The sequence below is a fragment of the Rhinoderma darwinii genome, chromosome 1, assembly GCF_050947455.1.
Source record: "Rhinoderma darwinii isolate aRhiDar2 chromosome 1, aRhiDar2.hap1, whole genome shotgun sequence".
Taxonomy (NCBI): Eukaryota; Metazoa; Chordata; class Amphibia; order Anura; family Rhinodermatidae; genus Rhinoderma; species Rhinoderma darwinii.
The window spans coordinates 323514022-323586110 of record NC_134687.1 but is presented as its reverse complement, the minus strand read 5'-3'; the positions used below and the strand labels follow the sequence as shown (position 1 = coordinate 323586110).

The following is a 72089-nucleotide window of genomic DNA, read 5'->3' as shown; positions in this document are numbered from 1 at the left end:
AATAAATAAAAGTACACATATATGGTATCGCCGCGACCGTAATGACTCCATTAATAAAGTTAATATGTAATTTAAAGCGCAAGATGAACACCGTAAAAAAAAAACGCAAAAACCAATGGCGATATTGCAATTTTTTTCCATTGCCCCCCAAAAAAGTAATAATAAAAATCAATCAATAAGTCCCATGCACCCCAAAACAGTACCAATCAAAACTACGTCTCGTCCCGCAGAAAACAAGCCCAAAAAAATCACTACATTGATGGAAAAATAAAAAAGTTACGGCTCTTGGAAAGCGACGATGCAAAAACAAATAATTTTAGTTCAAAAGTGTTTTTATTGTGCAAAAGTCGTAAAACAGAAAAAACCTCTACATATGTGGTATCGCCGTAATCGTACCGACCCATAGAATAAAGATAACATGTTAATTACGCCGCACAGTGAATGGCGTCAATTTAAAAACGCATAGAACAATGGTGGAATTTCAGTTTTTTTTTATAATCCCCCCAAAAAAAGTTAATAAAAGTTAATAAAAAAATTATATGTACCCTAAAATGGTGCTATTAAAAAGTACAACTAATCCCGCAAAAAACAAGTCCTCATACAGCTATGTAGACGAAAAAATAAAAAAGTTATAGCTCTTTGAATGCGACTATAGAAAAACGAATAAAATAGCTTGGTCATTAGGGCCTAAAATGGGCCGGTCACTAAGGGGTTAAAATGAAAAAACGGTCCAAAAATTATCTCTTTTTGGTGGCAGATGCCGGCCGGTGTTTAAACACACATGATGGCATCGAAATAAAAAAATGGCTTTTTAACAAGCGGTCTGTGACGTTTGTTTCAGAAGGCAACGAAATGCTATCCGCACCAAGATTTCTATTATTTAACCCCTTCCCGCTCCTGGACGTACTATTAGGTTATGGTAGCTGTATCGTTCGCGCTCCATGACCTAATAGTACGTCACGGGAGCAATGGCCATTTCGGCCGTCTTCCCGACACATACAGGAGCTGTGACAGCTACTGTCTCGTACAGCATTCGCCGCAGCTCCTACAGCGGGGACCGATCGCTGTGTCCCCGCTGATTAACCCCTTAAAAGCCGCGTTCAACAGTGATCGCGGCTTTTTAGGGGTTAAGCTTCCATCGCCGGCCTGCTACACGATAGCGGCCGGCGATGGTGACTATGGCAACCGAACCCCTAACAATGGCGTACGGCTATGCCATCGACGGAAGCCAAGTGGGTACTGACAAAGTCTGGACCCACTATGCTTGCTGTCAGTGAGTAGCTGACAGCTCTAATACACTGCACTACACACGTAGTGCAGTGTATTAGAATTGCGATCAGGGCCTCCTGCCCTCAAGTTCCCTAGTGGGACAAAGTAAAAAAGGAAAAAAAAAAGGAAAAAAAGTTGTGTAAAAATAAGAAAATAAAAGTTTTAAAAGTGATAAAAGTAAAAATCCCCCTTTTTCCCTAATCAGTCCTTTATTATTAATAAAAATAGATAAACAAATAAACTATATATAATTGGTATCGCCGCGTCCGTAATGGCCTGAACTACAAAATTATTTTGTTATTTATTCCGCGAGGTGAACGCCATAAAACTATAATAATAAACCATACCAGAATCACAATGTTTTTGTCACTTCACCTCCAAAAAATTTGGAATAAAAAGAGATAAAAAAGTCGCATGTACCTAAAAATGGTCCTGATCGAAACTACAGATCATTACGCAAAAAAAGAAGTCCTCGCACGGCTTCCTTGATGGAAAAATAAAAAAAGTTATGGCTCTTAGAATAAGGTAACACAAAAAGTAAATGATTTTTTACAAAATGTATTTTATTGTGCAAACGCCATAAGACATAAAAAAAACTATAAACATCTGGTATCGCCGTAATCGTATCGCCACGCAGAATAAAGTGAATGTGTCATTTATAGTGCACGGTGAACGCTGTAAAAAAAAAGGAATAAAAAACAATAGTAGAATTGCTGCTTTTTAGACACCACGCCACTTAAATAGAATAAAATCTGATCAAAAAGTCGCATGCACCCCATGAAAACTACAATGAATTCCTCAAGGGGTCCAGTTTCCAAAGTATGGTCACTTTTGGGGGGTTTCCACTGTTTTGGCACCACAAGACCTCTTCAAACCGGACATGGTGCCTAATAAAAAGGAGGCCTCAAAATCCTCTAGGTGGTCCTTTGCTTCTGAGGCCGGTGCTTCAGTCCATTACCGCACTAGGGTGCAGCAGCACTCAATGACAGCAATGGCTGCCTGTGCCTGACTAACTGACACACTAACATTGACCGACTCTTATTATGGGAAAGGACACCGGGCCGCCGTCTGAGGTCATGTGATCCTTCCTTTCTGTCTTCTTCTGATCCGTAAAATGGCAGCCACAATTTTGAACGCTTTACGCGGGAAGAATCCCAAGAGTTTTGGATTCGCTATAAACAAAACACTTAGGAAATTTGTAACAAATTCAATTCATGTAGAATCAAATCGCTCATCTCTAGTCAAGACTTCTCTCGAATTCTCATCAAATTGCTAGTTTAAGCAAAGCCTATATTGCAAGAAGGTTCGTCTGAAGCTCTATTCTATACTTGACTTGAAGTTATATGGTCCAGAGGGGGTAACCTGTAGTCCTACGGAGGATGTTTGTACTTCACAGCTTGTCAAGGTTTGAATTTCAAGTATCTCCTCAAGCCCCTTGGAAACCCTTTAGGGAGGCTCTAAGAGGGGGTTTCCGTTACTTACTTTGCCAGGTTCTCACAACGGCCACGGCTCTGGCCTCCTGTTCTGCACCTATCTTCAGCCACGAATGTGCTGGATCCGTCTAGAGCCCTCCTCCTTTACACGGCCGGCAGCGTCAGGCAACTGATGCTCCTAAATGATCTAGATGAATAATAAGCCTAGAAATCAGTGCGGTTGTTAACCCCTTCCCGCCGCAGCCCTTTTTCAGATTTTCATTTTCGTTTTTTCCTCCCCACCTTCCAAAAGCCATAACATCTTTATTTTTCCATCAATATGGTACTATGAGGGCTTGATTTTTGCGGGACGAGTTGTAGTTTTTTTGTAGCAGCCTTTATTTTGCCATATAATGTACTAGGAAACGGGAAAAAATTATTTGTGGGATAGAAAATGAAAAAAACAGCGATTCCTCCATGGTTTTTTGCGTGCCGTTTTTACGGAATTCACTGTGCAATTAAAACAACATGTTAACTTTATTCTGTGGGTCAGTACGATTACGGCGATACCAAATATATAGTTTTTTCTATATTTTACTACTTTTACAAGTAAAAGTGTAAAAAAGAAAATTTATTTTGTGTCGCTAAATTCTGAGAGCCACAACTTTTTTATTTTTCCGTCGATAAAGTGGTATGAGGGCTTATTTTTTGTGGAATAAGCTGTAGTTTTTAATCATAACATTTTGGTGTACATGCAACGTTTTGATCACGTTTTATTTAATTTTTTTGTGGGAGATTAGGTGACCAAAACAAATAGAGATTCTGGCGTTTACAATTTTTTTTTTTTACGCCGTTCACCGTGCGGGTTAAATAATGATATATTGTAATAGTTCAGACTTTTACGGACGCGGCGATACTAATTATGTTTATTTAGTTATTTTTTTACTACGCTCTAGGGGGAAAATGGGAAAAGGGGGGTTTTTTGAACTTTAAATATTTATTTATTTTTTACACAAAAAAAAACAAACTTTAACTCATTTCTTCTTTTTCTATTAGTCCCCCTAGGGGACTTCAACCAGCGATCGTTAGATCGCTTGCACGATATACTGCAATACGAATGTATTGCAGTATATCGTGATTCTGAGGTAGGGCTTATTAGGTGCACAAAGATAGCGGACCTGGATGCAGCTTGTTACTCTGAAGTGTCGGTTGTAACAAACAGCCGACACCCGCATCGTATGGAGCGAGTTCACTCTGTGAGCCCGCTCAATACTTCCCCCTACCCGACTATGGATATGTCAAATGTCGGGAAGGGGTTAAATGGTTGTTAACGTCCACACATTTTTTGCAAGTTACACTACTGTTTTTATGCAAAAACGCATGGACATTAACATTAACAATCGTTTAACCTCTTTTCTCTTTGCATCACTGCAATCCAAGAGCTATAACTTTTTAATTTTTCTTTCTACATAGCCGTATGATGGCACCATTTTTGGGAACACAATGTATTCAATTTTTTTTTATTACTTTTGTTTTTATGGCATTTAGCATGGGGTATAAATGACATGCTAAGTTTATTCTGTTTGTCGATACAATTACAGCGATAACAAATTTATATATTTTTTATATTTTACTATTTTAGCACAATTACATTTTTTTTTGAAAATCATGTGTTTTTGTGTCACCATATTCTGGGACCACTAACAATTTTTAATTTTTCATTGACAGAGTTGTGCGAGGGCTTATTTTTTGCAGGAGGAGTTGTAGTTTTTATTGGTACATGCAACTTTTTCAGCACTTTTTATTCCATTTTTTTAGTAGGCGGGAGGAACAAAAAAACCTATTGAGCACTTGTGGGGAATTTTGAAGAGCATGTTTAGCTGCACTCCCCATTAAGGGGAGAACGATGGGACCGCAGTTCCCTGCACAACAGAAGGCCAGACCATCTCTGTGCAGGTGAAAAGAATAAAGACGCTGCGGCCCCTTTAATCTCAGGGAAAACGCAGTGTGAAAGGGGCCTAATTTATTTGAGAATATTTTTCACAAATGTTTGTAAAGGCACACTGCATGGCTAGGTTTTATACACACACTGTGGCAATTAGAATGAATTTAAAAAAACCTGAATTCAATTATTTAGAGGTCTGTCCCAATACTTTTGTGCATATAGTGTATAATTTGTGCACATTAAACCTGGAAATGAGTGGAAAACCGCTTTTATACTCGTGATGGCCATTATGAGGATTTAGTAATGCCCTTTGGTTTAAGCAATATACCTGCCATGTTCTAAAATGTTATCAATTAAATATTCTGGGATATGCTGTATACATTTGTTGTATATCTTCTCACGTTCATTTCTGAATCATTGGCAACATGTCTAAGGCTGGGTTCACACGACCTATTTTCAGACGTAAACGAGGCGTATTATGCCTCGTTTTACGTCTGAAAATAGGGCTACAATACGCTTGCCGACGTACTGTGCAGACGACCTGTCATTTACGCGTCGTCGTTTGACAGCTGTCAAACGACGACGCGTAAAATGACTGCCTCGGCAAAGAAGTGCAGGATACTTCTTTGCAACGTAATTTGAAGTCAATGAAGAGCAGCTCAAGATTTACGAGCGTCAAAGATGCCTCGCATAATGCGAGGAGGAGCTTTTACGTCTGACACGAGGCAGCTGTTTTCTCCTGAAAACAGTCTGTCTTTTCAGACGTAAAAGACACTTCTCGTGTGCACATACCCTAAGGCTGGGTTCACACGAGCACATTAACGTCCGTAATGGACGGACGTATTTCGGGCGGAAGTCCCGGTCCGAACTCAGTGCAGGGAGCCGGGCTCCTAGCATCATAGTTATGTACGATGCTAGGAGTCCCTGCCTCTCCGTGGAACTACTGTCCCGTACTGAAAACATGATTACAGTACGGGACAGTTGTCCTGCAGAGAGGCAGGGACTCCTAGCGTCGTACATAACTATGATGCTAGGAGCCCGGCTCCCTGCACTGAGTTCGGCCCGGGACTTCCGGCCGAAATACGTCCGTCCATTACGGACGTTAATGTGCTCGTGTGAACCCAGCCTAACAAGTCCTAACCCGACAGAGAAAACCACCTCTTCTGCGAGCTTAAAGGACGGGTGTTGCAAAAATTATTTTTTTTATATATATATATAATATTGCTTTTAGTATGTTATTAAAATACATTTTATTTATTTGTTTGTGTTTTACTTTTTTTTGTTTTCTAACTTTTACTTCACTATGGGGGCTGCCATTTTGTTTTTCATCTCTGTATGTGTCGATTAACGACACATACTGAGATGGAATACGGCAGCTACAGTGCATAGGGCACAATGAACGGGAGCCGTTCCATTGACTCTGCTCTCTGGCTCTGTACTGCAGGTCAGAGTCACACAGAGCAGAGCAGCTGTTTGCAGGAAGATAGCAGGCGCCATACTGAAGACCAGCTGCACTGCAGGTAAGATGTGTGTCTCTGTCTGTCCCACTCTCTATCTCACAGACCCCCGCTCTCGTGACCCCCGACAGGCCCCCACCCCCAACGACCCCCCCCTGACGGCCCCCCCGACGGGCCCCCTCCACCCCTAACGGCCCCCCCCCCCGACGGGCCCCCCCCTGTATGAAGGACACATGATGCAACTGTACTGGGAAAGCCCTGAACGGTAAATCTTTCTAGTTGTGCTGAGACTGAGAGGTTCATTAGTCACATACCCAAACAGTCTCAGTACAACTAGAGAGATTTACCGCTCAGGGGTCTGGGAAAGCTGGGTGGCCACCATTACCCCTCCTACTGGAGTGTGAGAGGTTCATTAGTCACATCTCCAAACACTCTCCAGTAGGAGGGGGTAATGGTGGTCACCCAGCTTTCCCAGACCCTTGAACGGTAAATCTTTCTAGTTGTGCTGAGACTGAGAGGTTCATTAGTCACATCCCCAAACAGTCGCAGCACAACTAGAGAGATTTACCGTTCAGGGGTCTGGGAAAGCTGGGTGACCACCAGTGGCGTAACTACCGCCGTAGCGGCTGCTACGGGGCCCGCGGCATTAGGGGGCCCGTGTCGCCCGCCGGCACGGGCCCCCGCTATGGCTGCTACAGCGCGACGCCACTGAACACTACGGCAGAGCAGGGAGGTATCTCCCCGCTTTGCCATTAAACAAAAGACATGTATCCCCTCTCCACAGGATATACACAGGACAGGGGATACATGTGTGATCGCTGGCAGCGATAGGGAGAACGGGGGACTGAAAGTCCCCTGAAGTTCTCCATCACAAACCTCGGACTTCCGGGGTCTGTGTCGGCAGCTCCGTAGAAATGAATGGAGCGCCGGTCGCACTTGTGCGCATGCGTGACCAGCGCTCCTTTCATTTTTATTGAGCTGCGCAGACGCCGGAAGTCAGAGGTTAGTCATGGAGAACTTCAGGGGACTTTCGGTCCCCCGTTCTCCTTATCGCTGCCAGCGATCACACATGTATCCCCTCTCCTGTGGAGAGGGGATACATGTCTTTTGTAGGACACACTGTAGGTCGTATTTTTTTGGGAGGGGGGACGCTGTAGGGCGTTCCCTACAAGGGGGGGGGGGCTGTATGGCGTTCCCTACAGGGGGGGCTGTATGGCGTTCCCTACATGGGGGGGCTGTATGGCGTTTCCTACAGGGGGGGCTGTACCGCGTTCACTACAGGGGGGGCTGTATGGCGTTCTCTACAGGGGGGATGTATGGCGTTATCTACAGGGGGCTGTAAAAAAAAGGCACTATCTACAAGGGGGGGGTTGTGCGACACCCAGGGGAGGGGGGCCCCAGTCAAAAGTTTGCTATGGGGCCCAGTCTTTCCTAGTTACGCCCCCGGTGACCACTATTATCCCTCCTACTGGAGTGTCAGAGGTTCATTAGTCACATCCCCAAACACTCCAGTAGGAGGGGTAATGGTGGTCACCCAGCTTTCCCAGACGCAGATATAACCAGGAAAGGGCTGGATGGACGGGCTGAGGGTGCACAGGGTCTTTGGTGATCCCCCTCTGTCATGTGATTGGACCTAGGTTACCGGTCCATCAGATGGGGTTCATGTGACTATAAATCTGTCCATAACAAGAGACAGTGCACTCAGGACAAGCCCTGCCTCATGCTGTAGTTGTGTGGTTCTGTCTGCAGTGATGATGGTGGGTGGCTCTGACACCCGCCTCCCCCGTCGGGTCATCTCAGGACAGAAGGGATGTCCGGATTGGAGACACAGCGCCGCACCTGTCCTCAGGTTGTGTCTGGTATTGCAGTTCACCTCTATTCAAGTGAATATGACAGAGCTGTAATATCACACACGAACTGAGGACAGGTGCGGCACCATGTTTTCCTGGACGACCCCTTTAAGACTTTTCCCGTGTGTGTGTGTGTGGCAGAGCGGAGTGTGCACGGGCGCCGCTGATACTTCATAACCGCTTATCAGCTGTTTTGAAAAATCCAAAAACCGTCTGAAAATCAGGGGCTGTTTTCCCTTGAAAACAGCTCCGTATTTTCAGACGTAATTGCAGTTATCGTGTGCACATACCCTAAAAGTCATGACATGTCCGTTCTTTGAGCATTTTTCACGCATAACGCACCCATTGAAGTCAATGGGTGCGTGAAAACCACGCATGTCACACGGAAGCACTTCCGTGGGACGCGCATGATTCGCGCAACAGCAGTGAAAAGAATGAATGAAAACAGAAAAGCATCCAAACGGAGTATCAAAACCACGCAGCCGCTCATCATACGCTGATGACACACGGAGCTGTTAAGTGCCTTTTGCGCAGGCAAAACGCACACGCTCGTGTAAACCCGGCCTAAGGCTGGGTTCACATGAGCATGTGCTTTTTGCGCACGCAAAACACGCTGCGTTTTGCCTGCGCAAAAGGCACTTAACAGCTCCGTGTGTCAGCCCTGTATGATGCGCGGCTGCGTGATTTTCGCGCAGCCGCCATCATTATGACACTCCGTTTGGATGTTTGTAAACAGAAAAGCACGTGGTGCTTTTCTGTTTTCATTTATCCTTTTCACTGCTGTTGCGCGAATCACGCGCGTCCCACGGAAGTGCTTCCGTGTGACATGCGTGGTTTTCACGCACCCATTGACTTCAATGGGTGCGTGAAGCGCGAAAAACGCTCAAAGAACGGACATGTCGTGACTTTTACGCAGCGGACTAATGCTGCGTAAAAATCACGCAACTGTCTGCACGGCCCAATAGACTAATATAGGTCCGTGCAACGCTCGTGAAAATCACGCGCGTTGCATGGACGTATATCCCGTTCGCCTGAATAAGCCCTAAGGGTAAGGCCACACACGTTTACAGCTGGAAAATCGGAAGCAGAACGCCTACAAGCATCTGCCCATTGGTTTCAATGGGAAATACGGAGTTCTGTTCCGACAGGACGTTTTTTACGTGGTCGTTTTCCAAAAACCGTCACGTAAAAAGACGCCCACCAAAATGAAGTGCACATCACTTCTTGGGACGTTTTTGGAGCCGTTTTTCATTGACTTAATAGAAAACTAGCTCCAAAAACGGCCGTTAAAAAACGCGAGTTTGATTAAAAAATGGCTGAAAATCAGGAGCTGTTTTCCCTTTGTTTAGTAAGCGTGTGAACATACACTTAGCCTTTTGGTGTGTCCTATAACTTCTGCGAGCTGCAGAATCACACCCAAAATGACTGCCGGACACTGCTTAGCAATTTGAAGACACCTTTTCCTGGCTTGTGGGAGGGGGGGGTGAGATTCCCTCCCACATTTACAGCAGCTGTGAGTCAGGTTGCTTTGCCTTATTCACCTTGCTGTAATTCTGGGAAGTGCTCCCCCTGTTGGCCAACATAGGAAAACATGTCAAATTATTATTTGATTTTTAATACTTTCCACCATATGGAAGAAAAAAAAAAATACAGCAAAAAACGTAGAAAAATATAATAGAAATAAGTAACGACACTTAAAATATAAAAAATAAAAAAAAGGTTTAATTCGCGACACATTCCCAAAAGATGCCTCTTCGAGCAAGCCTCTGTTCCAGTCTTGGGTTACAGCCTGTCTGGTACTGGGCTCCAAATGGATCCCGCAAAAGTTTTGTTTATCCAAGACTGGCTGCAACTAACCAGGTTGAAAGACACTCCGCTATTTCTCTGATTTGCCAATTATTATCGGCGGATTATCAAAGAACTTTCCTTTCAGGTAGGGCCTTTTACAGCACTCACTTGGAAATCCGCTGATCCTACTAAGCATTGGAAACAGAGGCCATTCAAGCTTTCAACCAGTTAAAGAAGGCCTTCTCTGCCTTAATTTTCCTACCAACCTGATATCTCACTGCCCTTCTTCCTAGACGTGGACACATTCTTATTTGTGGTAAAGGCAAACCGGTCTCAGCAGAAACCCACTGGCAAGATGTATCCCTGCGGATTCTCCGAAAGATTTTATCCTGCAGAAAAGAATTACGGGATTGAGCATAAAGAGCTCCTTGCAAACAAGTTTTTGGGCAGGTCAGCAGGAGCCTATAGAGGTCTTCCTAGTAGTTATAAAACATTGAAGCAATATCTGTAGGATCAGTACAGAGGCGGTCAGTGAGGGTGTTTCATAATGTTATTGATTCTTGAAAAAAAAAGAAGAAAAAAAAAGAGAAAACGGCGCTCCGCTAAGGTGATATCGTTCTGATATATGATGGAAATAGATGTAAATATGAATAGAGCTCACCTTAGTAAGTTGTGCAGTGTCGCCAGCACAACTTGACTTTGTAACTTGTACACACTCGTTCACACTGTGCTTGCCTCTGGAGCCATAACCGCATGGGGTGAATTCGTCTCAGGAATTCCTTTCCTCGTGGTTTTGAAGTAATGCAAACTTGAAAGAAAATGGTGCTCCTCTAAAAGGACGCTCAGGTGTGAATTTGAACATCCTGATGAAGACCACAGTGGTTGAAACGCGTTGCAGCAATTGAATATTTAATATTTTTAACAGTATATTGAATAAAATCGTTGTTTTAAACCCCGATGATTTTGTGAAAATATCAGTTCAAATTCACACCTGAGCGTCCTTTTAGAGGAGCACCTTTTTCTTTCAAGTTTGCATAATGTTATTGATGTATATTTGAGATATAAGTTATAAGAACTTAAGTTATAAGAATATTAGAAGTCACTAAGTAGTTCGGTGTCGGTATGAAGGCTGCAGGCATAGTATAGCCCTATAACCAGAATATATAATAGAGGTATGGTGTTAATAAACAGAATTAAAACTTTTACCGAAAATTTTACAGAACACGATACATTTTGCATATTTTTATCTATTGTTATGGACATGCGACAATTTAATTTGTGTCATCATAGCAATACTTATTTTGCAGAACTTTGAAGTATGTATACAATTTCTAATAGCCATTTGTAGGTCCGTAGGCCCCATGCACACGACCATATTTTTTACCTGATTCAGTCCTTGGCACTAAATATAAAGCTGCAGACAACCCGAATACAGCTATCTGCATGGGCCATAACATTTGCCATTTAACCCCTTAAGGACGCAGCCTAGTTTGGGCCTTAAGGCTCAGAGCCCATTTTTCAAATCTGACATATTTCACTTTATGTGGTAATAACGTCGGAATTCTTAAACCTATCCAAGCGATTCCGAGATTGTTTTCTCGTGACACTTTGGGCTTCATGTTCGTGGTAAAATTTGGTCGATATATTCAGTCTTTATTTGAGAAAAATTGCAAAATTTAGAGAAAATTTAGAAAAAATAGCATTTTTCAGAATTTAAATGCATCTGCTTGAAAAACAGACGGTTATACCACCCACAATAGTCACTAGTTCACATTTCCCATATGTCTACTTTAGATTGGCATCGTTTTTTGAACATTCTTTTATTTTTCTTGGACATTACAAGGCTTAGAACATAAACAGCAATTTCTCATATTTTTAAGAAAATTTCAAAAGCCTTTTTTTTAAGGTACCTGTTCAGTTCTGAAGTGGCTTTGAGGGGCCTATGTATTAGAAACACCCATAAAGCACCCCATTTTAAAAACTAGACCCCTCAAAGTATTCAAAACAGCATTTAGAAAGTTTTTTAACCCTTCAGGCATTTCACAGGAATTAAAGCAAAGTGGAGGTGAAATTTGCAAATTTCGTTTTTATTTCTGAATTTCAATTTTATTCTATTTTTTTTCTGTAACAAAGAAGGTTTTACCAGAGAAACACAACTAAATATGTATTGTCCAGATTCTTCAGTTTTTAGAAATGTCCCACATGTGGCTCTAGTGCGCTCGTGGAATAAAACACAAGCCCCAGAAGCAAAGAAGCACCTAGTGCATTTTGGTGGTGCTTTTTTATTAGCATATATTTTAGGCAGCATGCCAGGTTTGAAGAGGTGTTGAGGTGCCAAAACAGTAGGAATCCCCCAAAACTGACCCCATTTTGGAAACTGCACCCCTCAAGGAATTAATTTATGGTTATTGTTACCATTTTGACCCCGTAGTTTTTTCACAGCGCGTATTTGAATTGGGCTGTGAAATTAAAAGAATGAAAATTTTTCCAATAAGATGTCATTTTTGATCAGAATTTCTTATTTTCACAGGGAACAAAATGCCCCATTTTGTTGCCCAATTTGTCCTGAGTGCGGCAATACCCCATTTGTGGTGATAAACTGCTGTTTGGGCCCATGGGAGGCCTCAGAAGGAAAGGAGCGCTATGTGTTTGTTGGAGTCCAGATTTTGCTGGATTGGTTTTCGGGTGCCATGTCGCATTTGCAGAGCCTCAGAGGTATCAAAGCAATGGAAACCCACCAAAAGTGACCCCATTTTGGAAACAAAACCCCTCAAGGAATTTATTTATGGGTGTTGTGACCATTTAGACCCCACAGTTTTTTCACAGAACTTATTTGAATTGGGCTGTGAATTTAAAAAGAAAAACTTTTTTCCAATAAGATGTAGTTTTGGCTCAAAATGTCTTATTTTCACAACGAATAAAATACCCCATTTTGTTGCCAAATTTGTCCTGAGTGCGGCAATACCCTATTTGTGGCCATAAACTGCTGTTTGGGCCCATGGGAGGTATTAGAAGGAAAGGAGCGCTATGTGTTCTTTGGAGCACAGATTTTGCTGGATTGGTTTTCGGGTGCCATGTCGCATTTGCAGAGCCCCAAAGGTATCAAAGCAATGGAAACCCACCAGAAGTGACCCCATTTTGGAAACTACACCCCTCAAGGAATTCATTTATGGGTGTTGTGACCATTTAGACTCCACAGTTTTTTCACAGAATTTATTTGAATTGGGCTGTGAATTCAAATAAATGAAATTTTTTCCAATAAGAGGTAGTTTTGGCTCAAAATTTCTTATTTTCACAAGGAATAAAATACCCCAATTTGTTGCCCAATTTGTCCTGAGTGCGGCAATACCCCATTTGTGGTGATAAACTGCCGTTTGGGCCCATGGGAGGCCTCAGAAGGAAAGGAGCGCTATGTGTTCTTTGGAGCCCAGATTTTGCTGGATTGGTTTTCGGGTGCCATGTCGCATTTGCAGAGCCCCAAAGGTATCAAAGCAATGGAAACCCACCAGAAGTCACCCCATTTTGGAAACTACACCCCTCAAAGAATTTATTTATGGGTGTTGTGACCATTTAGACCCCACAGTTTTTTCACAGAATTTATTTGAATTGGGCTGTGAATTAAAAAAAATAATTATTTTTTCCAATAAGAGGTAGTTTTGGCTCAAAATTTCTTATTTTCACAAGGAATAAAATACCGCATTTTGTTGCCCAATTTGTCCTGAGTGTGGCAATACCCTATTTGTGGTGATAAACTGCCGTTTGGGCCCATGGGAGGGCTCAGAAGGAAAGGACCACCATTTGGCCTACTGGGAATTTTCTGGTGCTAAGTCGTGTGTGCAGAAGCCCCTGAGGTATCAGTACAGTTGAAACCCCCGAGAAGTGACCCCGTTTTAAAAACGACACCCCTTAAGGAATTCATCTAGAGGTGTAGTGAGCATTTTGACCCCACAGGTATTGTGTAAAAGATAATGCGCAGCAGATGGTGTAGAGTGAGATTTGCAATTTTCTATATATATGCCATGTCAGTGTCCGATATATTGTGCCCAGCATGTGCCACCGGAGACATACACCCCATAAACTGTAATGTGGGCTCTCCCGGGTACGGCAATACCCTACATGTGGCTGTTATCAGCTGCCTGGGCACACAGCAGGGCTCAGAGGGGAAAGATGAGGAGGGGTAAGCTGTGCGAAGTGGATCAGAGCGAGTAAAACTGGGGTAAATTAAAAATAAAGGGATGGATGATAAATTTGAAAACACTCTTTCATACAGAGCTCTGGTTTTTCGGGACACGCGTCACATTGATATATTGTGTCCTCCCTTATCCCCCTCTTATAGCAGACTCTGCACCTCTTTTGACTTTTTCCCTTCTTGCCAGTTTGGGGAACTTCTCCTAAAAAGTGTTGCCCTGGTACGATGCCTGTGGCCCCGCTTCCAGAAGTACTGTAAGGCTTCAGGACTTGATCTGACAAGTCCACCCCTCCCATGTACCTATTGTAGTCCAGGATGCAGTCTAGTTTGGGGGTCCCTGTACTGGTACCTCGTACAGGTACATGGGTACTGGTGTGGCATCTCCCTGGTCTTGTAATTGACACACAATATGTTGCTGCTAGATTGTGCCCTGCTCTCACCCCTTCTGAGTGTTTGCCCAAGCAGAGTCGTAGGTTTCTTCTAGCAGTGCCGCATGCCGCAGGACTTCTGGAAGCGAGGCAGTTGAAGAGTGGGACGCTGGTATAAAAATTATCCAGGTAGAGGTGGTAACCCTGGTCCAGCAGTGGGTGCACCAAATCCCACACAATTTTTGTATTAACTCCCAGTAAGGGGGGGCATTCTGGGGGCTGAGAACTGGTGTCCTTCCCTTCATATATCCTAAATTTGTAGGTATACCCGGATGCACTCTCGCACAGCTTATACATCTTCACGCCATACCTTGCCCTCTTACCCGGCAGGTACTCGCGGAATTGAAGCCTCCCTTTCAAATGTACCAGGGATTCATCTATAGAAATACACTTCTCGGGGGTGAATGCTGGGAAAACCGGGCACTGAAACGGTCTAATAGGGGTCTCCGTTTATACAAACGGTCAAAACTGGGGTCATCTCGGGTGGGCACGGCTCATTATCAGTATAATGTAAGAAGCGAAGTATTGCCTCATTTTTATTTTATTTTTTAGTTTCCAGCTCAGTTCTGAAGTTGCTTTGAGGGGCCCATATATTAGACACCCTTATCAAACACCCCATTTCAGAAACTAGACCCCTCAAAGTATTCACAACAGCATTTAAAAAGTTTATTAACCCTTTAGGCGTTTCACAGGAATTTAGAGCAAAGTAGAGGTGACATTTAATTAATTTAATTTAATTTATTAGGCACCATGTCCGGTTTGAAGAGGTCTTGTGGTGCTAAAACAGTGGAAACCCCCCAAAAGTGACCCCTTTTTGGAAACTAGACCCCTTGAGGAATCCATTGTAGTTTTCTTGGGGTGCATGCAGCTTTTTGATCAGTTTTTATTCCATTTTTAGGTGGCGTGGTGACTAAAAAAACAGCAATTTTACTATTGTTTTTTGTTCAATTTTTTTTACAGCGTTCACCGTGCGCTATAAATGACATATTCACTTTATTCTGCGGGGCGATACGATTACGGTGATACCAGATGTTTATAGTTTTTTTTTATGTCTTATGGCGTTTGCACAATAAAATACATTTTGTAAAATATAATTTATTTTTTGTGTTACCTTATTCTAAGAGCCAGAACTGTTTTATTTTTCCATCAGGAAAGCCGTGCGAGGACTTATTTTTTGCGTAACGAACTGTAGTTTCGATCAGGACCATTTTTAGGTACATGCGATTTTTTGATCTCTTTTTATTCCATTTGTTGGGAGGTGAAGTGACCAAACAATTGTGATTGTGGTACGGTTTATTATTATTTTCTCTTACGGCGTTCACCGCGCGGGATAAATAACGACATCGTTTTGTAGTTCAGGCCGTTACGGACGCGGCGATACCAATTATGTATAGTTTATTTGTTTATTTATATATTTTTATTAATAATAAAGAACTGATAAGGGAAAAAGGGGGACTTTTACTTTTATTACTTTTAAATCTTTTATTTTCTTATTTTTACACAACTTTTTTTTACTTTTTTACACTTTTTTTACTTTGTCCCACTAGGGGACATGAGGGCAGGAGGCTCTGATCGCTATTCTAATACACTGCACTACATGCGTAGTGCAGTGTATTAGAGCTGTCAGCTGTTCGCTGACAGCAAGCATAGTGGGTCCTGATTTTGTCGGGACCCACTAGGCTTCCGTCGATGGCGTAGCCAGAGTCCATTGTTAGGATTCTGGTTGCCATAGTAGCCATCACGGCCCGCTATCGTGTAGCAGGCCGGCGATGGCAGCTTAACCCCTAAGAAGCCGCGATCGCTATTGAACGCGGCTTCTAAGGGGTTAATCGGCGGGGACCACCGCGATCGGTCCCTGCACACTAAGCTGTGATAGCCTGCTGTCGGAAACAGCAGGTATCACAGCTCAGACACGCGCCGGGGAAAGATGGCGCCGTGTTTACTCAGGTCAGTAATAGTACTGACCTGAGCGCGAACGTTCTACTTAGCAGGACGTACTATTACTGACCTGAGCGCGAAGGGGTTAAAGGAAGGGTGTCGCGAAAAAAAATATTTTTATATTCATTTGCTTTTAGTGTTTTATTAAAATAAATTGTATTTATTTGTGTTTGTGTTTTACTTTTTTTTTTCTAACTTTTTCTTCACTATGGGGCTGCCATTTTTTTTTTCATCTCTGTATGTGTCAATTAACGACACATACAGAGATGGAATATGGCACATACATCCCCATAGAGAATGCGAACGGGAGCCGTTCCATTCACTATGCTGTACGCCGTCTGTGTGGGAACGGCGCATGCGCCGCTCCCACACAGTCCAAATGGAAGGTCTTCAGCCGAGCGACATCCGGCGCCATTTTCTTGTGGACCGGAAGCCGCGGCCGGACAGTAAGAAGACTACATCCGGTCGCGGCTTCCGGACATGTGATTAGGAGCAAGCACACTGAGCGGACGGACCGGAGGGAGCGGCTGGAGCAGGTAAGTTATGTTTGTGTATGTTCGTGTTTTAGTGTGTGATTACCACTGTATGTAAGCCTACTACACTGTGTATTCGCTCAAAAAATGGCGGCACACAGTGTAGGAGGTTTGAACATTCAATCCCCTCCTTTCTCCTGGCACTAGCCAGGATAAAGGAGGGGGGCATGTTTGAGGACGCTAGAGCGAGTGTGTCTTCTCAAATTTTGCAGCATAAAGCAAAGTGCTCCCTCTAGTGACCAGCACAGGGAAATGTTATAAATTAATTTATAATATTTATATTTAATATTTATATTATAATATTTCCTGACTTGTGAAAAAATGAAAACAATGTCTAATCATGTATATAATAACTGTTTAACTAAAAAAAAATTCTAGCAACACATTCCCTTTAAAGGGGTTGTCCACTACCGGATATCTGATGACCTATCCACCAGTTGTCTGGTAGTGGACAGCTAATGAGTAGATGATTCATATCATTGTTATTAAATAGATGTCATAAAGTGACATACGAGCAGCCAATAAATGACTGCTTACATGTCACCCACTCTTACAACCAAATTTATTTATGTGGTTGGATTTCTTCAGAGGCATAATTCTAAGGGTATGTTCACACGCAGAGTCAAAAACGTCTCAAAATACGGAGCTGTTTTCAAGAGAAAACAGCTCCTGATTTTCAGACGTTTTTTGTGTCACTCTCGATTTTCGCTGCGTTTTTTACGCTTTTTTCACTAGAGTCTATGGAAAACTGCTCCAAAAAGTCCCAACATCCTGCACTTCTTTTTCACGGCCATTTTTTTACACGTAAAAAAATGCTCCATCAGAATCTGCTTCAGATTTTTCGGGCGATTATGGTCCGAAAATAGGCCGCGTGAACATACCCTAATTCTCAAAGCTAGTGGGCATAGCCTAACCGCTATCGTGTCTTCTATACACTGCACACATAGAAGAGAATTCAGCTTCTCTATCTGTATCATGTGTGTGTAATGTACGTACGTACAGTATGTGCATGTGTACAAGGGGTCGCACCGTCCATGAGGCGAGTGAGCGTCTTGCCTCAGGCAGTGGCCTGCCGCCTCTCTGAGGTGGCGGCGGCGCCACTGAAACCAAATCGCCGCCACCCCCTATTGCACTATAATTGTATCTGTGTCAATAGGACACAGATACAATTACATGGATCATTCGTTTCTTGCCCTGCCATTCAGCGCCATTCAATGCCGCAAGCGGCGCGATTACATCATTGCGACGCTTGCGTCATTGAAAGACACTTAATAGCAGGGCAATGATGTGCCTTGCCCTGCCATTCAGCGCCTTTTAATAACGCAAGTGATGCGATGACGTCATGATGTAAGCAGCAGCAGGATGGAGATTATACAGCAGTAATAAGGAGTATGCTGAGAATCCAGCACTAGGGTTAGAAAGTAACGCTTACCAAGAAGCTGTAGGACGGCTGTCTGTGTGTCTCGGTCTGCTCCTGCTCCCCCTCCCCTCTCTGTAGACCTCTATTGGCAGCGTCTCTGTCTGTTTCTCTCTCTACTCCCCCTTCCCCTCTCCATAGACTTGTATTGGCAGGCAGTGAAGAGAAACACCCCCACCTACTGCAGATTTTGTTTAACAACAGGGGCTGGACAGCAGATTACAGGAAGGGAGACATCTACTGGCAGTAACTTCACACAGAATTTTTTCATGGATAAAACAACTACGTTTTAACACTAAGTAAATTACAAAGTTGATTTATAATCAGGTATAAGATTAGCATAAGTTGCTTGAAAAGTTAGTGTAAATTTAATTTCAACATATCTGACTGTCTAAGGTAGTGATGGGGTTAATGGAAATATCCCTGATGGTCTAGATCATTATTTAATGTGCACGTCTCTGTGGTTCTAGGACATTGAAGTTTTTAATGAGTAAGTTCCAGGCACGCTATGGCACGGATTATTTTAGTGGTCATATTTCTGGCAGTCAAAAGCAGTGCTGGGGTTGCTGGGAACATTATGGTCTACGGCAGAATTTTTTTTATTGCTGTCAGAAAATGGCGACACTAAAACATGATTTTTTTTAAAAGAATATTTTTATTGTGGGAACGCAGTGAAACGTAAAAAAAAACAATATAAAAGTTGTGTCGCTGTAATCGTATCGACCCGCAGAATAAAGTTAACATGTTGTTTATACTGCACGGTGAACACTGTAAAAAATAAAAACTGTGCTAGAATTGCTGTTTTTTGGTTTCCTCATCTTCCAAAAAATTGAACAAATCGTAATAAAAAATAAATAAAATCGCCTGTACCCCAAAATGGAACCAATAAAAATTACAGCTCGTTCCACAAAAAGCAAGCCCTCACACAAGCCCCCACATCGACATTTGCTGGACCCCACAGGTGGACCCTGTAGATGCAGCGGAGCTGAGGAAACTTTAGGGCCTTGTGCTGCTTATAGGGGTAGTGGAGAAGTCAAAGATTAGACAATACTGGAGCACAGATATTTTGTATAATACACAATAAACCCGGCCTGGATTAGTTCAAAACGTACCACACCAATCCATATATTATTCATTCACCCCATCATTACAGCATCCTATATGACCTGTTGCACTCCACCCAGTTTACATATGCCCTGATGTACTCCGTCCAGCTTACATATACACTGATATACTCTGCACAGATTACATATGCCCCCACATAATAAGCTGAAATACCAGTAAAACACCAAGCAAAATCTGCGCTTCAAAAGCCAAATGGTGGTCCAACGGAGCCTGGCAGTGTGCCCAAACGGCAATTTATGACCACATATGGGGTATTACTGTATTCTGGAGAACCTGCTTAACAATTTATGGGGTGTGTGACAATGGTGGTACAAGCTGGGCACAACACATTGGGCACTGAAATGGCATATCTGTGGAAAACGACAATTTTCAATCTGCAACATCTATTGTTTACTCATTTTTGCAAAACACTTGTGGGGTCAAAATGCTAACTACACCCCTAGATAAATTCCTTGAGGGATCTAGTTTCCAAAATGGGGTAATTTTTCGGGGGTTGCACAGTACTGGTACTATAGCTCAATGCAACATGGTGTCAAAAAACGAATCTTGTAAAATCTCCACTCCAAATACTAAATGGCGCACCTTCCCTTTAGAGCCTTGCTGTGTGTCCAAATAGCAGTTTATAACCACGTGTGGGGTATTGCCTTACTCTGGAGAGAATGCTTTACGAACGTTGAGGTGCTTTTCTCCTATAGGTCTTGTGAAAATGCAACATTTTGGGCTAGAACTACTTTTCACATAAAAAAAAAATTTATTTTCACATCCCAATTTTAATAAATTCAGCAAAAACATGTGTGGTCAAAATGCTCACTACACCCCTAGATTAATTCCTCAATGGGTGTAGATTACCAAATGGAGTCACATTTCAGGGGTCCTTTCTGTAGTGGTACCTCAGGGGCTTTGTAACTGCAACATACCGCCCAGGAATCAATCCTGCAAAATGGTGCTCCTTCCCTTGTATCCAAACAGCAGTTTATGACCACATATGGGGTATTTCCCTACTCTGAAGAAGTTGCTTTACAAATGTTAGGTTGCTTTTTCTCCTTTATTTGTTGAGAAAATTGAAAAATTTGAACTAATGCTACGTCTTATTGGAAAATAATGTAATTTTTCATTTTCACTGCCCATTTCTAATAAAATCTATGAGGACACCTGTGGGGTCAAAATGCTCACTACACCCCTAGATGAATTCCTCAAGGGGGGTAGTTTGCCAAATGCAGTCACTTTTGGGTAGTTTCCACTGTACTGGTACCTAAGGGGCTTTGCAAAAGCGACATGGTGCAGAAAAACCAATCCAGCAAAATCTGCTCTCCATAAGCCAAATGGCGCTCCTTCCCCTCTGAGCCCTGATGTGTATTGATACAGTGGCTTATTACCACATATGGGCTATTTCCGTACTCTGGAGACGTTGCTTTACAAATGTTACGGTGCTTTTTCTCCTTTATTTGATGAGAAAATGAAACATTTTGACCTAAAACTACGTCTTATTGGAAAATAATATAATTTCAATTCTAATGAAATTCATGAAACACCTGGGGGGTCAAAATGCTCACTACATCCCTAGGTGAATTCCTGTAGGGTGTAGTTTCCCAAATGGAGTCACTTTTGTGGGGTTTCCTTTGTTTTTGCACCACAAGACCTCTTCTAACCCGACATGGTGCCTCAAATATAATTGAAGAAAAGGAAGGCCCTAAAATACACTAGGTGCTCCTTTGATTCTGGGGCTTTTGTTTCAGTCAATTAGCACACTAGGGCCACATGTGAGATATTTCTAAAACCTGCAGAACCAGGGTAATAAATATTCAGTTGTGTTTCTCTGGTAAAAAAAAAAAACCTTCAGTATTACAGGAAAAATGGATTAAAATGCAATTTCTGCAAATAAAAAAAACAAAAATGAAACTTGCAAATGTCCCTTCCACTTTGCTTTAATTCCTGTGAAACGCATAAATGGTTAAGAAACTTTCTAAATGCTGTTTTGAATACTGTAAGGGGTGCAGTTTTAAAAATGGGGTGATATGTGGGGGTTCCTAATATAGAAGGCCCTCAAAGCTACTTCAGATCTGAACTGTTCCCTAAAAAAATAGGCTTTTGAAATGTTCTTGAAAATGTGAGAAATTGCTGCTAAATTTATAAGCCTTGTAATGTCCTAGAAAATAAAAGGATGTTCAAAATATGATGCAAATCTAAAGTAGACCTATTTAAAATGTTAACTAGTCACTATTTTGTGTGGTATAACTATCTGTCTTATAAGCAGATACATTTGAATTTAGAAAAATGCTAATTTTTGCAAAATTTTCTCAAAATTTGGGTGTTTTTCACAAAAATTTTACTAACAAAGTACAATATGTCACGAGAAAATTTCAGAATCGCTTGGCTAGGTAAAAGCATTCTGAAGTTAATACCACATATAGTAACACGTCAGATTTTAAAAATGAGGCTCTGTCATCTGGTCCAAAAGTGGCTGCAGCGGGAAGGGGTTAAGGGTATGTGCACATGGGTCAGGTACGTTGCAAAATGTATGCAGCATATCCGACCTAGAACCCGCAGAGAATGCTATGAGAAAGACCGCACCAGGTTGTGGTGAAGATTTTCAGCCAGAATCGCCATTGTGGAAAGCATAGAAGAAAAAGTCAATACTTACCTTCACTGGCATGGCCTCCGTGCAGCCCAGCCTTCTGTTATGACAATGCAGACAACGTGACCACTACAGCCTGCGATTGGCTGCAGCAGTCACACGGGATGAAACGTCACTCCAGAAGGCCAGTAGCATGGAGAACAGTCGGGGGAACAAGGAGCGGTTGCTCTGATAACACCAGGGTAGTAATTATAGACTTTATTTATTACGTTTAAACAAAGAAAAAAATTAATTATCTTCAGACTTACAATATTTTTCCTACGGAATAGCAGTTTTAAAATTTGCGATTTATGGCGGCTTTTCCCTCCCCATTGAACTCGAGAGATCACGCTGTGACGTCACTTCGTGCCCCAGGTCCTGCATCGTGTCGGACGAGCGAGGACACATCGGCACCAGGCGACAGAGGCTACAGTTGATTCTGCAGCAGCATCGGCGTTTGCAGGTAAGTCGATGTAGCCTCTGTCGCCTGGTGCCGATGTGTCCTCGCTCGTCCGACACGATGCAGGACCTGGGGCAGGAAGTGACGTCACAGCGTGATCTCTGGAGAACACGCTGTGTGTCTGTGCACTGCCAGAAGCTGGGTGTTAACGAAGAGAAGTGGATGATGCTGATTCGTCAGCATCATACACTTCTATTCACAACGCCCAGCTAGTAAAACAAGTAAAAACGCCCAGATGTACACACACAATACACGCCCACTTGGACTTAACTTTAAACACGCCCAGTTGTACTTAAGAAAGGCTCATTTGCATAAATATAAAAATGCTCATAACTTGGCCAAAAATGCTTGTTTTAAAAAAAAAAAAAAAACGTTACTGTAATCTACATTGCAGCGCGGATCTGCTGCAATACGAGATAGGGGTTTGAAAATCTGGTGACAGAGCCTCTTTAATGAAACAGGGCATTCAGAAGCAACTGTCAAAAAAAGGAAAACACCAATAAAACAAAAAGAAAAAAAAAACAAAAAAACGTAGTCCTCCTTGAAGTCAAATATGAAGCGAAAAAACAAAAACCTCCATAATTTGTAAAACCACGATAACTCTAAAGACAATAAATAAATAAAAATATCCAGTTTTCCAAATGAACTGTGAATATCAGGTCTTAGACTGATTTGCAACAGGTTGTATTTTAAGCACTTCTACAAATCCATCCCCAAACCAGCAGGTGATATGAATAGTGTCAAGACTAAAGTAAAAGAGACGATCCAGACACTGGTTTCTTCTGTAGACTGATCGAGGGTCAGCAGAGAGAACATTAGTTACAGCATATTTTGCCTCCTCAAAAGACTGAAAGAAGCGGAATGATGGTTCTCCTAAGATTAAAAGAAACAGAGTCAATATAAACCAACTTAGTTTTATCTATATACACACCCATGTAAGAAAGAAAGATCAATACACTTTGAGGTTTCTTAGCGATTGCAAATAACTAAATATCTATAAAAGTGATCAGTCTTTCAGAAAGAGTTCTATATTTTTGGTTCTGAATTGTCGTATGCGAGTGCAGATATCTGTGAGGACAAAAGTTTTACTAAAAGTTGTACCATTTTATGTTATTTAATAGTATATTGATACTATGTATCTGTCACATAAGAAAAATGCTTGCTTGTTGCCCGGAATTCTCTGCGGCACACAGGGCAGATACGCGGTGTACTCTTACGCAGCGTATCCGCCCCGTGTTAACTCAGCCTTAGAGTAAATTTGTCTTCAGGACAGACTCCTTAAATCGTACCTAACTTTTCAGGAAAAGCTGTGTATACATGAGGAATAACACGATTTCTGGCCGTTATAGGACATATTATATTCTGTATTATTTAGCAGTTTTCCCCTCTGCAGGCTCTCTCTAATTATCAGATTTATTTGAGTTCTGGGTGAATCCTAACTGCTATTATGTCTTCTATACACTGCACTAGGGTTGACACGATACCAGAATTTGGACTTCCATACCGATACTTTGTGTAGTATTGCGATTCTTGATAACAAAACGATACTTTTCCAACAATAATAATAATAGTTATTCCATTTTCTGATGTGATGTGTGATGAATTTTGATCCTCCATGTGCCTCACATTAACAGTAATTAACCCCATCATATTTCTCAGTCATAATGCACAATATTGGGTTAATTACTATTAATGTCAGGCACATGGAGGTTCAAAACTCATAACATCTCCTGCCTCACATTAATAAGTGAAAGAAAGCAGTTTTTACTTTTATTTTACAGCGTACACATCATAAATGACGCAATAAGTTTGTTGTGCAGGATATTATGGTCATGACGATACCAAATATGTGTAGAATTATATGTATTGAGACTTATTTTAATGTTTATTGTAAAAAATGTATGTGAATTTTTATTTTTTTTATTTAACAATACTTTAAATACTTTTTTTTTTTTTTACTTTTCTATTTTTAAACTTTAATGTACTGGCATATATCTATTTGCCAGTACATTAGCCTGTGTACTGATTGTACACAGGCAGTTGTTAGGACATACCTAAGTATGCCCTAACCACAGGAAATATGGTCAGACAGCCCTGGGGTCCTTCAATGGACCCTGGGCTTTCTCCCCATGTATGGTATGTCCCTCGATCACGTCACAGGGATTCCCTGTGACGCGATCAAAAGAGTATCCCCCTTCTCATTTTCACCTTGAATTCTGTGTTCAGCTTTGATCGCTGCATTCAAGGGAATAGCGGCAGAGATTCGAAATTTCACTTCTCTCCATCGTTAGAGCGGGGCTGCGACTATGTAATACAACCATTGCCCGGCAGTAGATAGTGCACACACACACTACTTGTGCCCACGCCATCGGCATGATGTGATGCAGCTGGCACTGCACTAATGAGCGGCAGGCACTGAAGACAGAACTTGGGGGTGTTTTGCAGTGCGCCCGCCATGTTCCCTGTCCTCAGGGCCGGGCTGACCGCATCACATCTTGCTACTGACTAATTTCATGTGTTACAATACTAAGCTGTGTGGTTGCACAGCTTAGTATCGAAGTACATGAATCCACGGTATTGAACCATTTGAGGGTGCACGACCTTGAAATAGTATAGATATTTTGATGCATCGTGCAAGCCTACACTGCACACAGACAAGAGGAGAATCCTGCACATACACTGTATATAGAGGCTGCAGCAGAATAGAGGAGATTTTACAACAGTAATGAGTGTAGCTGAGAATTCTGCACTGGGGTGAGATATACAGTACTGTGCAAAACTGCTTTAAAAAAATAGAAGTGTTAATAGTTTTTTTTGGCAATTAACAAAATGCAAAGGGAATCTAAATCAAATCAATATTTTGTGTGACCACCCTTTGCCTTTTATTAATTGATGATAAAAAAAAAACAAAAAAAAAAACCCATTAACACTGCTATTTTTGAAAACATTCTTACGGAGCATGGTGTCGGCGTGTGTCTATTTGTTATACTAGATTCACACGAGCGTTTCAGTTTTGTGCGCGTAAAAACGCAGCAATTTTTCTTGCATTTCAGTTCTGTGTGGCACCCGTGTACGGAATGAGGTGTTTTTTTTCCCCATCATTTCTTTAGCAACTGGTGCGTGAATCACTGATAGCACACGGATGACGTCCGTGTGCTATCTGTTGTCTTCACGCACCCATTGACTTCAATGGGCTGCGTGGCACGCAAAAATGCACAAAAATAGGACCTGTAGTAAGTTTCACGCAGCGGACACACTGCATGAAAAACAGCGCATGTCTGAAAAATCCCCATTGAATTACATAGGTCCGTGCAAAGGCCATTGTTTTAACGTCCGTAACATGGAGATTATAGGAAATTGCACCTGCTGAATAGGTATCTTCAGGATGTTATGTCTGAAATTGCACCCTCTTGTGTAGCGCCAATTTAAAGGCACAGTGGGGGAGATATTTGAAAAGTGGTGCAAATAAAAAGTGAAGTAGTTTCCAATGGTAACCAATCAGCTTGCCGCTTTCATTTTCAAAAGGGCCTCTGAAAAATGAGAGGTGAAATATGATTGGTTGCCATTGGGCAACTACTCCACTTTTCCTCTGCACCAGTTTTGATATATCTCCTCCAATATATTTCAATTAATGTGCCTGACTAGTAGCAGCCACAGCAGTTTAGTGCCTGAAGGTGTCAGGACCGAGAAGTGCAATAATTTACATACAGCACGCTTTACATGTGAGAATTCGGGGCACCATGCTATTGCACGCACTGATGTATGTCCCGGTCATAGGCTTTGTTTAATAAAAATAGCTCACTAGGTGTTCCACCCCTGTCCAGTTCTCTTAGAAAACATAATTTAGCAGCTTCCACTACATGCAGTCAGCTGAATGACCTAGTCCCTTATGTGACCTGCTGTGCTCAGCTGTTTCTGTAAGTCCAATAAAGTTTGAATGGAGCAGCAGCGCAAATTCTCAACCGCTGATCTATTCAAAATCCTCACCGTGCATGGATGTGTGGGAGGAGAAACCGGTGTACTTGGGACTCCCATTCTAGTGATCCGTAGGGTTCCCAGCAATCATACATTTATCGCCTATCCTGTTGATAGGTGTTTTTTTGTGGGATAGGAGCTTTAAAACCTTTTAAATAAATGCCATCACAGGATAACAGAGTGCACTAAAATCTTATCATACCTAATTCACAAGGTGATTTGAACTGGCGCAATTCTCTTTCTGAGTGAGGTGTAAATCTAACGATTAAACTGGGCACGGGTGAGTCGGTCACCCATTTTGGGACAAAACTGTTGCAAGTGCTGGGTTCATCTTTGGTTTCACATAAGCTTTCAGTTCCATCACAAGGTAGGTTGATGTCCTTTACAGGTGGTTTGGAAGAAAACCCATGCAAAGAACAAGTATCTTGAACAAGAGATGGTTCATTAGCAGTCTCCAAGGTTAATTCCTGTTTCGCGTTGTCCAATAGTTTACACTGTATGCCAGATAAGCCACGTTTATTTTCAGATCTCTCATCTGTGCCCAAGAAGGGTCTATGGTCATCCTGTGCAGTTCTCTCTTGGTGATGTGCAGAATTATTTGTCTCTGATGTAGCATTACAAACATCACCACCTTCGTGCAAAGTCATTTCTTGTAGATAATCCACTGGAGAAACTGTAGGCCGTGGTGAATCATAGTCAGCAATGTAAGGCTTTATGTCAATAACTGGTGTTCCTTGTATCAGATCAATTCCAGACAAATGCAAAGTGTCACCTGAGGAAAAGATATGCAGTTACTTGAAAAGATAACGTAAATAATTGTCACGTACACACCTTTACAGCACATGACGAGGGTACAACTACAAGGAGTGAATCTATCTCCACTCACTCAATTTTGCACTCGGGTTGCAAACGGAGCATAAATCACACCCCAAATACACAACTCGCTGCCACCCTATATCGAATATAGGCGTTAAGTAAGTCACAACACACATTCACACTACTCTCCAGAAGTCAAATGGTTAACACACTATGAAAGGCTATGCATTCTTTATAACATACAAGGAGCAAACGTAAAGTTTTAAAGGAACAGTGTCATCACAAATATTTTATTTATATGTTAAAGATGTTAGTGCCTTAATATAAACGTTTATTTTCATTTGTGTGTTTGTGTTTTACTGTTTCTTTTTTTCACACTTTTTCTTCCCTATGGGGGCTGCCATTTTTTGTTCCATTTCTGTGTGTGTCGATTAACGACACACACAGACATGGAATACGGCAGCCACAGTCCCATAGGGACTGCGAACGGCTCCCGTCCCATTGACTGCCGTGTACGGCGTCTGTGTGGGAACTGCGCATGCGCCGCTCCCACACAGTCCTATTCGAAATTGGCGCCGTCCGGCGCCATTTTCCTGTGGACCGGAAGTCGCGGCCGGACAGTGATATTACTACTTCCGGTCGCGGCTTCCGGACAAGTGCACATGGGACAGCGGCAGCAAAGGGAGCGGACGGGCCGCGGCGGCAGGAGCAGGTAAGCGATTTCAATGTATGTTAGTGTTTGTGTGTGTTTACTACTGCATGCAAACCTACTACACTGTGAGTTACCTCAAAAAATGGCGACACACAGTGTAGCAGGTTAAACCTTTCAAACCCCTCGTTTATCCCGGCACTAGCCAGGATAAAGGAGGGGGGGATGCTGAGCGCTCACTAGAGCGATAGCTTTTAACCCAATGTTGCAATGCTGCAATTTTGGGAACTAGCTCCAAACAGCTCCATCTAGTGACCAAAAATGGGTAGTATTATAAATTTTGAAAAATTTGAAAAAATTTATAATATTTCCTGACTCGCGAAAAAAATAAAAAAAATTTGAACAATGTTTAATCACCCACACACTAAATGTTTAAATTTTAAAAAAAAAACATGTTTTTGGGGCGACACCATGCCTTTAAGCTTTAATAGAAAAGATACGGTGCTTACAAAAAGTATAAAAAGAGACCAACGAAGATGACATTAACCCCTTAATGACAAGCCTATTTTAGACCTTAATGACCAAGCTATTTTTTACGTTTTTCCATCGTCTCATTCCAAGAGCTATAACCTTCTTATTTTTGCGTCGACATAGCTGTATAAAGGTCTTGTTTTTTGCGGGACAAGTTGTATTTTTTAATAGCACCATTTTGAGGTACATATTATTTATTGATTAACTTTTATTAACTTTTTTGGGGGGGGGGGATAGAAAAAAAATCAGAAATTTCGCCACTCTTTTTTGCGTCCTAAATCTACGCCGTTTACCGTGTGGTATAAATAACAATACGTTTATTCAGCGGGTTGTTACGATTGCAACGATACCAAATTTATATAGTTTTTGTATGTTTTACTACTTTTACACAGGAAAAACGCTTTTTTTAAAAAATTATTTGTTTTTGTGTCTCCATATTTGAAAAGCCGGAACGTTTTTATTTTTTCGCCGATGCAGTTGTATGAGGGCTTTTTTTATGCGGGACGACTTGTAGTTTTTATCGGTACCATTTTGAAGTAGATGCGACTTTTTGATCACTTTTTATCACATTTTTTTAAAGTCAGGATTCACAGAAAACAGCAATTTTTCAGTCGTTTTTTTATTAATTTTTTTACGGCGTTCACCGTGCGGGTTAAGTAATGCAATAGCTTTATAGTCGGGGTCGTTACGGACGCGGCGATACCAAATATGCGTAACTTTTTAACTTTATTTTGTTTTAATAGTAAAGCAGTTTGTAAGGGGAGAAAGTGGGTTTTTCATTTTTTTTCACATTTTTTTTAAATTAACTTTATTAAACTTTTTTTTTTACTTTTTTACTAGTCCCACTAGGGGACTTCACTATGCGATCCTCCTATCGCATTTATAATACACTGCAATACTTTTGTATTGCAGTGTATTACTTGCCTGTCCGTTTGAAAACAGACAGGCATCTGCTAGGTCATGCCTCCGGCATGATCTAGCAGGCATTCATTACAGGCAGACCTGGGGGCCTTTATTAGGCCCCCGGCTGCCATGGGAGACACAGACACTCGGCGATCTTATCGCCGGGTGTCGGTGGGATGAGAGGGAGCTCCCTCCCTCTCTCCAAAACCACTCAGATGCGGTGTTCGCTATTGAGCACCGCATCTGAGGGGTTAAACGGGTGAGATCGATACTAATATCGATCTCACCCGGCAGAGCAGGGACGCTCCCAGCCCTCAGCTGCCTCTGGCAGCTGAGAGCAGGGAGATTTGACAGCTCCCTGCTCCGTTTCCTTATTCCGATGCTGCGACGTAAAAAGTCTATGGCATCGGAATAAGGCCCGTTAGTGACCGACGTAAAAAGACTATGGGCCGGTCACTAACGGGTTAAAATCATGCAGAACAGTTGCAAAATAAAGGAGAAATAACAGAAGGCCTAACATTTACAATCTGAAGAGTCCTCTGCTTCCTCTAGAGGAAGGAAACAGAGGCACAATCAGACTAGGGGTCCTATTACACAGCCCAACGTGGGCCGCGTGAACACAGGGAGATGCGCTGCCGACAACGATGATTTTTAATTCTGCATAAGAACATATGAATTCTTGTTTGCCAGATTATTGGCCCGTGTAATAGGGCCTTTAGATCTGACTCCGGACCATTTGAAGAATTTTTTACGATACCAGTCATACTTTATATACGCAGTCCCGGGGGTCAGGAAAATGTGATGTTGGTGATTGAACAGTGAAGTGAAAAGGTGGGGAGTATCATGAATATGAAATGGTCTATCGTCCCATAGTTCACCTTAAAGAGGCTCTGTCACCAGATTTTGCAACCCCTATCTGCTATTGCAGCAGATCGGCGCTGCAATGTAGATTACAGTAATGTTTTTATTTTTTTAAAACGAGCGTTTTTGGCCAAGTTATGACCATTTTCGTATTTATGCAAATGAGGCTTGCAAAAGTACAACTGGGCGTGTTGAAAAGTAAAAGTACAACTGGGCGTGTATTATGTGCGTACATCGGGGCGTGTTTACTACTTTTACTAGCTGGGCTTTCTGACGAGAAGTATCATCCACTTCTCTTCAGAACGCCCAGCTTCTGGCAGTGCAGATCTGTGACGTCACTCACAGGTCCTGCATCGTGTCAGACGAGCCGGCACCAGAGGCTACAGATGATTCTGCAGCAGCATCGGTGTTTGCAGGTAAATCGATGTAGCTACTTACCTGCAAACGCTGATGCTGCTGCAGAATCAACTGTAGCCTCTGGTGCCGATGTGGCCGACACGATGCAGGACCTGTGAGTGACGTCACAGATCTGCACTGTCAGAAGCTGGGCGTTCTGAAGAGAAGAGGATGTTACTTCTCATCAGAACGCCCAGCTAGTAAAAGTAGTAAACACGCCCCGATGTACGCACATAATACACGCCCAGTTGTACTTTTACTTTTAAACACGCCCAGTTGTACTTTTGCAAGCCTCATTTGCATAAATACAAAAATGGCCATAACTTGGCCAAAAATGCTCGTTTTTTAAAAATAAAAACGTTACTCTTATCTACATTGCAGCGCCGATCTGCTGCAATAGCAGATAGGGGTTGCAAAATCTGGTGACAGAGCCTCTTTAATATGGCCCCTTAGTTTGGATAGACAAATGTTAATTTGCCATCTTTCAAGCTTGTACAAGCTAGGCCTAGTGTGTCTAAAGCCACACTCTGTCCATCCAACTGATAACCCCCCCCCCCAGCTTTGGTTCTGTTATCCAGGATATATTGCCACAAACAAGATGCAATAAAAATTATTGGCCACTTTAAAAGGGCTTATTCTCCTTACAAAATTAACCATGTTGTTGCCAGTTACATCCATCCATAGACCAATTTCATTACAATTATCCTAATGCAAGGTTAGTTCAACCTCAAGAACCTGTTATACGGCCCGATTATCGGGCGAACGAGCGCTCGTACCAGATCATTGGCCTTTGTAAATATGGCAGCGATCAGACGATGAACGAGCAAACATTCAGTGGCTGATAACATCTTTTAGGTCACCATAAAAAGGTTGTTTTTTCACACATCTCCCTGTGTGAACATGGGACATGCTGCTGACAATATTCAAACTGTATGGTGGCGAAGGATCGAGCTAACAATAATTAGTCCCCATACTCCCCATAATTGCTCCATGTAAATGGAGCAGACCAGCGCTCAATACCTGGCAGAAAATCTGTCTATTTAAAACCACCTTTAGTTTACATGTATAGCCACTTTACATTTTGACCAAGGGCTTCAGGATACTCAATTCCCAGATACTGCGTCATGTTTTGAAATAGGAGTGCATTTTCAGTAAAAACAAAAATCCTCTCTTTTTCATTAAAATGGATTAACAGACGGCTGTTATGAGCATCACTAAATAATACACTGTCCGAACCTGTAATAAGGAACATTTCACCACTACATGTCTTTTCCACTGTTCTAAGGTTCGGGGCCATAATGCTTTGCAGCAAGGCACCAAATTCAAAGGTCATACTCCACCCCTGCATTCTTGCTTTTGCGTGGGAGAAGGCAAGTGACAACTTTGCACATAATACTCTGCCAGTTAACCAAAGGACCAAGCTCCTGGATGAATAGACAAAGACATTATAGCACAGATTGCACCTAGGCCAAATTCACACATGGCGTAAAGTGGAACTAGCCTGAAAAATTGCACCAAAATCTGCATGCAGATTTTGTTGTGGATTTCAGCCATTGCATTGCAATAGGTAAAATACGTTGCCAATATCCGCAACGGATAGTGCATGCTGTGGATTTGAAAATCCACAACATGCCTAGAATCCGCCCCAGATTTTTATGCTGTTGTAAATATAGTTTCTTACTATTTTTTGCTAATTAGACTGAATGTGTAATGACAGGGATAGGGAAACAGACAAGTGAGCCCTAATCTACCCGCCACTCAGTCCCTGCCTACTTGCAACGACCCGCCCTAGGCGACGGGGTACAACTGGGCGACGCTCCCTACACTCAATAAGTGCACGACAGACAACAGACAAGGAAACACAGACCAAAGGGAAACGGGGCAGTTGCCCACGGCAACAACGTGAGCAACAAGAGTAGTAAACCAGCCGAGTCAAACCAGGAGAGTACGAGGTGCCAAACGTAGAGCAGGAGAGTAGTGGACAAGCCGAGTCAAACCAGGAGTGTACGAGGTACCAAACGCAGAGCAGAAGAGTAGTCAGTAAGCCAGGGTCAATACGAAGCAGGGACAAGTAGTTCAAGAAGCTGAAGCAGGGCCAGGAAACCAACAGAGAAGAATCACAAGCAAGGAGGAACAGGAAAGGCAGGTATAAATAGACAGAGGGCGGGAGCTAGCTCCGTCTGGCCAGGCTGTGATAGGCTCTCCCACTCCTAAGCCTGCCATCCTGAGTGGTGGAAGATGGAGTCAGTCTCACAGACATAGAAGCAGGTGCAGACTGATTACCTATGGGCGTGGATACAGAAGCTGTGCCTGGCAGATCCTTAACAGTACCCCCCCTTTTATGAGGGGCCTCCGGACCCTTTCTAGATGGACCTGGTTTATTGGGGAAACGAAGGTGGAACCTCCTGACCAATACCCCAGCGTGAACATCCCGGGCGGATACCCAAGTCCTCTCCTCAGGCCCGTATCCTCTCCAATGGACCAGGTACTGGAGGGAGCCTTGGACCATCTTGCTGTCCACAATCTTGGCCACCTCGAATTCTACCCCCTCCGGGGCGAGAACGGGGACAGGAGGTTTCCTCGAGGGAGCCAAGGACGGGGAGCAGCGTTTAAGGAGGGAGGCATGAAACACGTCGTGTACTCGAAAAGATGGGGGCAACTCCAGTCGGAAGGAGACAGGATTGAGGACTTCAATGACCTTGTACGGCCCTATAAACCAGGGAGCAAACTTCTTGGACGGGACTTTAAGGCGCAAGTTCTTTGACGATAGCCACACCAGATCCCCGACCATAAACAAGGGGTTAGCAGAACGTCTTCTATCTGCCTGAGTTTTTTGTATGCTCTGGGACGCCTCTAGGTTCTTCTGAACCTGGGCCCAGACTGTGCACAGTTCCCGATGAACGACCTCTACCTCGGGATTGTTGGAACTACCAGGTGAAACGGAGGAGAACCGTGGATTAAACCCAAAATTACAGAAAAAGGAGGAGACCCCTGACGAGTTACTGACCCGGTTATTAAGGGAAAATTCGGCGAGGGGAATGAATGAGACCCAATCATATTGACAGTCTGAGATAAAACACCTTAAATATTGTTCTAGAGACTGATTAGTCCTCTCAGTTTGGCCATTAGTTTCAGGATGGAAGGCCGAGGAGAAGGACAGATCAATCTTCAACTTTTTACAGAAGGCTGTGTTTGACAAAACAAGGTAGCTAACGTCTTAGCATTGGGTAGTTTTTTGAGGGGCACAAAGTGGCACATCTTACTGAAGCGGTCTACTACAACCCACACCACCGACTTGCCTTGAGATGGAGGCAAATCGGTGATAAAATCCATGGAGATATGTGTCCAAGGTCTCTGGGGAATGGGCAAAGAACGTAGTAAGCCCGCTGGTCGGGACCTGGGAGTCTTGGACCTAGCACAAACCTCACAAGCGGCGACGTAGGCCTTAACGTCTTTAGGCAACCCAGGCCACCAATAGTTTCTGGCAATGAGTTGCTTGGTACCCAGGATGCCTGGATGACCAGATAGTGCGGAGTCATGATTTTCCCTAAGTACCCTTAGCCGGAATTGCAGGGGAACAAACCGCTTGTTCTCAGGAAGGTTCCCGGGAGCTGAACCTTGATCAGCAGCAATTTCAGAGACTAAATCAGACTCAATAGAGGAAATGATTATACCTGGAGGCAAAATACAAGCCGGATCTTCCTCCGAAGGAGGGCTGGCCATGAAGCTACGCGACAGTGCATCGGCCTTAATATTTTTAGACCCAGCCCTATAGGTAACCAAAAAATTGAATCTGGTAAAAAATAACGCCCATCGAGCTTGTCTCGGGTTTAGCCTCCGGGCAGATTCTAGGAAAACCAGATTCTTGTGGTCGGTAAGGACCATTACCTGGTGCCTAGCCCCCTCCAGGAAGTGGCGCCACTCTTCAAACGCCCATTTAATGGCTAAGAGTTCGCGGTTGCAAATATCATAGTTACTCTCAGTGGGCGAAAACTTCCTGGAGAAGTAGGCACAGGGACGGAGATGGGTGAGGGACCTGGTACCCTGGGACAAGACAGCCCCCACTCCCACCTCGGACGCGTCAACCTCCACGATAAATTGCTCCATTTGGTTGGGCTGAACCAACAGGCCGAGATAAAGCACTTCTTAAAGAGGCTCTGTCACCAGATTTTGCAACCCCTATCTGCTATTGCAGCAGATAGGCGCTGCAATGTAGATTACAGTAAAGTTTTTATTTTTAAAAAACGAGCATTTTTGGCCAAGTTATGACCATTTTTGTAGTTATGCAAATGAGGCTTGCAAAAGTCCAAGTGGGTGTGTTTAAAAGTAAAAGTCCAAGTGGGCGTGTATTATGTGCGTACATCGGGGCGTTTTTAATACTTTTACTAGCTGGGCGCTCTGACGAGAAGTATCATCCACTTCTCTTCAGAACGCCCAGCTTCTGCCAGATCACGCTGTGACGTCACTCACAGGTCCTGCATTGTGTAAGACGAGCGAGGACACATCGGCACCAGAGTCTTCAGTTGATTCTGCAGCAGCATCGGCGTTAGCAAGTAAGTCGATGTAGCTACTTACCTGCAAACGCTGATGCTGCTGCAGAATCAACTGTAGCCTCTGGTGCCGATGTGTCCTCGCTCGTCTGACACGATGCAGGACCTGTGAGTGACGTCACAGTGTGATCTGGCAGAAGCTGGGCGTTCTGAAGAGAAGTGGATGATACTTCTCATCAGAACGCCCAGCTAGTAAAAGTATTAAAAACGCCCCGATGTACGCACATAATACACGCCCACTTGGACTTTTGCAAGCCTCATTTGCATAACTACAAAAATGGTCATAACTTGGCCAAAAATGCTCGTTTTTTAAAAATAAAAACGTTACTGTAATCTACATTGCAGCGCCTATCTGCTGCAATAGCAGATAGGGGTTGCAAAATCTGGTGACAGAGCCTCTTTAAGGACCTCAAAAGCCTGGACAGCCTCAGGAGGCCAGCGGAGGAGATCAGCACCCTTGCGAGTGAGGTCCGTAAGAGGCTTAGCGATGACCGAGAAGTTAGCAATAAATCTCCTGTAATAATTAGCGAACCCCAAGAAACACTGTAACGCCTTCAGGGAGGCAGGTTGGACCCATTCCGCCACAGCCTGGACCTTGGCGGGGTCCATGCGGAATTCATGAGGAGTGAGAATTTGACCCAAAAATGGTATCTCCTGCACCCCAAACACACATTTTTTGGTCTTCGCAAACAGTTTGTTTTCCCGAAGGACCTGGAGCACCTTCCTGACATGCTCAATGTGGGAGGACCAGTCCTTGGAAAACACAAGTATGTCACAAGTGAAACCAAATCTCGCGAGATCACGGAGCTAAACGAGATTTGGTTTCACTTGCCGGAATCTCACAAAAAAAGGAGTCAGAAGTGTCAGGATTCTGAGTACACATGACGTCCAGGCTGGATTTCATGTGTATTCATTATCAGGACACTAGTAATGTTAGGGTTTGTGTATGAGGCTGCACATAGCGATATATCTATATCGCTAGTGCAGTGTAAATGAATGGAGATGAGTGCATGATGCCGATTGGTCAGCGTCATGCACTCCTCTGTACAATGCCCACTTGGTCGAAAGTAAAAGTACGCCCACTTGGGCATTAAGAAAGCTCATTAGCATAAACCAAAATCGCTCCTAACGTTGTGAAAAAAGATCGTTTTTTTAAATAAAAAGCATTACTGTCACCTACATTACAGCGCCGATCTCCTTATGTAGGAGACAGAGCACTTCTAATGTGGTGACAGAGTCTCTTTAACAGAATGCAAAACTGGAAGTTAGATAAACATATTGGATTCAGATACATATAAATATCTTATCTAAGTATATTTATTATTTATCTGACAATAAATGATTAAATCTTGCCACCATACTCAGCGCGGGTTCACGCACAAGAGAATACACAATTCTAAAGATATTTAACATTACCTTCTACCTTATCCAGTTTAGCCAGTGTAAGGCCAATTGCATTGGGCCGATGAGGACTTCTTGTAGAGAATACTCCAGTCTTTGCTCCATTAAGCCTCGGTGGCTGGACTTTTGCCCTGCAACTTAAATGTCCATTCTTATGAAAAATGAACAAAATCCTAAAAAAAAAAAATTAAAAAAAAAAAATTGATTACATTGTGGTCACATGACAAATAGTGCAGACCTACATTTTTGAGATAGATATACAGATCATTGAGAGATAGAAAGGATAGACAGGTAGAGCAGCATTTTGACTTCTGATACAACAAAGAAATAAACGTGGAAGGAATGCATCTTTACTTTGCCAATAACAGACCATGTATGGGTACGTCGTGATTGGAAGGTGATTTGCCCCATTTACTGTACTGATATGGCCCGTGAATTTAATAACCTGTAGATCCCCTTTAGCAGCCTCCACCAAAAGTTTTCTGTAACTGCAAAAAGGATTAGCAAAACGTTGAGGAAGAATTTTGTACCATTTCTAGGATGCCTTGTGTGCACAGCCCTCTTCGGGTCATGCCCCAGCATATCGATAAGGTTAACCCTTTCACGACCAAGGACGAAAATGCACGTCCTGGTCGGCTGCTAGTTCCCGCACCAGGACGTGCATTTTCGTCCGCATTTCAAACTGTCACTCTGTGTAAACACAGAGTGACAGACGCGCGCTGACAGCTGTCCTAGACAGCTGAGACATCAGTCTCGCTGGACAGCGGACCATCGCCGCTGCTTTCGGCAGTTAACCCCTTAAGTGCGGCGACGTATTGCCGTCGCCGTATTTAAGTGGTTTGAAGCACATCGGCAGCCCCCACAAAGTGATCGTGGGGGCTACCGATGCTTGTCACGGCAATCGGAGGTCAGATAATGACCTCCGGGTTGCCATGTACGGAAGCCTCGGAGGAACAGCCTCCGGCCGTTCCTCCTCTGCTTCCTGTCAGTGTGACAGTCACGTCACAATGACAGTTAGAGTACATTACACTACGTGTGTAGTGTAATGTACTCTAGCAGCGATCAAAGCTGCAAGTCTAAGTGTCCCCTAGTGGGACAAGTAAAAAAGTAATAAAAAGTAATAAAAATGTTTTAAAAAAAGTGTAAAAATAAAAGTTATAAGTTATATAAACACTAAATGCTTTTTTTCCTATAATAAGACTTTTATTATAGAAAAAAAATGAACACGTTAAAAAAGTACACATATTTTGTATCACCGCGTTCGTAACGACCCCAACTATAAAACTGTAATGTTATTTTCCCCGCACGATGAACACCCCAAAAAAAATCAATAAAAAAACTACGACAGAATCACAATTTTTTTGGTCACCACCGCTCCCTAAATAAAGAATAAAAAGTGATCAAAAAGTCGCATGTACCCGAAAATAGTGCCGATAAAAACTTCTATCCGTCCCGCAAAAAACAAGCCCTTACACAGCTTTTTTGACTAAAAAATAAAAAAATTTTGGCTCTCAGAATATGGTGACACAGAAATTTTTTTTGTTTATAAATAAGTCATTTTATTGTGCAAACGCTAAAAAAAAGGACCAAACCTATATACATATGGTATCGCCGTAATCGTACCGACCCGCAGAATAAAGTAAAAATGTCATTTATAGCATACGGTGAGCGCCGCAAAAAGAAAACCTAAAAAACGGTGTCAGAATTCCTGTTTTTTGCTCAGGATTGCAAAAAAATTGAACAAAAAGTGATTAAAAAAAAAATAAAAAATTGCATGTACCCCAAAATGGTACCAATGAAAACTACAGATTGTCCCGCAACAAATAAGCCCTCACACGGCTCCGGTGGTGAAAAAATAAAAAAGTTCTGGCTTTCAGAATATGGCGATGCAAAATGTGCAGAGTGTCCAAAAGTGGATAAGATCGGACGCCATTTATCAGTGCGACACCGGGCACATATCTATGAAATATTATTTATTTACCCCATTATTATACCCTCTTATTATACCCTGATGTACCCCGCACAGATTACATATACCCTGATGTACCCCGCACAGCTCACATATGCCCCCCACATTATAAACTGAAACACCAGCGAAACCCAAAACAGAAAAACTACCAAGCAAAATCTGCGCTCCAAAAGCAAAATGGCGCTCCCTCCCTTCTGAGCCCTGCAGCGTGCCCAAGCAGCAGTTTGCGCCCACACATATGGCGTCGCCATACCCGAGAGAACCCGCTTAACGTTTTATGAGGTATTTGTCTTCTGTGGCACACACTGGGCACAACATATTATGCACTAAAATGGCATATCAGTGGAAAATTGCAATTTTCACTTTGAACCATCCGCTGCGCATTAACCCCTTTGCGCACTATGACTTAATTGCCCGTCATGGTGCGGCGGTTGATGTATGGAGCCGGCTCACGTTCTGAGCCCGCTCCATACGCTGCGGGTGTCGGCTGTGTATTACAGCAGGCCCCCTCGGTACTAACGGACAGGAACAGCGATCGCTCTGTTACAAAAGCCTGTAAGAATAACAATATACTGCAATACATTAGTATTGCAGTGTATTGTACCAGCGATCCAATGATCGCTGGATCAAGTCCCCTAAGGGGATTGATTAATAAAATGTGTAGAAGAATTATAGTTATTAGTAGTGAGATTTTTTTTTTTTCAAGTTAAAAAAACAAAACACCTTTTCGCATTTTTCTTCTAAAGTAATGTAAAAAAATGAACAAAATTGGTATCGCTACGTCCGTAAAAGTCCGAACTATTACAATATACCATTATTTAATTTGCACAGTGCACACCTTAAAAAAATGTAATAATTGAAACCGCCAAAATCAGTTTGTTTTTTTTTGGCATCTTCGCTCAAAAAAAAAAATGTAATACAACTTTTGAATCACTTTTTATGTATCAAAAAATTGTACCAATAAGAACTGCAGCTCCTCCCGCAAGAAATAAGCCCGCACACCGCCCTATTGATGGAAAAATAAAAAAGTTATGGCTCTTGGAAAGCGGGGAGGGAAATCTAAAATAAGAAAGCAAAAACTGGATCAGTCCTGAAAGGGTTAATTCATTTCTAATGAAAAAACGTATGACCACAAATGGGGTATTTCCGTACTCGGGAGAAATTGTTTTATACAAAATGGTTGTTTTTTTCCTCCTTTATCCCTTGTGAAAATGAGAAAATGCAACATTTTAGTGGAAAAAATTTTGATATTAATTTTCGCGCCCTAATTCTAATAAACTCTGCAAAAGACCCGTGGGGTGTAAATGCTCACTATACCCCTAGAAAAATTCCTTGAAGGTTTTTCCAAAATGGGGTCACTTTTGGGGGGTTTCCACTGTTTTGGTCCCTCCAGTGCATTGCAAATGCGACATGGCACCGAAAACCATTCCAGCAAAATCATAAATCCAAATGGCGCTCCTTCCCTTCTGAGCCCTGCTGTGGGTCCAAACAGCAGTTTATTACCACATATGGGGTATTGTCGTAATCGGGAGACATTGCTTTACAAATGTTGGGGTGCATTTTCTTCGTTATTCCTTGTAAATAATAAAAATTTATATGTTGTTTCAGAAAAAAAGTACATTTTCATTTTTACAGACTAATTCCAATATATTTAGCGAAAAACCTGTGTAGTCAAAATGCTAACTATACCCCTAGATAAATACCTTAAGGGGTCTAGTTTTCGAAATGGGGTCGTTTATGGGCAGTTTCTATCGTTCTGGCAGCTCAAAGCTTCTCCAAATGTACAGTGGGGCCTAAAACATTTTCAAGCAAAATATGAGTCCTGAAAGCCTCCGGGTGCTCCCTTCCTTTGGGGCCCTGCCGTGTGTCCAAACAACGCATTAGGGCCACAATGTGGGTATTTTTGAAAACAGGAGAAAGAGGGTGATAGATTTTGGGGTGTGTTTCTTCATTTTCATGTTCGCTTTACAAAGAAATCGGTCTTCAAACAAATACTTTTATGAAAAAAGTGAAATATGTTTTTACGCCTGCTTTGCATGAATTCTTACAAAAAAACTGTGGGGTCAAAATACTTACAACACCCCTTAATAAATACCTTAAGGGGTGTAGTTTTCAAAATGGTGTCACTTGTGGGGGTTTCCACCATTCTGACACCTATGAGCCTCTGAAAACCTGGCTTGGTGTAGGAAAACAAAATGTACTTCAAAATGTATAAAATGATTACAAAATTTGTAAGTCTTCCAAATTGCTCAAAAAAAAAATTTTTTTTTCAAAAGTGCTGCCAAAATAGAGTAAAGAGATGGAAATATATATTTAATTAAAAAAATTGTGCAGTATGTATGTACATATGTCACATATTGCAGTTAAAAATAGGGAAAAATGATAATTTTTACAAAATTTCTTCAATTTCTCTATTTTTTAATTAATTTCCGCAAATCGTATCAGTCTACTTTTACCACTAAAATAAAGTACAACATGTGACGAAAAAACAATGTCAGAATTACTTGGATATTCAAAACTTTCACAGAGTTATTCTCTGATAAAGTCAGACATACCAGATTTGACAAATCTGGCTTGGTCATTAAGGTACAAACATGCCCGGTCATTAAGGGGTTAAGGCCATTCCAAAATGTAAATAATCTTCTTATTCAACCTTTCCTTGGTTGATTTACTTGTGTGCTTTGGGTCATCGTCTTGTTACATCACTGAACGTGTCTTCAGCTTGAGGTCCTGGACTGATGCCCTTTATTCTCCTGTAAAATGTTTTGATAAATCTTTGAATCCATTTTTCCCTCAATGATCGCAAGGAGTCCAGGCCATGAGGCAGCAAAGCAGCCCCAAATCATGATACTCCCTCCACAATGGTTTACAATTACACAACCGTGGATTGATGTACAGCAAGGTCTTTTGCAAAGCTATTGCAGCCTTTTCCAGCTTCATGTGTCCTAAGAACACATCTTCTGAGGTTGTAGAGTGTAAAGTGTATGGCCGCTTTATTTGGAACACCCATCTAGTAACGTGTTGGACCTAGTTTGGCCTTCAGAACCATAGCAATTGGACTCCACCAGGTCTTGAAATTGTTCAGTAGGAATATTGTCCCATGCGGACAGGATAGTTTCTCGAAGTTGCCACTACAGTGTTCTTCTGCCATAGGGCAAACAGCTGCCATGAAGGGATAAACTTCAGACAGCAAGGGTTCATCAACTCATGCTGCTTGCACCAAATTCTGACTCTCCCATCAGCATGCTGCAACAGAAGTCTGGATTCATCTGACAATGTTTTCCACTGCTTAGTGATTCGCTTGTTGTGCTTTTTTGCCAATTTGAGTATTGCCTTTCTGCTTTTCATAGGGTAAGTTCACACGTAACGTAAATACTACGGATAATCCGCAACGTTGCAGAAAATCTGCAGCATAATACAGTAGCAGCAAAGTGGATGAGACTTGAACAAATCTCATCCACACGCTGCGCAAATTAGCGGAAAAAAAACGCTCAGAAATTGACCTGCAGAGTGTGGTTTGATCCGCAGCATGTCAGTTGTATTTGTGTAATAGCTGCTTTTGTGTTACAGGATTTCCCCATTGAATTCAATGGGGAGGCAAAACCTACAACAAACAGAAGAGGTTGCGTTTTTTGCGGCGCAACACAGAAAAAAAAAAAATCTTATACTTACCCAGAATTTTGTGTTTCTTCGTCCAGACTGGCCTCCTGATATGACGTTCAATCCCATATGACCGCTGCTGCCTTTTTGGCTGCAGCCTGTTATTGGCTGCAGCGGTCACATGGTATGAAGCATCATCTCAAGAGGCCGATCTGCAGGGGGACGTGTCGCCATGGCTACGTAAGTATCAAACTTTCTCCTTTTTATGTGCTATTTTCCGCAGCGGACATTCCGGCCGAAAAACTGCACCACAATTTGGTGCGGTTTTTCGGACGGAATTCCCTGCAGCACCCAGTGCGGATACGCGGTGTGCTTTTACATAGCGTATCTGCCCTGTGTGAACTTAGCCTTAGACAGAAATCGCACTCTAACTGGTCGTCTTCTGTTGTAACTCATCCGTGCTAAGGTACGACGAGTTGTGAATTCGAACATGCTAGTTAGAGCACCAGCGCTATATTCGACTGGAATTTGCTTGACTGTGCACCGCCTGTTCTTCAGAACGATTCTCGACATCCTTCTCTGACCCCTTTCGTTGAGTTGTTAACATCCACAGATTTCCCTTTCGCTTTATATTTTCACACTAATCTTGGTATACTCTTGACACCGTTGCACGAGAAAACTCCACAATGTTGGCAGTTTTTTACGGTCCCCGGTTGGTCTAGCATCGACCATATCTTGTTGAAAGACGCTTAGGTCGATTGATTTTCCAATTCAAGAGTGGATTCACAGTAAATCTCACTTGATTTTATGCTGCCCTCTGGGATCATGTTTACTTTCTATCCAGGCAAGCTCCAATCGTGAAAGGGCAGGTGTCATTCAGTGTAAATAAGTAGGACATACCGTATTTTTCAGACTATAAGACGCACCTGACCATAAGACGCACCCAGGTTTTAGACAACAGAAAATAGGGAAAAAATAATTTGTTAAAAAATTATTTATTCTGTTTCACCACATTCTTTTTTTTTTTTTCTTTACACATTTTATTAGTTCCCCTAGGGGACTTGACCCAGCGGCCACTTGATTACATGTGGAGTTACTGAAACAGCGTAACTCGCTGAGCTACACTGATTCCTTAACTCTCGTAGTAGTGAATGGTAGTTATGGAAGCAGCGTAGCATGCGAGCTACGCTGTTCCCGTAACTACTATGGGAGAGTACAGAAATCTAGAACGGGGTATGTATTTGTTCTGCAGCTCCATGGAGATCAATACATAGCCGCAGAAGAATCCTATTCATCTCTACGAAGCTGCCGGACACAGAACGCAGAAGTCAAAGCTTCTCATGTAGCGCTCTTGGTGATTTTCGGTCCCCGTTCTCCTTGGTGATTTTCGGACCTCCAGCGATCACACATGTACCCCCTATCTTGTGGATAGGGGATACATGTATTTTATGGCACAACCCCTTTAAACCTCCAGGAACAGCGAAATTGCCGTTCCTGGCCGTTAGAGCAGCATGTCAGCTGCTGACACCTGCAGTGAATGGAGCGGGCCCGCTCCATACATCACCCCCCCCCCCCACTCCAGGATGTGCCGGGAACGATATGGGTTAAGTAATGAAGCAGTCAGGGGGCCCAGCGATGCCGGGTCCCTTGACTGTGGACTATAAGACGCAGGGACTTTTTAGCAATATTTATTCTTGCTAAAAACTGCGTCTTATAGTCCGAAAAATACGGTACTTTCTTGTGCTTAGGTATAGTCAGTTTAGTTCTAAATCTTTATATCATCTGTTTAGCCATGAACTAAAACAAATCACTTTGTAATATGAGTTTGGTTTCTGTTTTTAACTATTTTCTAATTCTTAAAATAGAGCCAGCAATATAAACAAATATTTTGATTCTGCGGGGTCATGGATATATGTTATTGCACTTCCTCCAGTATACTTGATATATACACGATTATATGTGTATGTAGACATTTATACCTAATAAAAATATAAAGTTATAATAGAAATGGGGGAGGGGAACACACTTCTTATGAATACAGTGGACTTAAAATAGGGCAGCATATTACAGTATCAAATCCACTTTAATGCTATAGGTGACAGATCGGTATTAAACTTGAACAAAGGGTCCTTTTAACTGGACGTAACAACGAGCGCCGGTCAACGAGACAGCTCGTTGATCGGCGCTCGTTTGCTACGTTCACAAGGAGCTATGTATGGGGACGAGTGTTTGCTCGTTCATCGGCTGATCGCTGCCCTGTTCACACAGGGCAATGATAGTCAATGAGTGTTCATATGAACGCTCGCTTGCCCAATCATTGCTCCATGTAAAAAGGCCTTAAGCTCAGAATGCTACGTTAGTGATTTTGCATTAGTTAGGCTCTTCATAGCAGTTTATAGATCAAATGTTGGAAGTGATAGCAGTTACTGGACCCTGGCTTTTAGCAGAGAATGGCATCGTTTTAATGTTGGGTGCAGGTATCAGCAGCTCAAACCAAATATGCTCTGATGCGAGTTGCACCTCTATTATTCCTGTAATAACTCACCATACGTGCGAAAATTGTTGCAGACCCATAAGCGAATGCTCAGGATTATTGAAAATCTTTTTGCTAATTCTCAAACAGCCACGAGACAGACTGCAAATAGAAGGCTGTCTGGGAGTACCATTTTTGCCAATAAAACAGGATTCGATGTATCCAATTGGTTGGGTTAAAACCTGACCTGTTAAAAAGAAATTAAAAAAAACTGTAAGAACAGAAATTGTAGCATAACTAGAAATCAAGTTATCGAAGTTCAGTCAAAGAGAGCAAATTATGGTGCAGAGCAAGTAGTCTGTAGACTGGTCTACAACGCAATATGGCAGGAGTAGAAACGTCCTGCATTAAGGATAGGCCGAGAAAGAAACTTGACTACCTCCTTAATAAAACACAGTACTGAATAACCATGATATTATTTAACATAAGCTGGCATAAAAAAAAGTGCAGAAGGTACAGGAAGAGAAGTGATCTTCTCGCACACAATATGTGCACTACCAAACTAATTTTTTTTAATGCAAAACTTCTTAGCTTTAATAAATTCACAAAACATATCATGTACAATGCTTAAGTGACATAGATAATATTCATCCGTAGTGCCAGAATTTATATTCTATAGGATATTAGTAGTCCATTATCCTATTAAGGAAGCAAATCGACGCGGAGACGACACGAGGGGAGGAACAAGCATCTTGACATGCCACTGCAACGTTTCGGGGTACTTCCCCCTTTCTCAAGCATAACGGACAGCTAACATCCTATGGATTATGAACTCTGGCACTACAGGGAATTTTATCCATTCCACTTAAGCATTGTACACGCTGTGTTTTGTGAATTTATCAAAGTAAAGAAGCTTTGCATCAAGAAACGTCTTTTAGACGTGCATATTTTGTAAATGAAAAGCTCTATGGAGGAATGAGGGAATACGCCTATTGCACCTTTGCTGTAAAATGCCTTGAGGTTTACTGGGTCCAAATGTACTATTTTCTAGACCAGTAATCTTTACGTCTATTGTCCTCTTAGAAATCGGTGTTAAAAGCTAATGCACACCGCATCTTCTTATCTACCCTCTCCTACACAGAGGACAGAAACTAATATTTTAATGCAATTGCAAAGCTGCCAGTCATCGTTCTAGATTGCCAGATGAAAGACTTGACCAACAATTGAAAATCAGCAAATTCTAATAACATGCCCATAGGATTCTATGAATTCTAAATGATTAAAAGAAATTATTTCATTGAAGTGCTAATATTCAGTTAATGTGCCCATAGACAGCGTTGGGTCTCATGTCTTTGGAGCCTGGCAGTTCCTTGCCCAGGCCTGTCGTCATGGGAAACCAAGGAACATTCAAGATACATTTTCCCCCTGGAGAGGTGTCTGGCAGTCACTAATTTTCTCCTGCTAAGCCATATGAAAGATGTTATGTATATATGGTCACATGACATCCCTAGCTAAGAACATTGGTGCAAATGCGCTGGGCCAGTGACAATGCAGTCACGTGACTAAGCCGTAACGATGGCACATCACTCTGCAGTTGGTGTTTGCAGACTATTCTATTCTTGACTTTACCCCTTCCCGACAATTGTTATATGGACATGTCATGGAAAGCTATTGCTTCCCGCATTTTGCGGTAGCCATATGACAAATGGTGGACATCAGCTCAGAAGCGGAGTCGGTGCCACCATCCCCCGGTGTTAGCTGTTACAGCTGGCACCCTGCTGTAATGGCGGGGAGCAAATTTAGCTCCGATCCCCGTCATTAACCGCTTAAATGCAGTGGTCAAAACCAATCGCTGCATTTAAGGGATGTGCAGCTCATGAAATTGCCAGGGTGCCGATGGCTACAAAGGCAACCGGAGGCCTAATACTGGCCTCCTGGTCTGCCTAGTATGAAAGCCTTCCAGGCCCCACCCTGAGACGGGGCTTAAAAAGCTTCCCTAGCCGACGGCAAGATCGCGCCAGCTCAGGAGCTGAGCCGGCATCATCAGAGGTGGATGTCAGCTGTATGTTACAGCTGACATCCACCTGTAACGACAGGAACCGGAGATAGCGCCGATCCCTGGCATTAACCCCTTAGATGCAGCGATTTAAAGTGATCGCTGCATCTTAGAGCTTGGCAGCCCTGCATGTGATCGCAGGGCTGCCGACTGCTGCTATGGCAACAGTAAGCCTAACAATGGCCTCTTGCTCTGCCATTACGCAAGCCGATGAGGCTCCGCCCGGAGGCAAAGCCTAATCAGCTTGCTGTCAGTGAACGACTGACAGATCTAATACATTGCACTACACAGTTTGACCTTCCAGTCCCCTAGTGGGACTAAAAAAAACAAAACAAAAGTGTAAAAAAAAGTTGTAAAACATAATAAAAGTTTCAAGTAATAAAATAAAACACAATCGCCCTTTTTCCACTATCAAACCCTTTATTATTGAAAAAAATTCATTAACCATACATATTTCGTACCACCGCGACCGTAACAGCCTGAACTATAACAATATTTTGTTATTTATCCCACGCGGAGAACGGCATAAAAAAACATAAAAAACAATGCCAGAATTTCTGTTTTTTGGTCACTTTGCCCTACAAAAATTTTAAGTGTAGCTAAACGTTTGACAAACTTCTGACATGTCATAGTGATAGACCCCCATCAATCGCTAGAACGAAGCAGCTGAAGCGCTCGTGTGAGCGCTCAGCCGCTTCGTGTCTGTTCGGTTTTATCCGGAAATAAAATGTATCGGTGTACGGACTCAATAGAAAGTCTATGAAAAGTGATCAAAAAGTCGCATGTACCCAAAAATGGTACCTATAAAAACTATAACTCGTCTCGCAAAAAACAAGCCCTCATACAGCTCCATCAACGAAAAAATTAAAAAGTAATGGTTCTCACAACATGGCGACAGAAAAAATACATTCTTTTTACAAAAGTAATTTTATTGTGAAAAGTTGTAAAACATAAAAGAGTGCTATAAATTTAGTATCGCCGGAATCGTACTGTCCCGCAGAATAAAGTTAACATGTAATTTATAACGCATGGTGAATGCTGTATAAAAAAAAAAAAAAAAAAAACTATGCCAGAATTGCTGTTTTTTGGTCACCTTGCCTCCCAAAAATAGGATAAAAAGTGATCAGAAAATCGCATGTACCCCAAAATGGTACCAATAATAACTACAGCTCATGCCGCAAAAAAAACAGCCCTCATACCGCTACGTCTATGAAAAATAAAATTCGTTAAAGAGGCTGTATCACCAGATTTTGCAACCCCAGATCGGCGCTGCAATGTAGATAAGAGTAACGTTTTGTTTTTTTTAAAAACGAGCATTTTTGGCCAAGTTATGACCATTTTTATATTTATGTAAATGAGGCTTTCTAAAGTACAACTGGGCGTGTTTAACCCCTTAGTGACCAGCCCATTTTAGGCCCTAATGACCAGGCTATTTTATTCGTTTTTCTATAGTCGCATTCAAAGAGCTATAACTTTTTTATTTTTTTGTCTACATAGCTGTATGGGGACTTGTTTTTTGCGGGATTAGTTGTGCTTTTTAATAGCACCATTTTTGGGTACATATAATTTTTATATTAACTTTTATTAACCTTTTTGGGGGGGATTATAAAAAAAAACCTGAAATTCCGCCATTGTTCTATGCGTTTTTAAATTGACGCCGTTCACTATGCGACGTAAATAACATGTTACCTTTATTCTATGGGTCGGTACGATTACGGCGATACCACATATGTGGAGGTTTTTTTATGTTTTACGACTTTTGCACAATAAAAACACTTTTGAACTAAAATTATTTGCTTTTGCATCATCGCTTTCCAAGAGTCGTAATTTTTTTATTTTTCCATCAATGTAGTGATTTTTTGGGCTTGTTTTCTGCGGGACAAGACGTAGTTTTGAATGGTACTGTTTTGGGGTGCATGGGACTTATTGATTCATTTTTATTATGACTTTTTTGGGGGGCAATGGAAAAAAATTGCAATTTCGCCATGGTTTTTTGCGTTTTTTTTTTACGGTGTTCACTTTGCGGTTTAAATTACATATTAACTTTATTAATGGAGTCATTACGGTCGCGGCGATACCACATATGTGTACTTTTTTTTTACACTTTTACTAAATAAAACCACTTTTTATGGAAAAAAATGGATTTATTTTTTTACTGTACTTTTTATTAATAATCTTTATTTCACTTATTTTATTAGTCCCACTAGGGGACTTTACTGTGCGATGTTCCGATCGCTGCTATAATGCTCTGGTATACTTCGTATACCAGAGCATTATTGCCTGTCAGTGTAAATCTGACAGGCAATCTGTTAGGACGTGCCTCCGGCGCGTCCTAACAGGAATATGTCCAGGGCAGACCTGGGGGCTTTTATCAAGCCCCCGGCTGCCATGACAACCCATCGGAGACCCGCGATTGCATTTGCGGGCCGCCGATGGGTGACAGAGGGAGCGCACTCCCTCAAGTTAAATGCCGCGGTCGATATTGACGGCGACATTTAACGGGTTAAACGGCCGCGATCGAAGTAAACTTCGATCGCGGGCGTTGGAGCAGGAGCTCAGCTGTCATCAGACAGCTGAGCCCCGGCTCCAGCCTGTACGGGAGACCCGTGCAGGACTTAGACTAGGCTCACGTGAAAAGGCGTCAGCCTAGCCTAAAGCCTATTAGTGACCGACGTAAAAAGGCGTATTAGTGGTCACTAAGGGGTTAAAGTAAAAGTCCAACTGGGCGTGTATTATGTGTGTTACATCTGGGCGTTTTTACTTCTTTTACTAGCTAGGCGTTGCGACAAGAAATATCATCCACTTCTCTTCAGAACGCCCAGCTTCTGGCAGTGCAGACAGCGTGTTCTCGAGAGATCACGCTGTGACGTCACTCACTTCCTGCCCCAGGTCCTGCATCGTGTCGGCCACATCGGCACCAGAGGCTACAGTTGATTCTGCAGCAGCATCAGCGTTTGCAGGTAAGTAGCTACATCTTACCTGCAAACGCCGATGCTGCTGCAGAATCAACTGTAGCCTCTGGTGCCGATGTGTCCTCGCTCGTCCGACACGATGCAGGACCTGGGGAAGTGACGTCACAGCGTGATCTCTCGAGAACACGGCTGTGTCTGCACTGCCAGAAGCTGGGCGTTCTGAAGAGAAGTGGATGATACTTCTCGTCAGAACTCCCAGCTAGTAAAAGAAGTAAAAACGCCCAGATGTACGCACATAATACACGCCCAGTTGGACTTTAGAAAGCCTCATTTACATAAATATAAAAATGGTCATAACTTGGCCAAAAATGCTTGTTTTTTAAAAAAAAAACACGTTACTCTTATCTACATTGCAGCGCCGATCTGCTGCAACAGGAGATAGGGGTTGCAAAATCTGGTGACAGAGCCTCTTTAAGGCTCTGATACCAGTTATGTTAACTTTTATTAATTTTTTTAACATTGCTTTAGGGGAAAAATGGGAAAAGGGGGGTTGTTTGAACTTTTAATATTTATTTTTTTGGAACATTATAAAAATGTTTATTTAACAGTTTTTTACTTTTTATTAGTCCCCCTAGTGGACTTGAAGCAGCGATCCAACGCTTGCATGATATACTGTAATACTAATGTATTGCAGTATATCGTAATTCTGACAGTCTCTTTTGGCCTCATGCACACGACCGTAGCGGTGTGCACAGCTGTGGTGTCACCCGTGAGCCGCCTGCAAATCGCGGGCCGTGCACATGGCTGCGTGCATTAAATCTAACATGGCCGTAATAAGACCTGTCCGTTCTTTTTGCGGTTCAGGCTCCTGGGCAACGTGCATCGGCCCATTGAAATGAATTGCGGCCGCAAAAATACATTCGTGTGCATGGGGCCTAAGAAGCCCTGAAGTGTTTGAGGGGGTGCCCCCCTGATTCTAACAATTTAAATGCTGCGGTCGCGATTGACCACGGCATTTAAGGTGTTAGGTGAAATCAAAGCAATCTTTGATTTCGCCCGTTGAAGTGAGTTGTTGGCTGTGTAACAGTCCATGAGCCCGCTCCATACTTCCCCTCAACGGCTGCCACATACCAGTATGTGACATATCGTTAAGGGGTTAATAAATGCCTTGAGGGGTGTAGTTTCCAAAATGGGGTCACTTCTCAGGGGTTTCTTTTATTATTTCACATCAAAGCCTCAGCAATTGTGAACCAATACTTTGTAAATCGCCAAATTAGGCCTCAATGTCACTCCTGAACCTGGTCGAATGTCCAGGCAAAAGATTAGGGCCACATGTTAGGGGTTTCTAAAATCTGGAAACACAGCATAAGGCTACATTCACATGACAGTGAAAAACGGCCGTGTGACAGACGTTTTTTGAACGGGCGTCACACGGCCGTTTTCAGAACAATGATGTTCTATGGGTGTATTCACACGTCCGTTTTTTTAACGGCCTGTGAATATTGGGCGTCAGAAAATAGAACATGTTCTATTTTTGGCCGATCACGGGCAGATGGCCCCCATAGAAGTCATTGGATCCGTTTTTAACGGCCGTCAATACATGTAACAATTGTTAAATACGGACCTGTGACATGGGGATTCAAGAGGCAAGGGAACCTTTGAGGATCCCGTGAAGACGAGAGACCACACATGAAGGAGACGGCGCTGCATCGGTGAGTGTGTCATCTACAGGGGGGCTGTGTGGCATCATCTACAGGGGGGCTGTGTGGCATCATCTACAGGGGGGCTGTAAACAGTGTCTAGGTGAACACGTGACCTTCCGTTGGACAAAAAAAGCCTGAAGGCCATGAAAAACGGATGCAAAACGGCCAGTAAAAACGGACAAACGGACTGGAAACGGATGAAAATTTGGAGACACAACGATGCAATATGGCCATGAAAAACTGATAGTTGATCGTGTGAATGTAGCCTACTAATAAGAGAACTGTCTTGTTATGGTGGCACAAGCTGGGCTCCACATATTGGCATATCTATGGAAAAATTCCCATTTTCACTCTGCAACATCGAGTGCAAAACACCTGCGGGTTAACATGCTCACTACACCCCTAGGTGTAGTCTCCAAAATCGTGGCACTTCTGGGGAGTTTCCACTGTTTTGGTCCCACAGGGGCTTTGCAAATGCGACATAGCGCCCAGAAACCAATCCAGCAAAATCTGCACTCCAAAAGCCAAATGGTGCTCCTTCCATTCTGAGCCCTGCCGTGTGCAAAAACAGCAGTTTGTGACACGATACGGGGTATTGACGTACTCGGAAGAAATTGCATTACAATCATTGGGGTTCTTTTTTTGTTGAGAAAATTTTTGAGCTAAAGCTACATCTTATTGAAGAAAAAGGATTTTTTGTTTTTCACTGTCCAATTCTAATAAAATCTATGAAACTCCTGTGGGGTCAAAATGCTCACTACACCCCTAAATGAATTCCTCAAGGGGTGTAGTTTTGTAAATAGAGTCACTTTTGGGTAGTTTTCACTGTACTGGTACCTTAGGGGCTTTGCAAAAGCGGCATGGTGCCAAGAAACCAATCCAGCAAAATCTGTGCTCCAAAAGCCAAATGGCACTCCTCTTCTGATCCTTGCTGTGTGCCCAAACAGCAGTTTATGACCACATATGGGGTATTTCCGTACTCCAGGGAAGTTGCTTTACAAATATTAGTTTTTTTTTTCTTCTTTATTGCTTGTGGACATTGTTTTTTTTAGCTAAAACTACATCTTATTGGGAAAAATTGTAATTTTTCATTTTCATGTCCAAATTCGAATAAAATCTATGAAACACCTGTGGGGTCAAAATGCTCACTACACCCCTAGATTAATTCCTTGTGGGGTGTAGTTTCCAAAGTGGGGTCTTTTTTGAGGGTTTCCACTGTTTTGGCCCCACAAGACCTCTTCAAACCTGACATGGTGCCTAAAGTATATTCTAATAAAAAGAAGGCCCCAAAATCCTCTAGGTGCTCCTTTGCTTCTGAGGCCGGTGCTTCAGTCCATTATCACACTAGGCCCACATGTGGGATATTTCTAAAAACTGCAGAATCTTGGCAATAAATACTGAGTTGCATTTCTCTGGTAAAACCTCCTGTGTTACAGAAAAAATTATTAAATATGAATTTCTGCAAAAAAAAAATAATTTGTCCATTTCACCTCTACTTTGCTTTAATTCTTGTGAAATGCCTAAAGGGTTAAGAAACTTTCTAAATGCTTTTTTGAATACTTTGAGGGGTGCAGATTTTAAGATGGGGTGACTTATTGGGGTTTGTATTGCATAGGCCCCTCAAAGCCACTTCACAACTGAACTGGCCCCTGTAAAAATAGCCTTTTGACATTTTCTTGATAATGTGAGAAATTGCAGCTAAAGTTCTAAGTCTTGTAATGTTCTAGAAAAATAAAAGGATGTTCAAAAAACGATGCCAATCTAAAGTAGGCATATGAGAAACGTTAATTAGTAACTATTTTGTGTGGTATAACTATCTGTCTTACAAGCAGATACATTTAAAATTAGAAAAATGCTAATTTTTGCAATTTTTTGCTAAATGTTGGTGTTTTTCCACAATTAAATACTGAATGTATCAACCACATTTTACCACTAACTTAAAGTACAACGTGTCACGAGAAAACAATCTGAGAATCGCTTGGATAGGTAAAAGCATTCCAAAGTTATTACGACAAAGTGACACGTCAGATTTGAAAAATAAGGATCTGTAAAGGAAGGTCAAAAGTGGCTGCAGCGGGAAGGGGTTAAAAGAGAAATGAATAGGATCCCTCAACTAATCCATTAAACTGCAAAAAAATGCAAGTGTAAATCTAACCTCACTACCTTATTTTTATTTAGTTCACGTAGGTCTGTATAAAAAAAAAAAAGAAAAAAAAAGAAAAAAGTATGGAAAATAATTTCTCTGGATTTATAGGGGATTTCCGGAACCAAACAATCCTATTTCTTTGAACTAAACAATGCCAAATAATAAATTTTGTGATATAATAACGTTGGATCCGATGTTTGTAGCGGCGTATCCCATCCTCAGTCACGTGACCGCTTGCTAACTCGAAATTGCAACTTCCTCCGCATGTACTCCAAAATGGTACTAAAAAAACCTAGAAGTCGTCCCGCAAAAAATAAGCCCTCACACAGCTGCATCGGCGTCAAAATAAAACAAATATGGCTCTTGAAACATGGCGTCACAAAAAATAATAATTTGGAAAAAATAAGTGTTTTTAGGCTGGGTTCACACGACCTATTTTCAGACGTAAACGAGGCGTATTATGCCTCGATTTATGCCTTAAAATAGGGCTACAATACGTCGGCAAACATCTGCCCATTCATTTGAATGGGTTTGCCGACGTACTGTGCAGACGACCTGTCATTTACGCGTCGTCGTTTGACAGCTGTCAAACGACGACGCGTAAATTGTCTGCCTCGGCAAAGAAGTGCAGGACACTTCTTTGCAACGTAATTTGAGCCGTTCTTCATTGAAGTCAATGAAGAGCAGCTCAAGATTTACGAGCGTCAAAGACGCCTCGCATAGTACGAGGAGGAGCTTTTACGTCTGAAACGAGGCAGCTGTTTTCTCCTGAAAACAGTCTGTCATTTCAGCCGTAAAAGCCTCTCATCGTGTGCACATACCCTTACGGTGTAGTCGACTACGTTATTGATTCCGGCAAAACGTCGAAACGGGACCCTAGAGCAGATGTAAACGAAGCCTAACTGGGTATTTAGAACTATATCGAAAGCTTTAGGGTATGTTCACACGCACTGTTTTACGCCTCGAATTACGCCTACAAACATCTGCCCATTGTTTTCAATGGGTTTTACGATGTTCTGTTCCCACGAGGTGTAATTTTACACGTCGCTGTCAAAAGATGGCGCGTAAAAAGATGCCCGCGTCAAAGAAGTGCATGTCACTTCTTGGGAAGTTTTTGGAGCAGTTTTTCATTGACTCCATTGAAAAACAGCTCCAATAACGTCCGTAAAAAACGCGAGTAGTTACAAAAACCTCTGCAATTTCAGACGTATTTTGCTACTGTGTGTGAACATACCCTTAGGGCTAAATAGTGATGTTGTTCACGCGACAGAAGCTTCTTAGAAAAGCTGACAGCAACATTGGTGCGACATCACATTCATTTCAATGGGAGACGTGTGTGATTTTTCTGACACGTGACTTTCCAATACTTTACCATGAAAAAGATAATTGGGAAAAAATGGAATTCTTAGGCCTGATTCAGACGAGTGTACTATACATCCGTGTGCTGTCCGTTAATAAAAACTAACAGCACATGGACCTATGCAATTCAATGGGGCTATTCACACGTCTGTGGTTTTTCACGCAGCGTGTCCGTTGCGTGAAACTCACTGCATGTCAATTTTTGCGGACAACGGCGCCGATTTGAAGTCAATGAGTGCATGAAAAACACGGATGACATCGGTGTGCTGTCCGTGTTTTTCACACATAAGTTTCTAGAGAAATGAGGAGAAAAAAAAAAAACAGGAACACTGATGCCACGCGGAACAGAAATGCATGAAATACGGTCTGTTTTTTGCAGACGCAAAATGGACACGTCTGAATCAGGCCTACTCCAGTTTTCTATTCCACTCTTTTATAAAGTAACCTAATAAAAACAAATCCCAATCATTTGATATATAAAGAATATTTAGTTGCTAATGGCGCTTCATAGAAACGTACATTTACTGTTTGATATTATTTCAGCAGAGCCAAACCACAGACTATAGGCCTGCCCACACTAAAGATGGCTGTTGCTTGTCGCCAATCACATGTTAGGGAACTTAGTCTCTGATTGGTTACCTGTCTCAAGTGAACAAATTACGGGCTCTGTACGCTTCTTTTGTTGACTTTGCGCGCCTATTGTAGTGTCCATTTTTTCGGCAGTCGCTTGACTCTTGGGGAAGTGGGTGTCCGTTTCGATAGCTGTGCAGCTGCAGTGTTGTGTCTACTCCTATACAGCGGATTCGTGTAGCAACGCAGCATGGCCGTGTACCACATGCAGTGTCACGTGACGGGGATGAGGTAACCCGTACGTCACCACGCCCTGCCATGAATGACTAGTCATCAGTTCCTTTTTTTCTGGAGTAAGTTATTACCAGGGCAAGTTCTGCCTCGTGCACGTGACATGTTTAGGCTGTTTTCTACAATTGTGGACATGCTTGCATTTATAACGCTGGTCAATGTGCAGAGGAAGTATCCAAGGGACTACTCATACATTCAGCTATTGTAAATATAATAGTTCAGTTCAGTATATGCCTCAAAGATTCAGCCATAAACAACAGTGTGCTAGCCCCAGATGTTCTCACAACTCAATGTCAATCACAGAAAATTCCATAACACGGCGTTCCTGCCAGAGATGCCCCCCATAACGGTTTGTTTCTGCCACAGATGCTGCTAATACAGTGTGTGCCTGCCATAGATGCTCCCATAGGCTATATGTATCTGCCACAGATGCCCCTATAACAGTGTGCCCACCATAAATGTTGCCATAACAGTGGATACATGTTACGAAAAAAGTGTGCTGCGATAAATCTCCCGATAACAGTGTGCCTGAATAGATGCTGCCATAACAGTGTGTGGCAGCCACAGATGCCTCCACAAGTGCACATGCCCAACATCCTGATCAGCAACCTTCAGCACTCCAGCTGTTGAGAAACTACGGCTCCCAGCATGCCTTGACAGCAAAAGGCTTTATTGTTCCAGCCAAAGACTGCCCAGGCATGATGGGAATTATAGTTTTACAACAGCTTGATTGCTGACCCCTGATTAAATTCATAGCCCTCCTGACTGTCCTCCGACGTCACCTAGTGGGGGGGGGGAGAGAGAAATGGGTATGTTGGATCCTTTGTGTTTGTCAGCGGTTTATTCCCCTCTCCCGGGTGAAAAAACATGTACTTAGGATTGGCGCAGGCCAGGACGCAATGTCTATTCACAATCCCGACACTTCGGTAATGTTTGTGTGGGACATAATGACAGAAAGCGTGATCTCGCTGTAAATGATAGCACAGCGTGATCTCGATGTGCTGTGCTGTAAGTCCCACACAAACGTTACCGAAGTGTCGGGATTGTGAATAGACATCGCGTCCTGGCTGGAAGCGATGTCTATTCATTCTCAAAACACTTCAGTAACGTTAATGTGTGAGTAAGGGCCTGTTCACATCACCGTTCATTTCCGTTCCGTCGGAGGTTTCCGTCGGGTGAACCCCACAACGGAAAGTGAAAGCACAGCTTCCGTTTCAGTCACCATTGATCTCAATGGTGATGGAAACATTGGTAATTCTTTCCCTGCTCACCCCTCCATAAAAGTTAGTGGTCCATTTAAGATTTCACCTTGCGAATATTTTTTTGGGTGTATTGTACTTGGCAAAATATAAATTTTTCATTATTTTTGTGGCACAGGTGGGGCTTTAATTTGTCACGAAAACACAATCAGTATCTTTTCCTTTTTTTTATATAGTTAAAAATGGACAAGAATAAGAAGAAAATGAAAATTTCCTTTTTTCCCCCTTAAATGTTATATATAATTACGTTAGCCAAAAAACTTTATAGCACAATATTATCTTCTCACTCTCCTGTGCATAGCAATACCAAATATGCGTACTTTGCCCAACATGCATCGTTGCTATATGGCCCGAGAACAAAGGTGTCACGGCAGTGGGGTATATGGACCCACTAGACCGCTTCGCCGTAGTGGAGAAGCAGCTGGCCAAACAATAGTCCATAACAGTCTCTCAGACTAGAGTACCCGGGAGGATGTTCAGGCAGATGCTCGGAGTAGCAGACACGTGGCACAGGTAATGCTTGCCATGGCAGATGATACCAGACGTGGTAGATGACATCAGATGTGGCAGATGACACCAGACATGGCAGATGATTCACACACGACACCAACAATAGGCTTAGGAACAGAAACGAAACACAGCAACAGATTACAGGAAGCAGGAAACGGGAACAGTGGGAGCAGGATACAACTAAGGGACCATTTGCATAGACGAACACAGGAAGACTAACAACATTCAGGCAAGGAGAGGAAGGGCAGAGCACTTTTTAAAGTCCAGGGTGTTACTGGGTTGAATGGGAAACTTTAGACAGGTGTGTGCGCTGGCCCTTTAAGGCCAGGAGTGAGCACGTACGAACCCTACAGAACACAAGAGAGCACTGCAGCCGTGTGTATTAGCGTCTCTGAGGAGGGAGACGCCGACATGAAGATACAGTTGTACCGTCGTGGCTGCTGGTAGGTGGGACGTGCCAGCGGTCAGCGACTGCAGGCATAACAGTACCCCCCCTTACGCCCCCTCTTCTAAGGTGCAGAGCGTAAGAGGAACTTTTGGATGAGAGCTGGGGCATTGATGTTTTCCGGATCCCAGGACCTCTCCTCAGGACCAAACACTTTCCAGTCCACCAGATAGAATGTCTTTTCTGCTACCCTCTTGTAGTCCAGAATCTCTTCAATCTCACAGATGTCTGAAGAACCGCTAGGAGCAACTGCAGAACGAGGAGACTTACTGTAGCAGTTCACAACCACGGGTTTCAGGAGGGATACATGAAATGAGTTGGGATTCTGAGGGTAGGAGGCTGCCGAAGCTTATAGGACACCGGGTTTATTTGTTGCAAGACTTCAAAAGGTCAGAGGAACCTGGGAGCAAACTTGTAAGAAGGAATCTTTAAGCAGATGTTTTTGGAAGATAACCAGACTTTGGTTCCAGGGGGAAACTAAGGAGGTTCTTCTCTTCGCCTATCACCATTCCTCTTCATGTGGTCGACCGTCTGTAGGATAGAGGACCTAGTCTGCTGCCAGATGTGAAGAAAGTTTTTGAACGCAGAGTTAGCTTCAAGTACCTGAGATTTAACAGGAACTGGAAGAGGGACCCGTAGATGGCTGTAAACGATGAAGAATGGAGTAGAGGCAGTAGATTGACTTGTGTGATTGTTGTAGGAAAACTCGGCCCAAGTAAGAAGCTGCACCCAGTTGTCATGCTGAACAGGAATTAAGTGATGAAGGTAATTCTCAAATATTTGGTTAATTCTCTCGAATTGGCCGTTAGACTGAGGATGATAGGCAGAGGAAAAGTTTACAGAGAGCTCTCCAGAACTTTGAAGTGAACTGAACCCCCCGATCAGACACGATATGGAGAGGCAAGCCAGGCAGACGAAAACTATGTTGTATGAAGAGGTTAGCCAGACGAGGAGTAGAGGGAAGACCGGTTAGTGGGATGAAATGTGCCATCTTAGAAAAACGGTCCACCACCACCCAGACAGTAGTGCATCCAGCCGAAGGAGGAAGATCCGTAATAAAATCCATTGCAATATGTTGCCAGGGAGCATCGGGCACAGCAGGTCTGGAATGAGCAGCTTTATTAGAGGCAAAGACAGTTCAGGAGGAAGACAAAGTCCACAATATCTTTAGGCAGCGTGGGCCACCAGTATTGGCATGCAATTAGGTTCCGAGTTTTACGGACGTCAGAGTGCCCGGCCAGTTTGGAACTGTGTCCCCAGTGGAGAATCTTTCTCCTATCTGCAAGACGGACGAAGGTCTCAAACGACCGGTACAGGACATCGGCCCTAAAATTCTTGTGGAGCACAAACTAAAATTGGGCAAAGAACAGCGACCATCTGGCTTGACTAGGATTTAACCGTTGAGCAGACTGTAGATAGGTAAGATTCTTGTGGGTGGTAAAGATGATGATAGGATATATGGCGCGCTCCAGCAAATGTCTCCACTCCTCTTAGGCTAATTTGATGGCCAGTAATAGAGATGAGCGAACCGGGACAACCGAACCCAGTTTAGGTCCGAACATCGGGAAAAGTTCGGTTCGCAGCGAATCCGAACTTCACCGAGTTCGGCCGAACACGTTTTGTTCGAACCCAGCTTATGAGTCACTGATTTTCCGGTACGCGACGTCAGAAGATAGTCACTGTCCAGGGTGCTGAAAGAGTTAAGCTATCGGCAGTAACTGTTTCAGCACCCTGGACAGTGACAATATACATCAACGTGTAAAAAGAAGTTCCTACTTACCGATAACTCCGTGCTTCTTCCTCCAGTCCGACTTCCCGAGATGACGATTCAGTCCAATTGACCGCTGCAGCCAATCACAGGCCAATCACAGGCTGCAGCCAATCACAGGCCAATCCCAGGCTGCAGCGGTCACATGGACTGCCGCGTCATCCAGGGAGGTCGGGCTGGATGCCGAAAGAGGGACGCGTCACCGTTGCCTTGCCTTGTCTCTTGACATCCAGCCCGACCTCCCTGGATGACGCGGCAGTCCATATGACCGCTGCAGCATGTGATTGGCCTGTGATTGGCTGCAGCAGTCACATTGGCTGAAACGTCATCCAGGGAGGTCGGGCTGGATGCCGAAAGAGGGACGCATCACCAAGGCAACGGCCGGGAGGCCGGACTGGAGGAAGAAGCAGGAAGTTATCGGTAAGTACGAACGTCTTTTTTTTTTTACAGGTTGCTCTATATTGTGATCGGAATTCATTGTCCAGGGTGCTGAAAGAGTTACTTCTGATCAGTTAACTCTTTCAGCACCCTGGACAGTGACTATTTACTGATGTCGCCTAGCAACGCTGCCGTAATGCCGGGTGCACACATGTAGCCACCCGTCATTACGGGAGCTCCATACACGATTTTTATGGGCTTTCTTGAATTACAGGTTCGGTCCGAATCGAACTTTTTCAAGAAATTCGGCGAACCAGCCGAACCGAACTTTTCATAAGTTCGCTCATCTCTAGCCAGTAACTCCCGATCCCCAATGGAGTAATTGCGCTCTGCAGGGGAAAAAAGTCTCGAGTAGTAGCCACACACCACTGCCTTACCCTTGGAGTTTCTTTAGAACAGAAGTGCACCTGCACCAAGAGAGGAAGCGTCAACCTCCAAAGAGAACTGTCGGGATATGTCCGGATAATGGAGAATCGAGGCTGAAGTGAAGGCACTCTTGAGGCTGTTAAATGCTGACTCTGCCTCCAGGGTCCGTACTTTAGCGTTTACACCCTTCGTAGTAAGGGCAGAGATAGGAAGAGTCAGTGACGAGAAGTTTGGGATAAACTGCCGGAAGAAATTTGCGAATCCCAGAAATCACTGTATGGCCACTAAGTACATGGCCACTCTAAGACGGACTTCACCTTTTCTGGATCAATTTTGAGACCTCGATCGGAGACAATGTAACCCAAGAAAGGCAGAGAATTTTTCTCAAAGATGCATTTATCTAGTTAAGCAACCAGATGATTCTCCCTTAGCTGCACCAGGACTTGACGAACATACTTTCGATCTGTTGTCAGATCTGCTGAGTAGATAAGGATGTCGTCCAAATACACCACCACGCAGACATAGATGAGATCCCGGAAAATATGTCATTCACACATTCCTGGAAACCTGGTGGAGCGTTACACAGACGAAAGGGCATCACCAGATACTCGTAGTGTCTGTCTCGAATGTTGAATGCAGTCTTCCACTCATCACCCTGACGAATCCGGACCAATTTGTAAGCCCCACGTAAGTCCAGTTTAGTAAAAATCTTGGCTCCACGTATGCGATTAAACAGCTCCGAGATTATCGGCAAGGGATACTTGTTCCTGACCGTGATCTAGTTAAGACCGCAGTAATCGATACATGGTCGAAGAGATCCGTCTTTTTTCTTTGCGATGAAGAACCCGGCTCCGGCCGGAGAAGTAGACATCCAAATGAACCCCCTCTCAAGGTTCTCCTTGACATAAGCCGACATGGCCTGGGTCTCTGGCAAGGAGAGAGAATATACCCATCCACGAGGAGGTGAGGTGTCCGGAAGCAGTTCTATTGGGCAATCGTAGGATCGGTGAGGGGGAAGAACCTCAGCTTCCTTTTTGCTGAAGACTTCCTCGAATCCAGCATAATGTGAAGGTAGTTCAGAGAGTGATTGAGGCAGAGAAGGCTGGATAGGACGAACCTGTGTCAAGCAGCAGTGGAGACACTTGGTGCCGCATTGGAGGACCCCTCCAGAGTTCCAGTCAAGAACTGGAGTGTTATGGAATCACCAGTTGAGCACTTACCAGGGTGAAGGTTTATGGAATTGCTACGTGAGCATTCCCATAAAAAAGCAGCTGGAGACTGTCAGGAATGAACATGCAAATAAATCTGCAACCCCAAATCCGTCAAAACTTTGATCGACAGAATCTAAGGCTACTCTATGGTTTTCGCCAGAGCCCACCGCAAGGCAGGTTGGACTTTGCAGCATAGAACCCAGGTTGTTTTAACAGAGTTCAGTGTTGGATAAGAGGTGCAATGCAGGCAATATCAGAGCAGATAACAAGACAGCCCGAGGGTAAACAGAAAGTCCAAATCACAGCTAGTGGATATCAGGGATTGCAGAGGTCAAAACCAGCCGGGAGCAGAAAGCCCTAATCTGTAAGCAAAGAGTAATCCAGAGACAAGCCGAGGTCCAGTTCCAAAAAGGGCAAATAGTCAAAGGTACAAAGTATAGTCATGGAAACAAGGAAAATCACAAGCAAAGAAAACAGCCCAACCCAGATTTAAATACTCCACCCCTCAATCATATAGGAAGAAAGACAGAGAAGTGGAATAGGCTTAACAACTAAAACCAGAACCGCCCAGAAGCTAGACTAGTAGTCATGGTAATCTTAAAGGGACGGACATTTCCTAACACGGAGCATGTAAACTAAGCCAAGGCAGGCCCAGCAAAATAAGATTGACGGTTTTAGGCAGGACAAGGATAACAATTTGTTCCGCATGGAGGATTCCGACTTGAAGCCTCAGAGGTTCAGTCCTAAGCAATATAAGATCGGCAGAGGTTGCCCATTCACCGAGGCAACAGCCAGGGGTCTCTCTAGAGGAACCGTGGGAAATTACAGACGATCTACTAGATCCTCTTGAGTGAAGTTTTCAGCGGATCCGGAATCCAGGTAGGCGGAGACATTATACGTTTTTTCACGACAAACAATGGTCACAGGAATAGACAGTTTGGGAGAGGATTTGGCAACCGGTGTTGATCCACTTAGGATTGTCTCTCCAACCAACCCTATGCGCTAGAGTTTCCCGGCTTCTGAGGACATTGACGCACAAAATGGCCTTCGAGGCCGCAATACAAAGTCCAGACGTGCGTCTGGGCTGGGCTCCTCAGGTGGAACAACAGTAAAGGGTAGCAGGGGTCGCTGAAACTTGGGTGCCAGTTTAGGGTACTTTCTGTGTAGACGAACCTCCTGGACCCGTTCTTGGATTCTCATGTCGATCCGGGTTGCAAACAAAATGAGGGCATCCAGGGTGGATGGAAGATCACAGGCAGCAAGCTCATCTTTTATTTGCCAAAACAGTCCTTGCCAAAGGGTCGCAACTAAGGCCTCATTGTTCCAGGCCAGTTCTGCTGCCAGGGTGCGGAATTGGATTGCATATTCTCCAACTGTGGCCTAACCTTGACAGAGGGTAAGAAGGGAGATTCTGGAGTCAGCACTGACAAGAGGAGCAGTAGGAGAAGCATCCAACCTTCGAGAGATGGCGTTCACAGTTTGTAGGAGCTAATCCTGCTGTGACCGAAGGTCTCACATGACCGCTTGCACCGCTTGGAATGCCGTCGTGGTCTTGGGCTGACCAGCGGGGTCCATGGCCTGAGCATACTGTCACGGCTGTGGGGTATGTGGACTCACTAGACCGTTCTGCCGTAGTGGAGAAGCAGCTGGCTAAACAATAGTCAATAACAGTCTCTCGGACAAGAGTACCTGGGAGGATGTTCAGGCAGATTCCCGGAGTAGCAGACACGTGGCACAGGTAATGCTTGGTTTGGCAGATCATACCAGACGTTGCAGATGACACCAGTTATGGTAGATCATACCAGACGTGGCAGATGATGCACACATAACTCCAACAATAGGCTTAAGAACAGGAACGAAACAGGATACGGGAAGCAGGAAACGGGAACACTGGGAGCAGGATAAAACTAAAGGACCATTTGCATAGACGAACTGTAAAGGATTTGCCTGACACAGCTTCTGTGTCGACGCCCGTGGTTAATCAGCCTGCATCTGTTCCTAGGTCTGCTAGAGTGACTCGATCTGCTACCACTCAGGCTGGTAGGCTGAGGAGTGGGAGAACCTATCACAGCCTGGCCAGACGGTTCTAGCTCCTGCCCTTGGTCTATTTATACCTTCATTTGCTGCTTGTCCTTTGCCTTGGATTCTCTTGTTTCCTGGCTCTGCTGTTCCTGCTATTACCATTGACCTCTGCTTCATATTGACCCTGGCTTGACTGACTATTCTCCTGTTCTGCTTTTGCTACCACGAACTCTCCGGGTTTGACTCGGCTCGACCACTACTCTTGTTGCTCACGGTGTTGCCGTGGGCAATTGCCCCACTTCCCTTTGCTTCTGTGTACCCTTGTCTTATTTTGTCTGTCGTGCACATATTGAGCGTAGGGACCATCACCCAGTTGTACGCCATCGCCTAGGACGGGCCGTGCAAGTAGGCAGGGGCTGAGTGGTGGGTAGATTAGGGCTCACCTGTCCGTCTCCCTACCCCGACATTACATAATCACAGGCCCATATACCTTTTCTACACTGGTTCCTGACACAACTATGGACCCCCTTGAGGCCCTGGCTCAGCAAATGCAGGGTCTCTCCCTACAGGTCCAAGACCTGGCTCAGAGGTACAACCAGTGTGATGCTACCCAGGTAGTGCCGTGCACCTCACCTCTTGAAACCCACCTCAAGTTGCCTGACCGGTTCTCAGGGGACCGGAAGACTTTTTTCTCCTTTCGGGAGAGTTGTAGGCTCTATTTCCGTTTAAGGCCCCACTCCTCAGGTTCTGAGAGCCAGCGAGTGGGTATAATTATGTCCCGGCTCCAGGACGGCCACCAGGAATGAGCCTTCTCCTTGGCTCCTGACGCCCCTGAACTTTCTTCTGTTGACCTCTTTTTTTTCTGCTCTCGGGCTCATCTATGGCGAGACTGACAAGACTGCCTTTGCCAAGAGTCAGCTGGTGACCTTACGTCAGGGTAAGAAACCAGTTGAGGAGTACTGTTCTGACTTTAGGAAGGGGTGTGTAGCTTCTCGGTTGAATGACCCTGCCTTAAGGTGCCAGTTTAGATTGGGTCTGTCGAACGCCCTGAAAAACCTGTTAGTTAGCTATCCCTCTTCTGACTCTCTAGATCAGATTATGGCTTTAGCGGTACGTCTTGACCGACGTCTCAGGGAACGACGACTTGAACGTTTTTGTGCCTTCTCCTCTGGCTCCCCTATGATGGCTCCCGAGGTTCCGTTGCTTCATTCTTCCACAGAAAACTCGGATGAACCAATGCAACTCGGGGCCTCCGTGTCTCCCCAACTACGTAGAGAGCTCCGCAGGAAGAATGGTCTCTGCTTCTACTGTGGGGATGACAAGCATCAAGTGAACGACTGTCCTAGGCGTAAGAATAAGCAGCCGGAAAACTTCCGCGCCTAAGTGACCATCGGGGAGCTCGCTTGGGCGCACAGGTATTTCCCGTAAATATGAAACCTAATAAGATCTTGCTTCCCTTAAAGGTCTCTTTTGATGGTAGGTCTGCCACCGGCAGTGCCTTCGTGGATTCAGGGTCTTCTGCTAATATTATGTCTGTGGAATTTGCTATGTCTCTAGCTATGCCATTGATTAATTTACCCAAACCTGTCCCGGTAGTGGGTATCGACTCCACTCAACTTGCTAATGGTTGTTTTACACAGCATACCCCTGTTTTTGAACTCATTGTTGGCTCCCTTCATTTGGAGCAGTGTTCTGTGTTGGTGATGCAGGGATTATCATCCGATTTGGTTTTAGGCCTTCCCTGGTTGCAGAGGCATAATCCCACGTTTAACTGGAATACTGGGGTTCTTACTAAATGGGATAATGAATGCATGACGTCCTGTTTTTCTATTAATTTGATTTCTCTCGCTGAGGAGGTGAACACTCTACCTGAGTTTATTCAGGACTTCGCTGATGTTTTTAAGAAAAAAGCCTCTGAAGAGTTACCTCCTCATAGAGAGTACGATTGCGCAATCTATTTGGTACCAGGAGCTAAGCTCCCTAAAGGTAGGATATTTCATCTCTCTTGTCCCGAACGTGAAGCCATGAGAGAATATATCCAGGAAAGCCTGGCCAAGGGTTACATTCGCCCCTCTACTTCTCCGGTAGGTGCTGGCTTCTTCGTAGGGAAGAAGGACGGTGGTCTTAGGCCGTGCATCGATTACCGAAACTTGAATAAGGTCACTGTAAGGAACCAGTATCCCATTCCTTTGATTCCTGATCTCTTCAATCAGGTTCAGGGGGCCCAATGGTTCTCTAAGTTTGATCTTCGGGGAGCTTATAACCTTATCCGAGTCAAAGAAGGGGATGAGTGGAAGACTGCGTTTAACACGCCCAAAGGTCATTTCGAATACCTCGTCATGCCCTTTGGGTTGTGTAATGCTCCCGCGGTCTTCCAGAATTTCATAAATGAGATTTTAAGAGACTACCTGGGGGTATTTCTTGTAGTGTACCTTGATGACATACTTGTATTTTCCAAGGACTGGTCCTCTCACATTGAGCATGTCAGGAAGGTGCTCCAGGCCCTTAGGGAAAACAAACTCTTTGCTAAGCCCGAAAAATGTGTGTTTGGGGTGCAGGAGATACCATTTTTGGGTCAAATCCTCACTCCTAATGAATTCCGCATGGACCCTGCCAAGGTTCAGGCTGTGGCTGAATGGGTCCAACCTGCCTCTCTGAAGGTGTTACAGTGCTTCCTGGGGTTTGCTAATTATTACAGGAGATTTATTGCTAACTTCTCGGTCATCGCTAAGCCTCTTACGGATCTTACTCGCAAAGGTGCTGATCTCCTCCACTGGCCTCCGGAGGCGGTCCAGGCTTTTGAGATCCTTAAGAAGTGCTTTATCTCTGCCCCAGTGCTGATTCAGCCTAACCAAATGGAGCCATTCATCATGGAGGTTGACGCCTCCGAGGTGGGAGTGGGTGCTGTCTTGTCCCAGGGTACCAGGTCCCTCACCCATTTCCGTCCCTGTGCCTACTTCTCCAGGAAGTTCTCGCCCACTGAGAGTAAGTATTCCGTGGGCAACCGCAAACTCTTAGCCATTAAATGGGCATTTGAAGAGTGGTGCCACTTCTTGGAGGGGGCTAGGCACCAAGTAACGGTCCTTACCGACCACAAGAATCTGGTTTTCCTAGAATCTGCCCGGAGGCTAAACCCGAGACAAGCTCGATGGGCATTGTTTTTTTACTAGATTCAACTTTGTGGTCACCTATGGGGCTGGGTCTAAAAATATTAAAGCTGATGCACTGTTGCGTAGCTTCATGGCCAGCCCTCCTTCGGAGGTAGATCCTGCTTGTATTTTGCCCCCAGGTATAATAATATCCTCTGTTGATTCTGACTTAGTCTCAGAAATTGCGGCTGATCAAGGTTCAGCTCCCGGGAACCTTCCTGAGAATAAGCTGTTTGTTCCCCTGCAATTCCGGCTAAGGGTACTCAGGGAAAATCAGGACTCTGCACTATCTGGCCATCCAGGCATCCTGGGTATTAAGCAACTCATTTCTAGAAACTATTGGTGGCCTGGCTTGCCTAAAGACGTTAAGGCCTACGTCGCCGCTTGTGAAATTTGTGCTATGTCCAAGACTCCCAGGTCCCGACCAGTGGGTTTACTATGTTCTTTGCCCATTCCCCAGAGACCTTGGACCCATATTGTAAAGGATCTGCCAGGCACAGCTTCGGGGTTAACACCCATAGATAATCAGTCTGCACCTGCTTCTATGTCTGTGAGACTGACTCCATCTTCCACCACTCAGGGTGGCAGGCTTAGGAGTGGGAGAACCTATCACAGCCTGGCCAGACGGAGCTAGCTCCCGCCCTCTGTCTATTTATACCTGCCTTTCCTGTTCCTCCTTTGCTTGTGATTCTTTTCGTTTGGTTTCCTGGCCTTGCTGCAGCTTCTTGTACTATTGTCCTTGCTTCATATTGACCCCGGCTTGCTGACTACTCTCCTGCTCTGCGTTTGGTACCTCGTACACTCCTGGTTTGACTCGGCTTGTTTACTTCTCTTGTTGCTCACGTTGTTGCCGTGGGCAACTGCCCCTTTCTCCCCCTAGCTCTGTGTACCCTTGTCTGTTTGTCTGTCGTGCACTTATTGAGCGTAGGGACCGTCGCCCAGTTGTACCCCGTCGCCTAGGGCGGGTCGTTGAAAGTAGGCAGGGACTGAGTGGCCGGTAGATTAGGGCTCACTTGTCTGTCTCCCCACCCCCCGTCATTACACATATCTCCATGGATTTTATCACCGATCTGCCTCTATCTCAAGGCAAGTCGGCGGTGTGGGTTGTAGTAAACCGCTTTAGTAAGATGTGCCACTTTGTGCCCCTCAAAAAACTACCCAATGCCAAGACGTTAGCTACCTTGTTTGTCAAACACATCCTGCGTCTCCATGGGGTTCCTGTCAATATTGTTTCTGACAGAGGGGTACAATTTGTTTCATTGTTTTGGAGAGCTTTCTGTAAAAAGTTGGAGATTGATCTGTCCTTCTCCTCAGCCTTCCATCCTGAAACTAATGGCCAAACTGAGAGGACTAATCAGTCCCTAGAACAATATTTAAGGTGTTTTATTTCTGACTGTCAATATGATTGGGTCTCCTTCATTCCCCTCGCCGAATTTTCCCTTAATAACCGGGTCAGTAACTCGTCAGGGGTCTCCCCCTTTTTCTATAATTTTGGGTTTAATCCACGGTTCTCCTCCGTTTCACCTGGTGGTTCCAACAATCCCGAGGTAGATGTCGTTCATCGGGAACTGTGCACAGTCTGGGCCCAGGTTCAGAATAACCTAGAGGCATCCCAGAGCATACAAAAGACTCAGGCAGATAGAAGACGTTCTTCTAACCTCTTGTTTGTGGTCGGGGATCTGGTGTGGCTGTCTTAAAAAAATTTGCGCCTTAAGTTTCCGTCCCAAAAATTTGCTCCCCGGTTTATAGGGCCGTACAAGGTCATTGAGGTCCTTAACCCTGTCTCCTTCCGGCTGGAGTTACACCGGTCTTTTCAAATACACGACGTGTTTCATGCCTCCCTCCTGAAACGCTGCTCCCCGTCCTTGGTTACCTCGAGGAAACCTCCGGTCCCTGTTCTCACCCCTGAAGGGGTAGAATTCAAGGTGGCCAAGATTGTGGACAGCAGGATGGTCCAAGGCTCCCTCCAGTACCTGGTCCATTGGAGAGGATACGGGCCTGAGGAGAGGACTTGGGTACCCGCCCGGGATGTTCATGCTGGGGTATTGCTCAGGAGGTTCCCAATAAGCCAAGTCCACTTAGGAAGGGTCCAGTGGCCCCTCATAAAAGGGGGGGTACTGTAAAGGATTTGCCAGACACAGCTTCTGTGTCGACGCCCGTGGTTAATCAGTCTGCATCTGCTCCTAGGTCTGATAGATTGACTCGATCTGCTACCACTCAGGCTGGTAGGCTGAGGAGTGGGAGAACCTATCACAGCCTGGCCAGACGGTATTAGCTCCCGCCCTCGGTCTATGTATACCTAAATTTGCTTCTTGTCTTTGCCTGTGATTCTATCTTGTTTCCTGGCTCTGCTGCTCCAGCTATTACTATTGACCTCTGCTTCATTTTGACCCTGGCTTTACTGACTACGCTCCTGCTCTGCGTTTGGTACCTCGTACACTCCTGGTTTGACTCGGTTCGTTCACTACTCTTGTTGCTCACGGTGTTGCCGTGGGCAACTGCCCCATTTCCCTTAGCTTCTGTGTACCCTTGTCTGTTTGTCTGTCGTGCACATATTAAGCGTAGGGACCTTCGCCCAGTGGTACGCCGTCGCCTCGGGTCGTGCAAGTAGGCAGGGACTGAGTGGCGGGTAGATTAGTGCTCACCTGCCTGTCTCCCTACCCCGTCATTGATTTTAATTACCAAGATATTAATTGGGGTCCTGGTTCGGTTTCAACTGCAAAGGGGAGAAATTTCCTCAACCTGTTGCAAGAAAATTTTATGGGCCAGTTTGTGGAAGACCCGACTAGAGGTGAAGCTCTGTTGGATCTGGTCATTTCTAATAATGCAGAGCTTGTTGGGAATATCAATGTTCGTGAAAACCTCGGTAACAGTGATCACAATATAGTTACATTTTACCTATACTGTAAAAAACAAACACAGGCTGGGAGGGCAAAAACACTTACTTTTAAGAAGGCCAATTTCCCCAGGATGAGGGCTGCAATTCAGGATATAGACTGGGAAGAACTAATGTCAAATAATGGTAGAAATGATAAATGGGAGATTTTAAAATCTACATTGGGTAATTATAGAAAAACCTATAGAGGTAGAGGTCAAGTACAACTCACATAATGTGTAATAGAAACAAACTTCTTTATTAATAAACAGAGACACAAACAATTAAAAATGAGTCATACAATGTAGAAAAGGCGTCAGCCCATACAGGATACATGAAATGGTATTGGGACATAAGCATATGTAACAAAGACCCAAGATAAGATGCTGATATCAGTAAATAGGCTGAATACATATGACATGTAGAGAACAGTATATTTTTAAAGTGCTAGTGTGCAAGAATAGTGTGCTTACGGTATGGAAGACACCATATACTAGTAAAGGTAAGTTGCATAGCAAGACAATACAAAGGACTAATATGTACAGAGTACAGCCTAGATCTAGTAACCAAGCAGCCACAGGAGCCTAATACCAAAGATGATAATACGTACCCAGATTCATGTCACCGCATGGGGGAGACGCCAGACCCGACACGCGTTTTGGCAAATGCCTTCGTCCGGGGGTGGCGTCTTCCCAGCGGGACCCTCCCTTATGTATTGGCGTAATCAAATGTAACTCACATCAGTGGAGTCAGTGCATGAGGTTTGCTGTCGACAAGCCAGGGGTAGCAAGATGGCTGCTGCCCCACTTCCGGAACCGCGTCATCGGAGCGGACGTGAGCCAGCCGTGTCTGACCACGCCGCCCACGTCCAGCTATGATTGGAGACTCGGCCGAGAGTACGTGAGCCACTCCCCCACCCATAGCCAGCGCACACCCCTCTCCCCCTGTGCCACTGAAGGAGAACACAGATCGGAAAGTGAATGTAAGTAATAAATTTAAGTATATGTATACATATAAGACGAATGGGAACATTAGAGGAAGTATATATTTGTTTGAAATTGTGCAATATATAAGTGCACATTGTCGGCAAAAAGTAAAAAAGGAGGAAAGGAGGAAAAAGAAAAAGAGGAGAAGAAGAAAGAAAAAGAAGAGGAAGAATACATATGTGCATGTAACAATAAAGTGAGTGAGTGAATGAAGACGGTCCATAAACAGTAAATAAAGAAGATACACAATATGTGTAATAAGGGTATGTTCACACGCTGAGCCAAAAACGTCTGAAAATACGGAGCTGTTTTCAAGGGAAAACAGCACCTGATTTTCAGAAGTTTTTTGAGCAACTCACGTTTTTCGCGCCGTTTTCGCTGCGTTTTCGTGCCGTTTTTTCGGCCGTTTTTGGAGCTGTTTTCAATAGAGTCTATGAGAAAACGGCTCCAAAAACGTCCCAAGAAGTGTCCTGCACTTCTTTTGACGAGGCTGTAATTTTACGCGTCCTCTTTTGACACCTGTCAAACGACGACGCGTAAATTACAGGTCGTCTGCACAGTACGTCAAATGAATGGGCAGATGTTTGCCAACGTATTGGAGCCGTATTTTCAGACGTAAAACAAGGCATAATACGCCTCGTTTACGTCTGAAAATAGGTCGTGTGAACCCAGCCTAAGGGACCGATGCAGAAGAAAAAAAGCCCAGTTGTACGCCGTCGCCTAGGGTCGTGCAAGTAGGCAGGGACTGAGTGGCGGGTAGATTAGTGCTCACCTGCCTGTCTCCCTACCCCGTCATTACAGATAATGGAAGATTTTAATTGCCGGGATATTAATTGGGGTCCTGGTTCGGTTTCAACTGCAAAGGGGAGAAATGTCCTCAACCTGTTGCAAGAAAATTTTATGGGCCAGTTTGTGGAAGACCCGACTAGAGGTGAAGCTCTGTTGGATCTGGTCATTTCTAATAATGCAGAGCTTGTTGGGAATATCAATGTTCGTGAAAACCTCGGTAACAGTGATCACAATATAGTTACATTTTACCTATACTGTAAAAAACAAACACAGGCTGGGAGGGCAAAAACACTTACTTTTAAGAAGGCCAATTTCCCCAGGATGAGGGCTGCAATTCAGGATATAGACTGGGAAGAACTAATGTCAAATAATGGTAGAAATGATAAATGGGAGATTTTAAAATCTACTTTGGGTAATTATAGTGCAAAATTTATTCCTATAGGTAACCAGTATAAATGACTAAAATTAAACCCCACATGGCTTACACCTTCCGTAAAAAGGGCATTTGAAAAATACAAATCTGAGGGTACAGCTGTAGCCTTTTTAAATTATAAAGAGCTTAATAAAATCTGTAAAAAGGTAATAAAATCAGCAAAAATACAAAATGAAAGGCAGGTGGCCAAGGATAGTAAAACAAATCCCCAAACAATCTTCAAGTATATAAATGCAAAAAAGCCAAGGTCTG

At 43.6% G+C, this 72089-nt stretch overlaps 1 protein-coding gene across 1 annotated transcript; it reads right to left on the bottom strand.

Moving 5' to 3' along the window:
- Window positions 1-22492: 22492 nt before the first annotated feature.
- On the bottom strand, window positions 22493-55832 carry TRMO (tRNA methyltransferase O). Its single transcript, XM_075825621.1, has 5 exons — window positions 55365-55832; window positions 44622-44796; window positions 36523-36680; window positions 26603-27172; window positions 22493-23298 (listed from the first exon to the last, which is right to left on the bottom strand). The coding sequence occupies exons 1-5, from the start codon at window positions 55435-55437 to the stop codon at window positions 23081-23083; spliced, it is 1194 nt and encodes a 397-aa protein (XP_075681736.1). The 5' UTR covers window positions 55438-55832; the 3' UTR covers window positions 22493-23080.
- Between the last annotated feature and the right edge of the window lie 16257 nt (window positions 55833-72089).

Bases quoted from the DNA above. Each gene is read 5' to 3' on its own strand.
- TRMO (XM_075825621.1), bottom strand. From the start codon at position 55,437: ATGGACACTACAATAGGCGCGCAAAGTCAACAAAAGAAGCGTACAGAG. The intron at 44,797-55,364 runs GTAACCAATCAG...TCTTTTTAACAG, and splicing joins AATTTGTTCACTTGAGACAG to GTCAGGTTTTAACCCAACCA. The intron at 36,681-44,621 runs GTGAGTTATTAC...TTTTTTTTTTAG, and splicing joins CAACAATTTTCGCACGTATG to GATTTTGTTCATTTTTCATA.